Source organism: Scyliorhinus canicula, chromosome 24 (genome assembly GCF_902713615.1).
Source record: "Scyliorhinus canicula chromosome 24, sScyCan1.1, whole genome shotgun sequence".
Classification (NCBI taxonomy): domain Eukaryota; kingdom Metazoa; phylum Chordata; class Chondrichthyes; order Carcharhiniformes; family Scyliorhinidae; genus Scyliorhinus; species Scyliorhinus canicula.
This window is the reverse complement of record NC_052169.1, coordinates 24231657-24303745: the sequence shown is the minus strand read 5'-3', so window position 1 is coordinate 24303745 and position 72089 is coordinate 24231657. Positions and strand designations below refer to the sequence as shown.

Here is a 72089-nt window from a genome sequence, read left to right as displayed (position 1 = left end):
ATACAAGATGATCAGAGGATTAGATCGGGTGGACAGTGAGAGCCTTTTTCCTCGGATGGTGATGTCTAGCACGAGGGGACATAGCTTTAAATTGAGGGGAGATAGATACAGGACAGACGTCAGAGGTAGATTCTTTACTCAGAGAGTAGTAAGGGCGTGGAATGCCCTGCCTGCAACAGTAGTGGACTCGCCACCACTAAACGCATTCAAATGGTCATTGGATAGACATATGGACGATAAGGGAATAGTGTAGATGGGCTTTAGAGTGGTTTCACTGGTCGGGGCAACATTGAGGGCCGAAGGGCCTGTACTGAGCTGTAATGTTCTATGTTCTATGTTGTCATCCATCCTAATATTTGCGACTTTAGCTTGGTGTCAATTTTTGTTTGACAAATGTAAAGCAGGTTGTTGTTGTTTAATGAAAAAGTAGAAGTTCACTCATGAAAAATGGAGATGTGTTCTTGTTACCACTGATTGCCAAAGTATAAACCTTTGCATTGCCAAAGCAACAGTTCTTCAGCAACATTGAAGCTTAGCAGTTGGAATGTGTGTCTCCGAATGGGGTGCAGGCAAACACGCGGCCGCAGTTTGACCACCCTGCGGCCAATTTGTGCCAACAGCGGGGTTGTGGCAAGTGTTTCCTGGATAATCAATGCATCCGGGAGTTACTGCGCAGCCGACGTGCGCGCTTCAGATCAGAACGACGATGATAAAATAGGTGGAAGTGTAAAAGGGAAGGACATATGCTGCTAATTTAACTACCTCATTACTGCACTCATTACCCTTCCTCGGTTCATCACCATTCACCCTTAAAGGAAAGCAGAGTTAATTAACACCTTAAGTTTTCAAGAGAAAAAGAATTCAATACTTCGCTATTACTGTTAAAGGTAGTTAGCTGAATGTCTGCAGGAAGCATAACCGGGCCATGGCCCTGATATTGTGACTGATTGATCCTTAACTGCCACAGACAGTGAGTGATTGAGCCCAAAATCCACACAAACTCAACACTCCTCCGATTGAATTTGGGTTACTTCTAATGTGCTGTTGCCATGGCAACCGCAAATGTGTAAAGTCGATGTTATTAGGTGTGACCGTCGAGGTAGAGCTGTGTGTTGGTGAGGCGGGAAGCAGGTAAGGGGGTGACACGCCTGTACACCGATTGAGAGTATTTACTGCCTGAAATGGAAATTGTACCAGTCCGCCAGATAGAGGCAGGAGTGCTGTTAACCAAACGGCATTTGGGCAGCGATAACCTGCTTAGTGACGCTCTGTTTGGGTACTGTCAAGGCCTCTCAGCTCCTGGCCACATCGCAGCCTTCGTCTAAACATGGACCCAAGAGTTGAATTCCGAAGGTTTGATGTGAGTGACTGTCCTTCACAACAAGGCAGCGTTTGATCGAGTATTTTTTTTTATTCATAGAATTTACAGTGCAGAAAGAGGCCATTCGGCCCATCGAGCCTGCACCGGCTCTTGGAAAGAGCACCCTTCCCAAGCCCCCAACCCCACCCTATCCCCATAACCCAGTAACCCCACCCAACACTAAGGACAATTTTGGACACTAAGGGGCAATTTAACACGGCCAATCCACCCTAACCTGCACATCTTTGTAAGAAGTCTTACAACACCAAGACTTCTTACTGTGCTCACCCCAGTCCAACGCCGGCATCTCCACATCATGCACACCTTTGGACTGAGGGAGGAAACCGGAGCACCCGGAGGAAACCCACGCAGACACGGGGAGGACGTGCAGACTCCGCACAGACAGTGACCCCAAGCCGGGAATCGAACCTGGGACCCTGGAGCTGTGAAGCAATTGTGCTAACCACTATGCTACCGTGCTGCCCCATGAGATGTGGGCCTCGCTGACTGGGCCAACATTTATTGCCCATCCCTGAGGGTATCCTGCCGTGAGTCTGGAGTAACGTGTAGGCCGGACCAGGTAAAGATAGCAGATTTCCTTCCTTAGTGAACCAGATGGGTTTTTACAACAATCGACAATGGTCAACTTAAGACTTTTAATTTATTGGCATCAAGGAACCATGGAAAAACTGAAGTCAATGCCAATCACTAGTTAGAGTCATTCTGAGCACAATGGGAAATGGCTGTGATTGCTCAAACTGCCAAGACACTCAACACCAACAAAGTAGCCCACTGGATTGGCATCCCATCCTTCACCTCAAACGCTCACTCACTCCATCACCGGCTCACAGTAGCAGCAGGGGAAACCATATAAGATATGAGGTGTAGCAAATCACCAGCCTCCTTTGACAGTATCTTCTAAACCAGGACCCGCACCATCGAGAGCAAAGACAGCACGGGGTGCCACCACCTCCGCGCCACACACCATCCTGATTTGGAAATATATCGCTGTTGTCGCTGGGTCAAAATCCTGAAACCCCCCTTCCCTAACAGCACGGTGGGTGTACCTACATCACATGGGCTGCAGGGGTTCAAGAAGGCTGCTCACCACCACCAACGCCGGGGCAATCAGCGGGGTTGGGGTGCCGCAGTCACCACACTTCTGGTGTTGCAGGAAGTTTAAATTGAGGATGTTCTGTGACTAAAAGAACAATGGGATAGCTGTGAATACTGTAAACAATGAATGGTTGATGTGGAGCCGTACCTTCCAGGAATATCTATTTGAGAATCAGTCCAACAGGGCTTTTCATCTATTGTAGACCAAGTATGTTGAGGGGCTGACGAACAGTGTTGAATCTCCCAACATTGGGCCCCTTGAGTCAGAATTTGTAAAACTAACTGAACCTTTTTCACTCTGTGCGGCAACAGAATAAACTAAATGAATGCACTTTGTTTAGGCACTGGAGGGATCTATTTGTCAATTGCCTATTGCTCCTTCCTGTGGCTGACACAACCCACAGTTCATAATGTCAGTGCACCTCCTACTCCCTCCCTGGCCCACGCTTGGGTTGGGGTATTTATGTCCCAGAGGCCCTGGTTTAAGGGGGTGGCTCTACCCCTCTCATTTAGGGAGGTCGCACTCAGGTGAGGGTACAGGACTCAAAGGTTAAAGACCCCGTGGCCTCTGGTTGGGTTATTGTGTTATTGTGGTGTTCTTTGTTTTGCTAATTTTAGGACGGTTGGCGTAATGTTCACAAAGACCACAAATAAGGGGCTGGTTTCGCTCACTGGGCTAAATCGCTGGCTTTTAAAGCAGACCAAGCAGGCCAGCAGCACGGTTCAATTCCCGTACCAGCCTCCCCGGACAGGCGCCGGAATGTGGCGACGAGGGGCTTTTCACAGTAACGTCATTGAAGCCTACTCGTGACAATAAGCGATTTTCATTTCATTTCATTGTTTTCAATAGCTTTTTAATTGAACAAAGCTATACATTTATTAACACTATTTAATTGGATTTGAAACTTACTCCTGTATAATACACCGTTGATAATAAACATACAATCTCCACTTATCTACAGCTAATCTCTATTGCATTAACTATGATCTGCTCTCACTCACACTATCTTTCCTGTCCTCCAGCTTTCTCCTCAACCTCTCACCCACGAGGCTTAGCATCGATGTCTTATATACTTGTATATCTAGCTCCCTCTAGTGGTTGATTTAGACATTACGTTAACCCTTACAGTTCCATACATTTATGATAATATCACAGTTCTAACAGCTACCCCCCCTCCCCCCCACCCCCTCCTGAAGTGGATTGTCTGAAGCAGCTTGTCCCTGAGGCTCTGTGGGTTGCTTTCCTCCTCGGCCCGTGCTTCCTGCCAATGTGCTGGCATCCCCACTCCCAGCTCCCTGATCTTCCAACCTGCTGCTGGGTTTGAGGAGGCAGCTTCACTGCTCCCTCAATCATTCCACCATCGCGATCCGGGGCTGCTTGGGTCTGCTGTACAAATATAGTTAACCCTGAGACAGAGCTCAGCATCAAAAGCATGGAGTAGGAAATGGGACAGTGTTCCAGCTTTGCTCCACATCTAAAAAGGAACACAAAAGGGAAGATTAGAAGAGAGTCAGAAAGCCGGCGAGGGAAGGGACTGGGATGAGGAGGTGATGACAGCAGGAATTTCCAGAAACCAAATCCAAGGGCCACTGACACCGGCGGCTCTAAAGTGAGGAATTGCCATTCCCTACCACGAACACCGAATCCCAAACTTAAACTAACCACCCCCATCAACCCAACTCCCCAACCTCTAATCTCCACCAACCTTAAGTCATCTGGGCCGGGATTCTCCCCTACCCAGCGGGGCGGGGGGTCCCGGCGGGATGGAGTGGCGTGAACCACTCCGGCGTCGGGCCGCCCCAAATTTGCAGAAGTCTCCGCACCTTTAGGGGCCAAGCCCTAACATTGAGGGGCTAGGCCCGCGCCGGAGTGGTTGGCGCTCCGCCGGCCGGCAGGAACGGCCTTTGGCGCCACGCCAGCCGGGGCCGAAGGGACTTCGCCGGCCAGCGTAAGTCCACGCATGCGCCGGAGTGTCAACGGCTGCTGACGTCATCCCCGCGCATGGGCAGGGGAGGGGGTCACTTCTGCATCCGCGATGGTGAAGACTATGGCAAAGGCGGAAGGAAAACAGTGCCCCCACGGCACTCAAGCCTGCCGATTGGTGGGCCCCGATTGGTGGGCCACCGTTGGGGCACCCCCGGGGCCAGGTCGCCCCGCCCCAGGACCCCGGAGCCCGTCTGCGCCGCCTGCTCCCGCCAGTAAGGTAGGTGGTTTGATCCACACCGGCGGGAGAGACTTGACAGCGGCGGGACTTCGGCCTATCGCAGGCCGGAGAATCGTCTGAGGGGGCCCGCCGACCGGCGCGGAGCAATTCCCGCCCCCGCCGAATCTCCGGTGCCTGAGAATTCGGGACATGGGCGGGGTGGGATTGACGCCGGGCCCCCGTGATTCTCCGACCTGGCGGGGGGTCGGAGAATTCCACCCCTGGTGTCAATAGCACTGAATGTCATCAAGCTGATGTCGATGATTTAAAAAAATAATAATTTACAGGGGTTAGCAGTCAGAGGGGCCTCTGGAACGGAGAGTTAAAACAAATGGTTTATTGCTAAAGTAAAGTATGTACCAGTGATAGTCCAAGTCCTCGCTGGGACGGCTCTGGAGCCTGGCTCCACCTGGGCTTACTTTTAATGTCAAGAATTAACTATCCCGCGAATGGGTCTCCGCCAGTCCGCCCCTTCGCTGTCGGGATAGGGTGACAGGGAAAAGGCAAGAGAATGCCACTCAGTCATGATGCTCTTTTGGAGAGCCGGTGCTGATCGGGAGGGAACTCCAGGATTTTGACTTGACAATGATGACGAAATGCCAGACGCTGGTGTTCCCAGGTACCTGTTGCCATTGTCCTTCTATGTGGTGGCAGGTGTGGGTTTGGAAGATGCTTCCTACGGAGCCTTGGTGAGATCCAGATGCTTAATTGAATTTCCACCACCTGCCGTGGTGGGATTTGAACCAGGTCCCCGGGGTGCGACCCTGGGTCACCCGTCCAGTGACAATAGCACTGTGCCACCGCCGGCCCCCACCAGATGGTGCAAGGGAGCTGCATCGTCAGACATCACATTGAGCAGGAGGGTTGGCAATGGTCATTCCAAGTCAGATGGGGGAAGGAAAGGTGGAAAATCGATTATAGAGACCATAACAAAAAGGGCCAGAGGGGAGTCACACTGTTCACACAATAAGAGTGAGGGATAGAGACTGCTGTGGAATGGGAAATCTCCTCTTTGTTCACCACTGTGGAAGCTCCAGTGGTAAACCACAGGTGCAAGGGAGAGTGGCAAGTGTTTATAGAACATAGAACATTACAGCGCAGTACGGGCCCTTCGGCCCTCGATGTTGTGCCGACCTGTGAAACCATCTGAAGCTTATCTGACCTACACTATTCCATTTTCATCCATATGTCTATCCAGTGACCACTTAAATGCCCTTAAAGTTGGTGAGTCTACTACTGTTGAAGGCAGGGCGTTCCACACCCCTACTACTCTCTGAGTAAAGAAACTGCCTCTGATATCTGTCCTATATCTACCACCCCTCAATTTAAAGCTATGTCCCCTCGTGTTGGTCATCACCATCCGAGGAAAAAGACTCTCACTATCCACCCTATCTAACCCTCTGACTATCTTATATGTCTCTATTAAGTCACCTCTCAGCCTTCTCCTCTCTAATGAAAACAACCTCAAGTCCCTGAGCCTTTCCTCGTAAGACCTTCCCTCCATACCAGGCAACATCCTAGTAAATCTCCTCTGAGCCCTTTCCAAAGCTTCCACATCCTTCCTATAATGTGGTGACCAGAACCTCGTGGTTCCGAAACTCAATCCCCCTGCTGATAAAGGCTAGCACACCATATGCCTTCTTAACAGCCCTATTAACCTGGGTGGCAACTTTCAGGGATTTATGTACCTGGATGCCGAGATCTCTCTGTTCATCTGCACTACCAAGAATCTTGCCATTAGCCCAGTGCTCTGCATTCCTGTTACCCCTTCCAAAGTGAACCACTTTTCCGCATTAAACTCCATCTGCCACCTCTCAGCCCAGCTCTGCAGCTTATCTATGTCCCTCTGTAACCTATAACATCCTTCAGCACTATCCACAATGAATAGTCAATAGTCACTGAGGCAGCCAGTTATGGTTAACCAGGAATATCGGAAATCACAGGCATATTCCTGACCAACTTTACTTTAGGCCCATTATGACATTGTCTCTTTTTAGTTTGGTCTCTTCTTCCTCATGTTTAGTACATATTTCTGGGTGGTATCATAGAAATGTTTGAAATAATGAGAGATGGAATGGTGCAGATTAAATCAGGCCATTTCCAATGGTTTCCATTGGAGACGCCAAGCACAAAGGTTTAAATCGTAGAACATAGAATCCCTATTGTGCAGAAGGAGGCCATTCGGTCCGTCAAGTCTACACCGACCCTCTGAAAGAGCACCCTACCTGGGCCCAGGTCCCCGCCCTATCCCTATAACTGCACCTAACATTTTGGACACAAAAGTGGAATTTTAACATGGCCAATCCACCTAACCTGCACACCTTTGGACTGTGGGAGGAAACTGGAGCACCCGGAGGAAACCCACACAGGCACGGAGAGAAAGTGCAAATTCCACACAGTCACCCAAGAGCGGAATTGAACCCGGGACCCTGGAGCTGTGAGGCAATAGTGCTAACCACTGTGCCGCCCTTAATGGAATAGAACAATCATCAAGAATAACTACTTTTCAAACAGTGAGTTGTGAGGTTGTGGAATTGCCGCGTCCTTTGATTGAGGCACAAGGGTCCGTCGTGACAATAAAGTAAGCGATGTGTTTTTATCTAAGACAGGCTTCACTCCAGTCATTTGCTCCAATTCCGGCCTCTTGTACACTCTGACTATCTTTGTCCACATTGTCAGCCATTGTAGCACAGTGGTTAGCACTGCTGCCTCACTGCACCAGGGTCCCAGGTTCCATTCCAGCCTTGGGTCACTATCTGTGCGGAGTCTGCACGTTCTCCCCGTGTCAGCGTGGGTTTCCTCCGGGGGCTCCAGTTTCCTCCCACAGTCCAAAGATGTGCAGGTTAGGTGGATTGGCCGTGCTAAGTTGTCCCTTAATGTCCAAAAGATTAGGTGGGGATATTGAGTTACGGGGATAGGGTGGGGATAGGTCGGGTGGTCTTTCAGAAGATCGGTAGACTCGATGGGCCGAATGGCCTCCTTCTGCACGGTAGGAATTCTATGATTCTATCTAGGTTGCGAACTGTTGAATTCCTTCCATAAACCTCTCCTCCCTCCATCTGTCTTTCCTTGTTTAATATAGACTTAAAGCCTGCCTCTTTGAGCAAGCTTTTGGTGACCTGCCCTAATAATTCCTCATTTTGCTCTGTCAAATTGTGTTTTGATTTGATGTGGGAAGTGAGGGGAAAGATGGTGGTATAGTGGTAATATCACCGAGCTAGTAATCCCGAGGCTCGGGCTGATGCTGTGGGGATATGAGTTCAAATCCCTGGGGGGGCGATTCTCCAAAATGGAGCCCAAGTGTTCGCGCGTCGTGAATGCCGTCGTGTTTCACAACGGTGTGAAATGGGCGCGGGGACGACCGATTCTGGCCCCCACAGGGGGGCCAGCACAGCGCTGGAGTGGTTCACGCCGCTCCAGCCTCCTTTGGCAGTGCCAAATGGGCGCGCGCCAACCCGCGCATGCGTGGGGGACTTCTTCAGCACGCTGGCCCCGACTCAAGACAGCATCGGTGTTCAGGAGCCGGCCGCGCAAGAAAGTAGGCCCGGGGGGGGGGGGGGGGGAGAGGCCGGCCCGCCAATCAGTGGGCCCTGATCATGGGCCAGACCCCATTGGAGGCCCCCCCCCGGGTGAAGGAGCGCTTTTCCCCGCCCCACAGGCCGCCGCCCCGACTCTTCGTGCAGAGTTCCCGCCGGCAGCGACCAGGGGTGAACGCCGCCGGTGGGACTCTGTCGCATCCACGTGGCCGCTCGGCCCATCTGGGCCGGAGAATCGGCGGCCCTGCCAATTCCGGCTGGCACCGCGTCAAACGCACTGGCGCAAATGGCGTGGATTCTCCGCACCTCGGAGTATCGCGCGCCGGCGTCGAGGCACCGTGGCTCGGTTGCGGAGATTCTCCAGCCCGGCACGGAGCTCGGTGAATCGCCCCCCACATGTTCCATTCAACGGCTACAGGTGGACATTCAATTTAATTAATTCATCTGGAATATAAAGCCAGGCTCAGTAATGGTGACCATGACTACTAATATCGATTGTCGTAAAAACAACATATGGCTCAGTAATGTGGCTGGATTCTCCGATCCTGGGGCTATGACCTCACGCTGGTGTGTGAGCTGTGGCCAGACAAAATGGCGTAAAACGGCCACCGGTGCCCCGTTTTGCTGGGGGCTGGAGGCTGGGGGCTGGGGGCTAGCATGCCGGCAGCGTACAGCACTCGGCTCTAGCTGCTGTCATAGATAGAACAGTACAGCACAGAACAGGCCCTTCGGCCCTCAATGTTGTGCCGAGCAATGATCACCCTACTCAAACCCACGTATCCACTCTATACCCGTAACCCAACAACCCCCCCCCCCCCCCACCTTACTTTTCAGGACACTACAGGCAATTTAGCATGGCCAATCCACCTAACCCGCACATCTTTGGACTGTGGGAGGAAACCGGAGCACCTGGAGGAAACCCACGCACACACGGGGAGGACGTGCAGACTCCGCACAGACAGTGACCCAGCCGGGAACCGAACCTGGGACCCTGGAGCTGTGAAGCATTTATGCTAACCACCATGCTGATATGACCCAGAGGATCGCTGGGTCCATGGCCGCGCATGTGCACGGCGGCGGCCGGCAGCGACCACACCGTGCGCGAACCTGGCCCGTGGAATAGTGACCCCCTTTGACTGGCTTGCGCATCCCGGACCACACCCCCCCCCCCCCCACAGGACCACTCCCCCACAGTGCCCCCAGCTTCTAATAACGTCCGCCTCCCGCCCGCGGATCGGCCGTTCCCCGGCTGTGGCAGCACTGGACTGAGTTCGCAGCCGCCACGCCGCGTTCCCGATGGGTGAGACCATGAGAGACCCACGCCATCGGGAACTTGGCCGGTCGGGGGCGGAGCATTGGGGTGGCGGGTCTCAGGCAGTGTCCTGAGGTCATCAATATGTGGTGCGCCGTACTCCCTGGGTACGCTGCTTTGGAAGGGGCGGAGCATCGCGAAAGCAGCGCCGCCCCCGAGTCGGTCGGGAACTCTGATTCTCCGGCCGATCGCCGAAGGTGATTTTGCCGTTGGCGAATGGAGAATCCAGTCCATGATCTTTAGGGAAGGAAATCTGCTGCCCTTAACTGGTCTGGTGATGAGACCATCAATTCACGCGACACGTGGTTAGAAGCGAACAGTGGTTTTAATCATCTTACAACAGAGCCTGCCTGTAACAAGATTAACTCTAGATGAACTGGCAGGCAGGCTCACAACAGCAACCTTTATACTTCCGGTTAGGGGGAGGAGCCATGGGCGGAGCCATGGGCGGAGCCAAGGGTGGAGCCCAGTACAAGCTCCTCATCTCCCCCTATGGGTAGAGCCGCGCAGCTACACATGATCTCGTACAAGGTACAGGCTCAACACGTGTTGTACAATACAGTGTGGATTATTAGTGTTTATAATTCACCATATCTGGCCATACACGTGAATCCAGACACTGCAACGTGGTTGGCCTTTAAGCAGGGGTATGGGACATAGCAGCTCATTTGGAAAGCTGATTGGGCTGTATTTCCTTCTGCGTCGTTGAGATTCTGTGATGTGAAGTGCTTTGCTAAGTTAAAGGTGCTCAATTGAGACAGGTTGTTCCGCCAGGTATCAGTGAGTAGCAGTGAGTAAGGTCTAAAGCTAAGTAAGTACCATATAGTTTACCTTCATCTATTTCTACTTTAGTAAATTGTGCAGATTCTAAATACCAGGATTGAACTAAGCATGGAAAACGAGTTTTAGAACTGCTTTAAACTTTGTAAGTATTTTTATTTATCCATTAGCATTTTTACATTGCACACTTTATATTCTTTTTACTTAGTCTTGCTTGCCATATTTAAAATTCACTCGCTTTCTCTGCCCTTTATATTCTCCCATGACAGGATACCATGGCTGTCTTTATTGGGATGGCCTTTGACCCGGAAGCAGTCACAGTAAGGAAAATTTGTAATTACTTCAAATGTTTGGGAAATTTGCAATTTTTTTTAAAGTGTTTTTTAAAAGTAACTTTTAAGGGTTTGCATCACTTGCAAAGGGATAAATGATCATATTTTTGAATACTAAGAAGTACTGGTCCATGCGGCCTGGTGACGCTTGACCTGCCAGTATCGCCAGCAAGATGGAGGTTGACCTAAGGAGGCCTTTGGGCAAATGCGAAGAGGAAAGGGGAGAGATGGAGAGAGAGGTCAGTCAACAAGCCGGGCAAGGGAGTTGAATTTCTGGGTGGTCAGAAAGCACGTTTAGGACTGCCGCTCCTTTCACCTCTGAGTGGCTGAATGCGCAGCAGCGGCCATACCGTGTGACGGGAAAGGTGTATCCACGCTACCACAACCAATGAGAACTGAGAATTGAGAAGGTCCTGGAAACAAGTGTGCCATTGTGTAGAATATTGCAAGGGCAGAGAACCCTGTGTACGTGGAAATTGCTTCCGTCGTGGAATTGGCGAAATCCTGGAAGGAAAGGGACTGAAACTTTGGTCGACGAAGATATAGACTTGGTAGATGTTGGTGGGACTGTGCTGTTTAAATTGGAGCCGTACAGGCAGAGTGAACTGCCTACTGAGAAAAAGTGACCTTTGTCGTATCTTCTTTTCCGCATCTAGTTCATGGTTTGCGCTGACTGTGATTTACCTGGTCATCGTGATCCCAATTTGGGTTAAATTACAAGTCACAAAAATTGAAATCTTAGAACATAGAACATAGAACGATACAGCGCAGTACAGGCCCTTCGGCCCTCGATGTTGCACCGACATGGAAAAAATCTAAAGGCCATCTAACCTACACTATGCCCTTATTATCCATATGCTTATCCAATAAATTTTTAAATGCCCTCAATGTTGGCGTGTTCACTACTGTTGCAGGTAGGGCATTCCACGGCCTCACCACTCTTTGCGTAAAAAACCCACCTCTGACCTCTGTCCTATATCTATTACCCCTCAATTTAAGGCTATGTCCCCTCGTGCTAGCCACCTCCATCCGCGGGAGAAGGCTCTCGCTGTTCACCCTATCTAATTCTTCAATAATTTCTTCATTTTCGGGGTTGTAGTAAATTTGTTTCTTTTTTTCGGATCCCTGCAGGATTTTCATTGCCCTATTTCCTGTAAAACAAGGCTGACAGGATTTACCGCGCAATGCGACGCGTGTTTTTTCGACGGAGGAGGTAGCCCACCTGCGGGATTTCCTCGTCCCACCATTTCCCATTGACTGCACCCCTCGTCGCCGGTAAACCCGTGCGCCATCGGGACAGGAATATCCCACCGGCGTGAACAGCCGGTAAATCCCACCCAGCAACGTGCATTCATCTTGAAGGTAGTAAAACATCTCGAGGCATTTCATGGTAGAATTATCAAACATAATTGAGCCGCAAAACCTCATACACTGAGGTGACAGGACAGGCAAAGGACAAGCCACCAAAAGGTTTGTTGAAGAAGCGTAGCGAGGACTGCCTTAAACGAGGGGGTAGATAATTTCTGAATAAAAAGACATTTTGTCAAAGCTTTTGGTCTTGCACTCATCAGGACAACGCACAAGAAATTACCAACAGTTATGGGAAATCGACAATTTATGTTGCATGAGGAGAGAGTGCTGATTGGTTGGCAAGTGTACTCTGATTGGTGGAGTCATTTCCATTAAAAATACAGCATGGAATAGTCAACTGCTCAGCTTTGTTGGGTCAAATCTGATTGGTCAAAGCAGGCACGTGACACATACTTTATGCCCGAGGGCAATGCAGTTTTATCTCTGCAAGACAAAAGGTGAATCTCTTTTCAGCAATATTCGAGTTCTGTACAACTATGTGACTTCGATAGTCACTTTTACAGGGGGATTTTAAAAGGAGATTGACAATGGCTGTAAGATTCTCTGATTGTTATATTAGGTATTGGGAACTGTGCGATAAATATAAACAGATGACGATTACACTCAGCTTGGCCATTGAAATTCGGAATCTAAGTTACTGATAGAAATTAGATATTTAATTCCAGAGCCCAGGGACACCTCAATTAATCATCATTCCCCCATCCTACCACAACTTTCCTAAGAGGTACCCAGTGTATTTTTTATCCCATCTTTTGTGCCTTTTCTAGATATACCCGTATAAACCCATTGTCAGGTTAAATGGTTGTTAATCTGCTAAAGTTTCAGATTCCAGTATCAGAGTAATGTTTGGGAGATGGAAGAATAGTGATGTTCCTTGCCCTTAACAATATAAGGTAAGAAAGTGGGCAGAGTGAGTGTTAGCTCAGCCATGATCTTATTGAATGGCAGAGAAGGCACAAAGGGCTGAATGGCCTCCTCCTGCTCTTGTTCTTATGCCTTTGGATGCGCTCTCTTGGGAGGTATATAGAATCATCACGTCCATGTCTAAAGCGGCCACTTCTTGTCTGAGACATTGAGCCATTCACCTTCACTTTCCCTGAAGTACGTCGGTCGGGAATTTTCAGTCCTCCAGCCGCGTGTTTCTCTTCCCGCTGTGTGTCGAAGTGTTTTCCCATTGAAGCCACATCATGCCACCGGGAAACCCGTGGGAGAGGGTGCGCTGCCAGCAGGTACAGGGAATCACAACAGCCAGCGACTTCCAGCCCCGGTAAACACACGGAGCTGGGTTCTCCGTTTGGGAGACTATGTGCTGACGCCGGCGTGGGAACTGTGGCGTTTTACGACCGAGAAAACGATGCAAAACAGCCACCGATCCTCCATCTGGTGGTGGGGGGGGGAGGGGGGGGGGCAGCAGGCAGGCAGCGAATAGCCCCCCGACTCTAGCTGCGGATACGGCTGGAGAATTGCCGGGTCCGAGGCCACGCGTATGCACGGCGACGGCCTGTAGCTGCCGCACCGCGCAACATGGCGGCAGCGTGCGGACCCGACCTGCCAAATAGTGACCGCCTTTGGCCAGGCTCGCCACCACTGGAACACCACCCACCAGTGTCCCCAGCCACTGCCAAAGTCCCCCGCCTGCGGATTGGCTCCCCCTCCCCCCCCCCCGACTGTGGCAGCGCTGGACTCAGTTCACAGCTGCCGCACCGAGGTCCCCCCAGAAAATTCCACACGTGACCGTTGCCATTGGGTAACTCGGCCCATCGGGGGCAGAGCATCGGGGGAGGGCCTCGGGTAACACCCTGAGGCCGTCCCAACGGCGTGCGACATACTCTGCGAGTATGCTGTTTTGAAGGGGACGGAGCATCGCAAAAGTAGCACTGCCCCCAATATCGACGCCAACGGGCATTCTCCGGCCGATCAGCATTGGAGACATAAGAACATAAGAACATAAGAACTAGGAGCAGGAGTAGGCCATCTGGTCCCTCGAGCATGCTCCGCCATTCAATGAGATCATTTGGGGCCTCACGGTAGCATGGTGGTTAGCATCAATGCTTCACAGCTCCAGTGGTCCCAGGTTCGATTCCCGGCTGGGTCACTGTCTGTGTGGAGTCTGCACGTCCTCCCCGTTTGTGCGTGGGTTTCCTCCGAGTGCTCCGGTTTCCTCCCACAGTCCAAAGATGTGCGGGTTAGGTGGATTGGCCATGATAAATTGCCCGTAGTGTAAGGTTAATGGGGGGATTGTTGGGTTACCGGGTATACGGGTTACGTGGGTTTAAGTAGGGTGATCATTGCTCGGCACAACATCGAGGGCCGAAGGGCCTGTTCTGTGCTGTACTGTTCTATGTTCTATGTTCTATGGCTGATCTTTTGTGGACTCAGCTCCACCTTCCGGCCCGAACACCATAACCCTTAATCCCTTTTTTCTTCAAAAAACTATCTATCTTTACCTTAAAAACATTTAATGAAGGAGCCTCAACTGCTTCACTGGGCAAGGAATTCCATAGATTCACAACACTTTGGGTGAAGAAGTTCCTCCTAAACTCAGTCCTAAATCTACTTCCCCTTATTTTGAGGCTATGTCCCCTAGTTCTGCTTTCACCCGCCAGTGGAAACAACCTGCCCACATCTATCCTATCTATTCCCTTCATAATTTTAAATGTTTCTATAAGATTCCCCCCTCATCCTTCTAAATTCCAACGAGTACAGTCCCAGTCTACTCAGCCTCTCCTCGTAATCCAACCCCTTCAGCTCTGGGATTAACCTAGTGAATCTCCTCTGCACACCCTCCAGTGCCAGTACGTCATTTCTCAAGTAAGGAAACCAAAACTGAACACAATACTCCAGGTGTGGCCTCACTAACACCTTATACAATTGCAACATAACGTCCCTAGTCTTAAACTCCATCCCTCTAGTAATGAAGGACAAAATTCCATTTGCCTTCTTAATCACCTGTTGCACCTGTAAACCAATACAGGGCAATCCTGCCAATGATTCCCTTCTTATAGTGAGAGGTCTTACACCAGGTTAAAGTCCAGGACTTTAAGTCCACGACTTTAACCTGGTGTTGTCAGACCTCTTACTGTGCTCATCCCAGTCCAACGCCGGCATCTCCACATCATGGCTACCTTTAATATAGGGGAAACATGGAAAACCAGGCATTAGCACGCACCCACTAATAGGATTGGATTGGATTGGATTTGTTTATTGTCACGTGTACCGAGGTACAGTGAAAAGTATTTTTCTGCAAGCAGCTCAACAGATCATTCAGTACATGGAAGAAAAGGGAATTAAACAAAATTCAAGAAAATACATGAGAATACATAATAGGGCAACACAAGATATACAATGTAACTATATAAGCATTGGCATCGGTTGAAGCATACAGGGTGTAGTGTTAATGAGGTCAGTCAATAAGGGGGTAATTTAGGAGTGTGGTGACAGTGGGGAAGAAACTGTTTTTGAGCCTGTTCGTGCGTGTTCTCAGACTTCTGTATCTCCTGCCCGATGGAAGAAATTGGAAAAGTGAGTAAGCCGGGTGGGAGGGGTCTTTGATTATGCTGCCCGCTTTCCCCTGGCAGCGGGAGGTGTAGATGGAGTCCATGGATGGGAGGCAGGTTCGTGTGATGGACTGGGCAGTATTCACGACTCTCTGAAGTTCCTTGCGGTCCTGGGCCGAGCAGTTGCCATACCAGGCTGTGATGCAGCCCGATAGGATGCTTTCTATAGTGGTCTCCTCGTGGTCTGAAACAACTGCCAAATGTAGTGAACTCCATGGAAATTTGTTCAGGTGTCTGAAAGGCAACTGTTGCCACTCAGAAAGAAGGTTAGCAAAGCAGGTTGAGTAAACCGATGTTTCTGTTTCTGGGCTCGAGGAGCTGGCTTCCGTGCTGGTCCGACTAACGCATTCCTTGCCCAGTGAAGCAGTTGAAGCTCCTTCATTACATGTTTTTAAGGTAAAGATAGATAGTTTTTTGAAGAATAAAGGGATTAAGGGTTATGGTGTTCGGGCCGGAAAGTGGACCTGAGTCCACAAAAGATCAGCCATTGAATGGCGGAGCAGGCTCGAGGGGCCAGATGGCCTACTTCTGCTCCTAGTTCTTATGTTCTTATGTTCTTATTACCCCATGGTGAGGCTAAGGCAGCCTGATTGCCACAATAGATGTTGACTGGTGTCAGTGTGCCTGCATACAGGGCCGACATCTATTGCCTCAAACCTCCGTGACTCCACTCCTCCAAGTAATCCAGCATGTAAAGTCATGCTGACAAACTCGGGGATTGAAGCAATTTAAATTGCTCCTCGCGGTGATCTCTGCCAAGCCTCTCCGCTGCCAATATTCCATCTTTATTGGTATTGGCCGTGTGGGCTGGAAGGTAAACTTTTACATTCTGCCTCTGAATCATTCCCATCAATTACTGAACCACCTAAATGAGGTCACTGTAAGGCCTCTGTATTAATGTGGAATAGGCAGCACGGTGGCGCAGTGGGTTAGCCCTGTTGCCTCACGGCGCCGAGGTCCCAGGTTCGATCCCGGCTCTGGGTCACTGTCCGTGTGGAGTTTGCACGTTCTCCCCGTGTTTGCGTGGGTTTCAGCCCCACAACCCAAAGATGTGCAAGGTAGGTAAATCGAACACACTAAATTGCCCCTTAATTGGAAAAAAAATGAATTGGGTACACTAAATTTATAAAAAAAAAAAAAAAAATTAATGTGGAATAACCTGGTTCGCAGGTAGGAGAAATGTCAAAACCATTCCACTGCTTACAAACTAAGTTGTTACAGTTCTGTCAATTCTACTGCATGAATGATAAAGCACCATATTACTGGGCATAGCGATGAATGTAAGTGGACCAAATTGCTGTTCTATTAATGCTAAAACATCAAATTACTTCTATTGACGTGAATTACGATACATTGAACCCATCTAATATGGAGAGCAATTCCGACACGTTCAAAGATCTCTGCACTGTGACAACAAAGGTTTCACAGCAGCCTCCTCTGCAAGGCAGGTAACCTGACTGGAGCCATCCCATGGCCAGAGTTCTGCTGCTGTTGGTTGGGTACTTTTGCATGCGATCCACATTGGCACATAAAGAACCACATCCCTGAGCCAAACGCCATTCATCATCCAACGACAGTGTCAGCAAGATTAAAATTAACTTACTTGAACTGACATTTGATGAATTGATGAGTGTTAGGCGAGAAGGGGCCACGAGAACGTGGCCGAAGGTTTTTTTAATTAGTAAAGATGTGTCTGCTGTAAATTGGGTTCACTCAGGAGGGCCTTCTGTTCTGGCGCCATTGTTGATTTTCACCCTTCCAATCCAGTTCCCCGGCAGCAACGGAAACATCTGTCAGTCATTGAGAAGAAAGAAACAGCTAGTGAAAGCGCGAGAGCAACATTTTCTTTGGCGTTTCTATTGTTTGACTACACAGAGGCTTTGCATTATATCAGGTGTCTAATTTATTGATCCAACTCATAACTCATACTTCTCTGGTCTTCACATGAATAATACATGGACTCCTCAGTGTGTTATTTTTAGAACGTTCAACTTTAGGAATGCATAAGTAATGAGCTGGGAAAATCCTGCCGGATAATGGCCATGTCTGACTGCACAGCCGGTTACACCGTGTTTTTTGGTAGTGGATTAGGAGGAAACATTTTGACCTTCATGAATTTTGTTTGGTTTTATAATCGTCACCATTTTGCACAATGCTTTACAGGTAACTCTGTCTTTTCCCTCAATAGCCCAGCCTCCCCCTCCCTGAACTAGTGATTGCTGGGGTCACTCTCGCCCAGTGTAACATTTTCTGATGCAGAGTTATATAGTTGTTCACCTCCACAGGTGTGTCATGATATGCAGACACACACGTAATGATATACAGACAAGCAGCGAATGGACACAGACAACAGGACATGGCCAATAAGCAGGCAGGACACTCAGGGGTGGGATCTGACTATAAAAGACACGAGGCACTCACACTCCGCCTCTTTCTACTGATGAACATCTAGAGAGTCAGTCAGGGCTGTTGTTACAATCTCACACCTCCACCACGTGGCTAAGAGCAAGTCTGGTTCAGTCAGACACAGTAACCACACTTAAGTTAGCAGAGAGTCGAACTCACAGAGAACTGTGCTAACTGTGCTGTTAGTTCAAGAAACCTGATTGAACTAACTTCAAGGCCCCGAGTATCTTTCTGTTCTAAACTGCATCCAGTTGCAGCCCGTGTTAGACCGGTGTACCGGACACGACAAGGTGGGACCGCCATTTTGTTATTTTTTGTTTTAGGCTAAATTGTGTTGCTGCACTGAGCCCACAGTATGAACTCTGGGCCAGATGTTTGCTCCCAGGTCGGGAGTGCAAAGACGGGGGAACTCCCGACCCTATAAACCTGACCTTGATAAAATGGCCTCCTGTGGGTTGAATCTTCATTTGGGATGGGTGGGGAGGTCTGTCTGCTGCCATTGGAATGAGGATGCCAGCTGGCTGGCTGGGTGGAAGGCTTGCCTTTGTGCTCCTGCACTGAATTACATTTAAAAAGTAGAATAAAACCAAAAGCATCCCTGCCACCCTCACCCCCTTCTCCCCCCATGCAGCCCCATGCCCCACCTATGTCAACCTATGATACCTCATGCCCCAGTCTCTCATAGTTCCTGTGCTACCTTATGACCCCCTCCCCTAGGCCCCTTATAGCCCCATGCCATCGTACCCATCTCACCTTATAGCGATGAACTTCAGCGGTTCAGCAAGGCAGATCACCACCATCTTCGACCTTAGAGGCACGATGCCTCCCTCCCCAGATCACCATGGCCCCTTTACGGCCTCTGTGCCTACTGAGTGACAACCCATCCCAACCCGTGCCGCCACACACCACCCATTGCCTTTACCCCCTCCATGCCAATTCATCTGGTATCCCTTTTATAATTCCTTGACAGCTTTGACAGTTCTGTAACAGCTTGACAGTTCTTTGACAGTTCTTTGACCCGTTGACAATTCCAATGGGGGTTTGTGTATTGTGTATGCACGCATACATTTACTTTTAACAATCTCTAAAACTTCCTTCCATTCTCACAAGGAGTGCCTTACCTCTCCCAAAGGGTGCTTTATCTCATCCAAAAGTTTATGGGGGCGAGAGGAAAACCTTTAAAACCGCTGCATTCCCTGAGGTGTAGATACACCCACAGCGCTGTTAGGGAGGGAGTTCCAGGATTTTGCCCCCAGTGACAGAACTTAAGCGGTTCAGCAAGACAGATCACCACCATCTTCTGAAGGGCAACGAGGATAGGCAATAAATGCTGGCCTAACTAGCAACGCCCACATCCCGTAAATGAATTTTGTAAAAAGCTGAACCTGAGATTATAGTGGTGGCTGCTTCAATCGAGAGAGTTGATGTTTCGAGCCTGGATGACTCTTCGTCAAAGCTGTGTTGCCCTCTGACAAAGGGTCATCCAGACTGGAAACGTTAGCCCCCTTCTCTCTCCACAGATACTGTCAGACCTGCTGAGATTGTCCAGCATTTTCTGTTTTGGTTTCAGATTGAAGCATCCGCAGTAATTTGCTTATATGAAAAGGAAGAATTTTCACGGTTATGAGAAGAGGGTGGGGGAATGGTGCTCGGCCAAGTGTTCTTTCCGGGAGCTGATGGGCTGAATGGCCCTGTTTCTGAACTGGAACAGATCTGTGATTCTGCAAATTTGTTCCTTATATTGAATATGACGGTGTCGCGGGTTTGAGGCTGCATTGAAGGCAAGTTGGGGATTGATGATGTAATGATGGTACACTGGGTTTGATGATGTAATGATGGTACACTGGGTTTGATGATGTAATGATGGTACACTGGGTTTGATGATGTAATGATGGTACACTGGGTTTGATGATGTAATGATAGTACACTGGGTTAGATGATGTAATGCTGGTACACTGGGTTTGATGATGTAATGATGGTACGCTGGGTTTGATGATGTAATGCTGGTACGCTGGGTTTGATGATGTAATGATGGTACACTGGGTTTGATGATGTAATGATGGTACACTGGGTTTGATGATGTAATGATGGTATGCTGGGTTTGATGATTATCATAGAATTTACAGTGCATAAGGAGGCTATTCAGCCCATCGGGTCTGCACCGGCTCTTGGAAAGAGCACCCCACCCAAGGTCAACACCTCCACCCTATCCCCATAACCCAGTAACCCCACCTAACACTAAGGGAGATTTTGGACACTAAGGGCAATTTATCATGGCCTATCCACCTAACCTGCACATCTTTGGACAGTGGGAGGAAACCGGAGCACCCGGAGGAAACCCACGCAGACACGAGGAGGATGTGCAGATTCCCAAGCTGGTATCGAACCTGGGACCCTGGAGCTGTGAAGCAATTGTGCTATCCACAATGCTACCGTGCTGCCCCCTAATGATGGTACGCTGGGTTTGATGATGTAATGATGGTACGCTGGGTTTGATGATGTAATGATGGTACACTGGGTTTAATGATGTAATGATGGTACGCTGGGTTTGATGATGTAATGATGGTACGCTGGGATTGATGATGTAATGATGGTACGCTGGGTTTGATGATGTAATGATGGTACACTGGGTTTGATGATGTAATGATGGTACACTTGGTTTGATGATGTAATGATTATACGCTGGGATTGATGATGTAATGATGGTACACTGGGTTTGATGATGTAATGATGGTACGCTGGGTTTGATGATGTAATGATGGTACACTGGGTTTGATGATGTAATGATGGTACACTGGGATTGATGTTGTAATGATGGTACACTGGGTTTGATGATGTAATGATGGTACACTGGGTTTGGTGATGTAATGATGGTATACTGGGTTTGATGATGTAATGATGGTATGCTGGGTTTGATGATTTAATGATGGTACACTGGGATTGATGATGTAATGATGGTACACTGGGTTTGATGATGTAATGATGGTACGCTGGGTATGATGATGTAATGATGGTACACTGGGTTTCATGATGTAATGATGGTACACTGGGTTTGATGATGTAATGATGGTATGCTGGGTTTGATGATGTAATGATGGTACACTGGGTTTGATGATGTAATGATGGTGCGCTGGGATTGATGATGTAATGATGGTACTCTGGGTTTGATGATGTATTGATGGTACACTGGGTTTGATGATGTAATGATGGTACACTGGGTTTGATGATGTAATGATGGTACGCTGACTTTGATGATGTAATGATGGTACACTGGGTTTGATGATGTAATGATGGTACACTTGGTTTGATGATGCAATGATGGTACACTGGGATTGATGATGTAATGATGGTACACTGGGTTTGATGATGTAATGATGGTACACTGGGTTTGATGATGTAATGATGGTACACTGGGTTTGATGATGTAATGATGGTACACTGGGTTTGATGATGTAATGATGGTACACTGGGTTTGATGATGTAATGATGGTACACTTGGTTTGATGATGCAATGATGGTACACTGGGTTTGGTGATGTAATGATGGTACACTAGGTTTGATGATGTAATGATGGTACACTGGGTTTGGTGATGTAATGATGGTACACTAGGTTTGATGATGTAATGATGGTATGCTGGGTTTGATGATGTAATGATAGTACACTGGGGTTGATGATGTAATGGTGGTACACTGGGTTTGATGATGTAATGATGGTATGCTGGGTTTGATGATGTAATAATGGTACGCTGGGTTTGGTGATGTAATGATGTTACACTGGGTTTGATGATGTAATGATGGTATGCTGGGTTTGATGATGTAATGATGGTACACTGGGATTGATGATGTAATGATGGTACACTGGGATTGATGATGTAATGATGGTACACTGGGTTTGGTGATGTAATGATGGTACACTGGGTGTCATGAAGCAATAATCTTACGCTGGATTTGATGATGTATTAATTGTATGCTGGGTTTAATGATGTAAAGTTGCTGCCCTGGATTTGATGATGCAACAATGGAACACCAAGTTTTCTGATGTAATATTACTGTGTTGGGTTTGATGATGCGTTGAAGGTATGCTACATTTGGTGATGTAACGATGGTACGCTCTGTTTGAACATGTAATAATGCTACAGTGGGTGACTGTGTAGAGTTTGCACATTCTCCCCATGTCTGGGTGGGTTTCCTCCGGATTCCTTCCACAGTCCCAAGATGTGCAGGTTAGATGGGATTACCGGGTTACGGCATAAGGACAGTGGGCCTCTTTTGCAGGGTCGATGCAGATTTGATGAGCTGAATGGCCTCTTTCTGCATTGTAGTGATGCTATGATTCTAGAGTCGGGGTATAGTTTTATTTGTTCACTGGGTGTGGGCATCGCTGGCGAGGCCAGCATTTATTGCCCATCCCTAATTGCCCTTCAGAAGGTGATGGTGAGCTGCATTTTTGAACTGCCGCACTCCTGTGGTGTAGAGACACCCACAGTGCTATAGAAGTTATAGAACATAGAACATAGAACAGTACAGCACAGAACAGGCCCTTCGGCCCTCAATGTTGTGCCGAGCCATGATCACCCTACTCAAACCCACGTATCCACCCTATACCCGTAACCCAACAACCCCCCCTTAACCTTACTTTTATTAGGACACTACGGGCAATTTAGCATGTCCAATCCACCTAACCCGCACATCTTTGGACTGTGGGAGGAAACCGGAGCACCCGGAGGAAACCCACGCACACAGGGGGAGGACGTGCAGACTCCACACAGACAGTGACCCAGCCGGGAATCGAACCTGGGACCCTGGAGCTGTGAAGCATTTATGCTAACCACTATGCTACCCTGCTGCCCCCCTGGGTAAAGAACCTATTATAGAGAAATACAGCACTGAACAGGCCCTTCGGCCCACGATGTTGTGCCGAACTTTTGTCCTAGGTTAATCATAGATCATAGAATTTTGGATACTAAGGGCAATTTATCATGGCCAATCCACCCAACCTGCACATCTTTGGACTGTGGGAGGAAACCGGAGCACCCGGAGGAAACCCACCTAGACACGGGGAGGATGTGCAGACTCCACACAGACAGTAACCCAAGCCAAAATCGAACCTGGGACCCTGGAGCTGTGAAGCAATTGTGCTATCCACAATGCTACCCTGCTACCCTGAATAACAAGTTAACCTACACTCCATTATTCTACCATAATCCATGTACCTATCCAATAGCCACTTGAAGGTCCCTAATGTTTCCGACTCAACTACTTCCACAGGCAGTGCATTCCATGCCCCCACTACTCTCTGGGTAAAGAACCTACCTCTGACATCCCCCCTATATCTTCCACCATTCACCTTAAATTTATGTCCCCTTGTAATGGTTTGTTCCACCCGGGGAAAAAGTCTCTGACTGTCTACTCTATCTATTCCCCTGATCATCTTATGAACCTCTATCAAGTCACCCCTCATCCTTCTCCGTTCTAATGAGAAAAGACCTAGCACCCTCAACCTTTCCTCGTAAGACCTACTCTCCATTCCAGGCAACATCCTGGTAAATCTCCTTTGCACCTTTTCCAAACCTTCCACATCCTTCCTAAAATGAGGTGACCAGAACTGCACACAGTACTCCAAATGTGGCCTGACCAAGGTTTTGTACAGCTGCATCATCACCTCACGGCTCTTAAATTCAATCCCTCTGCTAATGAACGCTAGCACACATAGGCCTTCTTCACAGCTCTATCCACTTGAGTGGCAACTTTCAAAGGTCTATGAACATAGACCCCAAGATCTCTCTGCTCCTCAACATTGCCAAGAACCCTACCATTAACTCTGTATTCCACATTCATATTTGTCCTTCCAAAATGGACAACCTCACACTTGTCAGGGTCAAACTCCATCTGCCACTTCTCAGCCCAGCTCTGCATTCTATCTATGTCTCTTTGAAGCCGACAACAGCCCTCCTCACTATCCACAACTCCACCAATCTTCGTATCATCTGCAAATTTACTGACCCACCCTTCAATTCCCTCATCCAAGTCGTTAATGAAAATCACAGACAGCAGAGGACCCAGAACTGATCCCTGCGGTACGCCATAGGGCTCCTGGCTGAATATTTGCCATCCACCACCACTCTCTGACTTCTATCGGTTAGCCAGTTCGTTACCCAACTGGTCAAATTTCCCACTATCCCATGCCTCCTTACTTTCTGCATAAGCCTACCATGGGTAACCTTATCAAATGCCTTACTAAAATCCATGTACACTACATCCACTGCTTTACCTTCATCCACGTGCTTGGTCACCTCCTCAAAGAATTCAATAAGACTTGTGAGGCAAGACCTACCCCTCACAAATCCGTGCTGACTATCCCTAATCAAGCAGTGTCGTTCCAGATGCTCAGAAATCCTATCCCTCAGTACCCTTTCCATTACTTTGCCTGCCACCGAAGTAAGACTAACTGGCCTGTAATTCCCAGGGTTATCCCTATTCCCTTTATTGAACAGGGGCACAACATTCGCCACTCTCCAATCCCCTGGTATCACCCCTGTTGACAGTGAGGACGAAAAGATTATTGCCAACGACTCTGCAATTTCATTTCTTGCTTCCCACAGAATCCTTGGATATATCCCATCAGGCTCGGGGGACTTGTCTATCCTCAAGTTTTTCAAAATGCCCAACACATCTTCCTTCCTAACAAGTATCTCCTCGAGCTTACCAGTCTGTTTCACACTGTCCTCTCCAACTATATGGCCCCTCTCATTCATAAATACTGAAGAAAAGTACTTGTTCAACACCTCTCCTATCTCTTCAGACTCAATACACAATCTCCCGCTACTGTCCTTGATCGGACCCACCCTCGCTCTAGTCATTCTCATATTTCTCACATGTTAGGGAGGGAGTTCCAGGATTTTGATCCAGCAACAGTAAAGGATCGGCGATATATTTCCAAGTCAGGATGTTAACTGGCTTGACAGGGAACATGCAGATGATGGTATTCCCATCTATCTACTGCCCTTGTCCTTCCAGGTTTTAGAGGTTGTGGGTTTGGGAGGTGCTGGTGAAGGAGCCTTGGTGAGTTTCTGCAGCGCACCTTGTAGATAGTACAGAATGTGGCCGCTGTGTGTCAGTGAAGGAGGGGGTGAATTTGTAAGGTGGTGGATGGGGTCCCAGTCAAGCAGGGCTGCTTTAACAAAAGTGCAGTTGAGATTCCTGAGTGTTGTTGGAGCTGCACTCATCCAGACAAGTAGATAATTCCATCACACTCCTTTTTTTAAAAATAAATTTAGATTACCCAATTATTTTTTCCAATTAAGGGGCAATTTAGCGTGGCCAATCCACCTACTCTGCACATTTTTGGGTTGTGGGGGTGAAACCCACGCAGACACGGGGAGAATGTGCAAACTCCACACGGACAGTGACCCAGAGCCGGGATCGAACCTGGGACCTCAGCGCCGTGAAGCGGTTGTGCTAACCACTAGGCCACCGTGCTGCCCTATTCCATCACACTCCTGACTTGTACCTTGTAGATCATGGACGATCTTTGGGGAGTCGTGCGGTGAGTCATTTTCTGCAGAATTCCCAATCTCTGACCCACTCCTGTAGCTACAGAATTTATAAGGCTGTTCCAGATAAGCTTCTGGTAAATGGTAAGCCCCCAGAATGTTGATAGTGGGGGATTTAGCAATGGAAATGCCATTGAATATCAAGGGGAAATTGTTCGATTCTCCCTTGTTGGAGATGGTGATTGCTTGCACTTGTGCGGTGCGAATGTTATTTGCATTCATCAGCACAGGCCTGGTTATTGTTCATGTCTTACTGCATATGGACATGAACTGCTTCAGTATCGGAGGAATCGCAAATGGAATTGAGCATTGTGCAATTATCAGTGAATATCCCAGGGAAAGACAAGCCGTTCTGTTATTCCTCCATCTTATTGATATTAACAGCTGCCCCTTCTCCAACACTTCCTAGTCACTCTCCTCCTGGTCCTTAAGCAGGGTGCCCTGTGAGATGACTGAACAAGATTAAAGCGGCCTGCACATACTGGCCATACCAAAACGTTGCAGGGATTGTAACATTCCCCCAAATTGTCTCAGAGTAAAGAGCCAGTGGGATGGAAATGTTCACATAGACTCGGGGCAGTTTTGCGGCTTGAGCACTTCTTGTTCCCTGGGAACTGCCAGAACTAAATTTGGAGTGTCTGTGAGAAAGACCTTTCTGTCAGAGTCAGAATGTTACTCATGCACCAGAGATGAGCACACGTTGGTCCAGCACACCTCTCCACACATTGCTGAGCTTCCGGTTAAACCAGGCAAGCTCTATCCTAGGGACAGCGTGCAACATAGCAAAATCTGTGGATGATACTAAGATAGGTGGGAAAGCAGGCAGTGGAGAGTAGATACAGATTTTACAGAGAGATAATATTAATCTTTATTGTCACAAGTAAGCTTACATTAAAACTGCAGTGAAGTTACTGTGAAAAGCCCCTAGTCGCCACACTCCGGCGCCTGTTCGGGTGCACAGAGGGAGAATTCAGAATGTCATTTCACCTAACAAGCACGTCTTTCAGGACTTGTGGGAGGAAACCGGAGCACCCGGAGGAAACCCACGCAGACACAGGGAGAACGTGCAGACTCCACACAGACAGTCACCCAAGCTGGGTATCGAACCCGGGCCCCTGGCGCAAAAGATATATTTCTGATAAGAAAATGGGTTAAAGGGATATGGGCAACAGGTGGGGAGGTGGATTTGAGACCAGGAAGAGATCAGACATGATCTGATTGGATGGCGGAGCAGGCTCGAAGGGCTGGATTGCTGACTTCTGCTCCTAATTCTGGTCCTATAGCAAAATGCTGGGGATGCTGGAGTCTGCAAGAAAAACAGAAAATGCTGGGAAAACTCAGCAGGTCTGGCAGCATCTGTGGAGAGAGAAACCGTTCAATAGAGCAGCTCTGAACTGGAGACATACAGACTTCAAACTTGAACGCTGTTTCTCTCTCCACAGATGCTGCGAGGCCGGCTGAGTTTATCCAGCATTTTCTGTCTTTCTATCCTCCTGTATGTCTCCTAAACAGAACTATTCAATAGAATCCCTCCAGTGGAGATGGACGCCATTCGGCCCATCGAGTCTCCATCGACCCTCTGAAAGAGCACCCTACCTGGGCCCACATCCCCGCCCTACCCCCGTAAGCAAGTAAACCCATCTAATCCACACATCTTTGGACACTAAGGGGCAATTTATCATGGCCAATCCACCTAACCTGCACATCTTTCGGGACTTGTGGGAGGAAACCGGGAGCACCCGGAGGAAACCCACGCAGACACGGGGAGAACGTGCAGACTCCGCACGGACAGTCACCCGAGACTGGAATTGTACCCGGGTCCCTGTGAGGCAGCAGTGCCAACCACTGTGTACTCTCCAACATTTTTCATAATATGTTGAATTAAGTAAATCGTCCACTTGCTATTGCAGGCAGGCTCCAAAAGCCCAGCTGGTACAGCTGAGATTTTTTTTGTATACGTGTGTGTGTGTGTGTGTGTGTGCGTGTTGAACAGTCGCCTCTAGCTTCCAATAGTAAGATTAATTGAAACACTGTGTGAATTAATGAATGTAAAACTCAGTTATTCCAATCAAGGCATTTCCCAATTAAAATGATGTATATACTTCTGCCGCTTTACCATCACGGCGAGTTAAATAATTCATCAAGAGTTTGTGTTACGGAATCTTTTTTTGAAGAAGGGTTCAGTATATCAGTCAACAGTACATTCACACTCAGATGGCAGCTTCCTGTTGTGATTACATTCATGGTGTCTGACTTGTTAAATTTGCTACTTGAGTGTTAAAAATCTTATGCGTGTGCTGGTCACTTATTGACTCTTGTTTATCTCCTTGCGATCGACCTTGATTTTGGGTTAGGTTTGTAAACGCCTGGATGTGAAGCAGCATGCTGCCCAGCTCCAGGTATCTACATACCTGCCATGGACAAAAACAGCAATAAAGCAATAAGGGGCCTCACGGTAGCATGGTGGTTAGCATCAATGCTTCACAGCTCCAGGGTCCCAGGTTCGGTTCCCGGCTGGGTCACTGTCTGTGTGGAGTCTGCACGTCCTCCCCGTGTGTGCGTGGGTTTCCTCCGGGTGCTCCGGTTTCCTCCCACAGTCCAAAGATGTGCGGGTTAGGTGGATTGGCCATGCTAAATTGCCCGTAGTGTAAGGTTAATGGGGGGATTGTTGGGTTACGGGTATACGGGTTACGTGGGTTTAAGTGGGGTGATCATTGCTCGGCACAACATCGAGGGCCGAAGAGCCTGTTCTGTGCTGTACTGTTCTATAAAGCCAATTTAAATGATTCCTCCCTGGTTCTCTGTTCAAAGCCATACCCTCCATCCCGAGTGCGGCGCGGGATTCCCAGGACGCCGGATGGAGAATTGAACCCCGTGCGGTTGGAATCAACCTGACCCACGCCAGCCATCCAAATGCTCCCAAGGATTCTGAGTTGCCGTGGCAACATATACGTCGCCACGCCCGTTGTAGCCTGGAGCGATGGCTGCTGATGGCGGAGGTTCCAACTACCTTTCCAGCACAAGACTCCCCAAGAACCTTTCCTGCTCTTCCTGCCTGCCACCGGTGTGTGTTGTAAGGATTTACGGGTCGATACTGTGGCATTATCATAACTATCAGCATTACAAGGGTTAATGTAGCATCGAGAGTAGCCACTAGAGGGAGCTGCAGATATAACTATATAAGGCAGTGATGCCAGACCTTAGGGGAGGAGTGTATGTAGGAGATAGCTAGTGAAGGTCATAGTGCAGATAGTGTGAGTGAGGTTAGATTATAATTTATACTTGTAGTGTGATTAGCAGTAGATGAGTGTAGTTAGATGTTATTGATTCCTACTTGTGACAATAAGCGATTTTCTATTCATTTCATGTCATTTCATTTCAATTCTGTATTCTTTAGGACTAAGTTTGGGGCTGGTTTAACACAGTGGGCTAAATAGCTGGCTTGCAAAGCAGAACAATGCCAGCAGCGCGGGGTTCAATTCCCGTACCAGCCTCCCCGAACAGGTGCCAGAATGTGGCGACTAGGGGCTTTTCACAGTAACTTCATCGAAGCCTACTTGTGCCAATAAGCAATTATTATTAAGTTGTCAAATCCCGGTTTTAGTAGTGGAAATAAAGTCTTAGCTTTGTTCAAGTTAAAGCTATTTTGTGGTCTTTGTGAACACCACGCCAACCATCGTGAAATAAGCAACAGAAAGAACCCCACAGATACGTGTCTGACTATGATAGAAGTGTACAATCATTGACCATTAAGTCCTGGAGTGGGATTTGAACTTGAAGCTTCCGTTTCAGAGGCAGGGTGTTCCCCACTGCATCGCCAGATCTCCTTCAAATGAAGCCGCTCCAATTAATTTTACACCCCGCAGCTCAAAGGCTCACGTTTAGCTCTCCCCTGTCACGCTCAGCTTCAATATATCCTCTGCACAGCCAATGACACGAGTCAAAAACATTGCTGGGGTTGAAAGCTACGATAGGTTTGAATTCGCAACCCAGAGCAAACCAGTGTTAACTAGCTAATCCTGGACAATGCTGATTGGCTGAACTAAGAGTGGACAGGGCAGGAGTACAAGTATGAAGCAGAAACCATTCACCAGGAAGGAAAAAATAAACTCCGCCGATCAATAAATGAAAAAAGTTGCCAATCGAGAGCAAAAAGTGGCCTTAAATCCACCATTAAAATTGCTCAAAACCTTGGCCGGAGTTCCCCGGCCGTTGTCATTCACTTTTCCCGCCGGCAGGGTGGAGTGACCTCAACGTCAAATCCCATTGACACAATCCCGCCCCCAGCCAACGGCTCTTCACTCGGGAAACACGCGACTGGGGGAATCGAAGAATCTCAGCCCCTTATTTACAGAATACAAGTGGTTCTCTTCCTGGTGAGTCTTGGGCGGATAAAATTCAAGATTTTCAAATAGGTGGCATGGTGGCACAGTGGTTAGCACTGTTGCTTTACTGTTCCAGGGTCCCAGGTTTGATTCCCGGCTTGGGTCACGTCTGGGCGGAGTCTGCGCGTTCTCCCCGTGTGCGTGTGGGTTTCCTCCGGGTGCTCCGGTTTCCTCCCACAGTCCAAAAATGTGCAGGTTAGAATAGAACAGTACAGCACAGAACAGGCCCTTCGGCCCTCGATGTTGTGCCAAGCAAATGATCACCCTACTCAAACCCATGTATCCACCCTATACCCGTAACCCAACAACCCGCTCCCCTTAACCTTACTTTTTAGGGCACTACGGGCAATTTAGCATGGCCAATCCACCTAACCCGCACATCTTTGGACTGTGGGAGGAAACCGGAGCACCCGGAGGAAACCCACGCACACACGGGGAGGACGTGCAGACTCCGCACAGACAGTGACCCAGCCGGGAACCGAACCTGGGACCCTGGAGCTGTGAAGCATTTATGCTAACCACCATGCTACCGTGCTGCCCTTTTTGTTTGTGTTTGTAAAAAAAAAGAAGTTAAAAAAGGGAAACTAATAATAAGGGAAAAATAAGAATGGAGGGGGAGTAGAGGAGTTTTCAAATTAAGATGGTGCAGGAGGGAAAGACGCCTGTTCGAGTTTTTACATATATAATTTTTTCTGTCTCTCCATTTACCCTGTTTGTTGACACTTCTATTGTTTGGGGCTCTGTTTGAAGGTGATTGGATTGATAAGATGTTGTAAAGGGGGAGGGGTGGGCCATTGAGTTATGGCCTAAGTGGAGGGCTTGTTTGATTTTTGCACTCGGTGCTTTTGTTCTAAAAACTTATGTTGAGAGTTGGGGTGTTACAGATCCAGCAGCCGGTAGACTTTTAGGCTTCAGGGGTGGAACTGCTAGGTGAGCTGGTAAGGCTGGCTCATGGAAGCAAAGTGGGGGGTGAGCTGAAAAGTGACGAGGGGGTACTGTTCGTGGCCGGAATAGACTGGTCAAGACACTTGAGACAGTTATAAGAACATAAGAACGAGTGGATTGGCCATGATAAATTGCCCATAGTGTACGGGGATAGCGTGGAGGTGTGGGCTTAAGTAGGGTGCTCTTTCCAAGGGCCGCTGCTGACTCGATGGGCTGAATGGCCTCCTTCTGCACTGTAAATTCTATGATCTATGATTTAAGATGCGAATGTAAAAAGGATATTTTATTTTATCATACTGTGGATAGAGAGGTAGATGCAGCTTCGGCAATGATCATTCTGGAGATTGGGAATTCAAATCCTAAATTATGAAACTGCACGGGATTGCGGAGGAGATATGGAACCGCAACAGACCATTCAGCCCAAACAATCCATGCTGGTGTTCATGCTCCATTCGAGCATCCTTCCACCTTTCCTCATCAAAATCTATCCTCATCTTCCGGGATGTGGGCGTCGCTGGTTAGGCCAGCATTTGTTCCCCATCCCTGATTACCCTCGAGAAGGTGGTGGTGAGCTGCCTTCTTGAGCCGCCTCAGTGCATGTGGTGTAGGTACACCCACGGTGCTGGTAGGGAGGGAGTTCCAGGATTTTGACCCGGTAACAGGGAAGGAACGGCCGATATATTTCCTAGTCAGGGTGGTGAGTGGCTTGGAGGGGAACCTCCAGGTGGTGGGGTTCCCATGTGTCTGCTGCCCTTGTCCTTCTAGCTGGTAGAGGGCGTGAGCTTGGAAGATGTTGTCGAAGGAGCCTTGGTCAGTTCCTGCAGTATCATCTGGATGATTCATGCTGCTGCCAATGTGCTTGTCTAACTTCTCCTTAAATGCAACTACAGTATTTACTTTAACCGTCCCCGGTGAAAGGGATTTCCACATTCCTGCCACCCTCCCCGTAAAGAGGTTTCTTATGAATTCGCGACTTGATTTCTTGGAGACAAACTGGCACTGAAATATCAAATTCGGTGGTAAACTTGCAGGTCACCATTAGAAACAGTGAGCCTGGAATATTCCCGAATATCATAAAAACACAGTAAAGGTGCTGCGCTCTTCAGAAAAGGAGCATGTCTGACTTCAGCTCCCGCACAATCTGTGGTCGACTTTTAACGCCCCCTCAAGGGAGCCCAGCGAGCCACCGAGCTGCAAACAAGGGGAGGTCCACTGTCACCGCTCAGCCTAACCAGCGACGAGCAATGCACGTGGTCTTGCCAGCAACAGAAACAAAGGCGTTAGTGGAATTAGCGATGAACATATCTGTGTTCCGATTCTCAGAATCGTTACAGCCTGTGCTTTACCCTGAAACCTGGATTTGTTTGTACATGCGTAACCTTTGACCCGGTTGCGGCCCTCGCTGATCTAACTTTTCCTGGCATTAGGCATCATTGGAATATTGATTTCAACATTGCCTCCATTCTTTCTGTTTTAGATCACATCTTTTATTTTACAATTAGACCTGATCGCACACCCGGCTCAGCCAAGTCCAGAAGGAAGATCAAGAGAATGTGTTTCGATGCGGCATGGCGGCACAGTGGTTAGCACTGCTGCCTCACAGAGCCAGGGACCCGTGTTTAATTCCAGCCTCGGGTCACTGTCTGTGCGGAGTCTGCACGTTCTCCCCGTGTGTGCGTGGGTTTCCTCCGGGTGCTCCGGTTTCCTCCCACAGTCCAAAAGATGTGCAGGTTAGGTGGATTGACCGTGATAAATTGCCCCTTAGAGTCCCAAGGTGGCAGGTGAGGTGGGGTTACGGGAATAGGATGGGGGAGTGGACCAAGGTAGCTTTTGGAGGATCGGTGCAGACTCGATGGGCCGAATGGCCTCCTTCTGCACCGTAGGAATTCCAAGATTCTATGCTTTTAATGCCCATTTCTTTTGCAAAATGCCATTCTTTTCATATTTTCTTTAAAATTTTCGTTGCAGTTGATTTGTTTGCCTTTCTGTGGCGGTGCACTTACATCAATTAATAATTTATTGATCATTGTATTTCATACCCTGCCCCTAACCTTCATGTCGCTCATGCTCGGAGTCACTCAGAGGGGAAAACAGCTATTATCGGAATTCAATTTTCAGGTGCTTAGGACCAGTTCTAGTCCTTTCCAAGTTTTTACTATTGTTTTTTCCCTAATATCATTATTATATTAGTAAGCAAGATCAGAAATGTGAGAACAGAAAAGACTTAGGTACATGGAGTTCACCTCTGACAAGGCTAGTTGTTGCCTAGTCTTACAGGGAGCTAAGGGACATGGGGGAGGGGCCGGAACATGAACTTGAAGTCAGGCGCGGTGGAATGGAATGGTAGAGCCAGCATGTTCCAAATTACTGTATCCAAAAATAGATGTTTACGGCACGGAAACAAGCCCTTCGGCCCAGCTTGTCCATGCTGCCCAGTTTCTATCACTAAGCTAGTCCCACTTGTCTGCATTTGGCCCATATCCCTGTGCCCACCCTGCCCATGTAACTCTAATTGAAGGATAAAATTATACATATCTTACGTTAGCCGTCAGTGACTCATTGACAAGGACACCCAGGCCTCTTTGTACATTTACGCTTTCTAATCGCTTACCATTTGAGAAATATTCTGTGCATTTGTTCCTCCCACTCAATTGGAAAACCTCTCATTTTTCTCCATTATATAAGAACATAAGAACATAAGAACTAGGAGCAGGAGTAGGCCATCTGGCCCCTCGAGCCTGCTCCGCCATTCAATTAGATCATGGCTGATCTTTTGTGGACTCAGCTCCACTTTCCGGCCCGAACACCATAACCCTTAATCCCTTTATTCTTCAAAAAACTATCTATCTTTACCTTAAAAACATGTAATGAAGGAGCCTCAACTGCTTCACTGGGCAAGGAATTCCATAGATTCACAACCCTTTCATATCCCATCTATCATGGTCTTGCCCACTCATTATGCCTGTCCGAATCCTCGTACAACCATTTTGCATTTTCCTCGCAATATGTATTCCCACCTAGCTTTGTGTCACCCGTAAACTTGGAAATATTACATCTGGTCGCCACACTCAAATCATTGCTAGATATTGAAAACAGCTGGGGCCCGAAGTACTGGTCCTTGCTGTACCGGGCTACCCACGTTCTTGTGAGCGCAAGACCATCCCATTTATCCCTACTCTCTGGTTTCTGCCTGAGAGCCAATGCTTAACAGGTTACTTCCATGTGCTTTAGCGTTGCTCAGCAACCTCCCGTGGGGGACTTAATCAAAACCAGTTGGTTGACATGGGTGGGGCGGAGGATTTCGGCAACAGGTGGGGCATTACCTCAGTCACTGTTCGAGGGAGCTAACAAACGTACAAGTAATAGACTTCCTTCCCTCCCTTTAAATTATAATTAGAGTCCACAGCTGCAATCAAAATTGCAGAAGATTAAATCAAAAGTTCCATATTCTATACAAAGGATTACATTGCAAGACCATCCTCATCCCCCCCCCCCCCCCCCCCCCCCCGCTGACAGGATATCGAACAATTTTTTCACGGATGCATTTTGTTTGGTAAAATAATAAGACGGTTGGTTGGTGACTTGCATAGAATCACAGAATGTACAGTGCAGAAGGAGGCCATTCGGCCCATCGAGTCTGCACCGGCTCTTGGAAAGAGCACCCTACCCAAGTACACACCTCCACCCCATAACCCAGTAACCCCACCCAACACTAAGGGCAATTTTGGACACGAAGGGCAATTTAGCACGGCCAATCCACCTAACCTGCACATCTTTGGACTGTGGGAGGAAACTGGAGCACTCAGTATGTGACTTTCATTTGAGAGATTTATTTGGTTCAAAAATACAGGATGGCATGAGTGACAGAAGGTTGGTTTACAGGTGCAACAGGTGATTAAGAAGGCAAATGGAATTTGGTCCTTCATTGCTAGAGGGATGGAATTTAAGCATCGGGAGGTTATGTTGCAATTGTATAAGGTGTTAGTGAGGCCACACCTGGAGTATTGTGTTCAGTTTTGGTCTCCTTACTTGAGAAAGGACGTACTGGCGCTGGAGGGTATGCAGAGGAGATTCACTAGGTTAATCCCAGAGCTGAAGGGGTTGGATTATGAGGAGAGGTTGAGTAGACTGGGACTGTACTCGTTGGAATTTAGAAGGATGAGGGGGGATCTTATAGAAACATATAAAATTATGAAGGGAATAGATAGGATAGATACGGGCAGGTTGTTTCCACTGGCGGGTGAAAGCAGAACTAGGCGAATGTCGTGCCCCTGTTCAAAAAAGGGAATAGGGATAACCCTGGGAATTACAGGCCAGTTAGTCTTACTTCGGTGGTAGGCAAAGTAATGAAAATGGTACTGAGGGATAGGATTTCTGAGCATCTGGAAAGGCACTGCTTGATTAGGGATAGTCAGCACGGATTTGTGAGGGGTAGGTCTTGCCTTACAAGTCTTATTGACTTCTTTGAGGAGGTGACCAAGCATGTGGATGAAGGTAAAGCAGTGGATGTAGTGTACATGGATTTTAGTAAGGCATTTGACAAGGTTCCCCATTGTAGGCTTGTGCAGAAAGTAAGGAGGCATGGGATAGTGGGAAATTTGGCCAGTTGGATAACAAACTGGCTAACCGATAGAAGACAGAGAGTAGTGGTGGATGGCAAATATTCAGCCTGGAGCCCAGTAATCAGTGGCGTACCACAGGGATCAGTTCTGGGTCCTCTGCTGTTTGTGATTTTCATTAACGACTTGGATGAGGGAGTTGAAGGGTGGGTCAGTAAATTTGCAGATGATACGAAGATTGGTGGAGTTGTGGATAGTGAGGAGGGCTGTTGTCGGCTTCAAAGAGACATAGATAGAATGCAGAGCTGGGCTGAGAAGTGGCAGATGGAGTTTAACCCTGACAAGTTTGAGGTTGTCCATTTTGGAAGGACAAAAATGAATGCGGAATACAGGGTTAACGGTAGGGTTCTTGGCAATGTGGAGGAGCAGAGAGATCTTGGGGTCTATGTTCATAGATCTTTGAAAGTTGCCACTCAAGTGGATAGAGCTGTGAAGAAGGCCTATGGTGTGCTAGCGTTCATTAGCAAAGGGATTGAATTTAAGAGCCGTGAGGTGATGATGCAGCTGTACAAAACCTTGGTCAGGCCACATTTGGAGTGCTGTGTGCAGTTCTGGTCGCCTCATTTTAGGAAGGATGTGGAAGCTTTGGAAAAGGTGCAAAGGAGATTTACCAGGATGTTGCCTGTAATGGAGAGTAGGTCATACGAGGAAAGGTTGAGGGTGCTAGGCCTTTTCTCATTAGAACGGAAAAGGATGAGGGGCTACTTGATAGAGGTTTATAAGATGATTGGGGGAATAGATAGAGTAGGCAGTCAGAGACTTTTTCCCCGGGTGGAACACACCATTACAAGGGGACATAAATTTAAGATAAATGGTGGAAGATATAGAGGGGATGTCAGAGGTAGGTTCTTTACCCAGAGAGTAGTGGGGGCATGGAATGCACTGCCTGTGGAAGTAGTTGAGTCGGAAACATTAGGGACCTTCAAGCGGCTATTGGATAGGTACATGGATTAGGGTAGAATAATGGAGTGTAGGTTAACTTCTTAAGGGCAGCACGTTAGCATTGTGGATAGCACAATTGCTTCACAGCTCCAGGGTCCCAAGTTCGATTTCGACTTGGGTCACTGTCTGTGTGGAGTCTGCACATCCTCCCCGTGACTGCATGGGTTTCCTCCGGGTGCTCTGGTTTCCTCCCACAGTCCAAAGATGTGCAGGTTGGGTGGATTGGCCATGATAAATTGCCCAAAATTCTATGATTAACCTAGGACAAAAGTTTGGCGCAACATCGTGGGCCGAAGGGCCTGTTCTGTGCTGTATTTCGCTATCTATCTCTAACTAGGGGGCATAGCCTCAAAATAAGGGGAAGTAGATTTAGGACTGAGTTTAGGAGGAACTTCTTCACCCAAAGGGTTGTGAAGCTATGGAATTCCTTGCCCAGTGAAGCAGTTGAGGCTTCTCCATTAAATGCTTTTAAGGTAAAGATAGATAGTTTTTTGAAGAATAAAGGGATTAAGGGTTATGGTGTTCGGGTCGGAAAGTGGAGCTGAGTCCACAAAAGATCAGCCATGATCTCATTGAATGGCGGAGCAGGCTCGAGGGGCCAGATGGCCTACTCCTGCTCCTAGTTCATATGTTCTTATAACCGGTTCTCCCAGCTGCGTGTTTCCCGACAGAGCGTCGTTCGCTGTCGGTGGGATCCTGTCTTCCCGCCACTTCCCATTGAAGCCATCCCACGCCGCGGGTGAACTCACGGATGGGGATGTGCTGCCGGCACGGACAGCGAATCACAACAGCCGGAAAATTCATAAGAACATAAGAACATAAGAACTAGGAGCAGGAGTAGGCCATCTGGCCCCTCGAGCCCGCTCCGCCATTCAATGAGATCATGGCTGATCTTTTGTGGACTCAGCTCAACTTTCCGGCCCGAACACCATAACCCTTAATCCCTTTATTCTTCAAAAAACTATCTATCTTTACCTTAAAAACATGTAATGAAGGAGCCTCTGCTTCACTGGGCAAGGAATTCCATAGATTCACAACCCTTTGGGTGAAGAAGTTCCTCCTAATTCCGGATCTTCTCACACTTTTCGTAACATGTACATTATCCTGCGATGAACAATTATCTACATTATATTGAGCAGGATTAAATTTTCTGGGTCGTCCATAGTATTGAATTTTGCTCATATTTTCTTGGCAAATTAGATCCCTCATCCACCGTCCCCATAAGAGCCTGTGTTTCAGCAATGGAAGTATTTGTAGCAGTTCTTTTCACTTGCTTAGCTTCCCAAAGGAAAGGGCACCATTAGCAATTCAGAAATAACCATAGATTCTGCGGATGTTGGAATCTGAAAGAAAAACAGAAAATGTTGGACAATCTCAGCAGGCCTCGCTGTGTCTGTGGAGAGAGAGATCGTAGCTAATGTTTCAAGACTGGATGACTCTTTATCAAAGCAAATATGCAACCAAGTAGTCTAGAATAGATCAGCATGTGAAGTATCTCTAATAATGACTAGCTCAGTTGGCTGGACAACTGGTTTGCGATGCGGAGCAAGGCCAAGGTGTGTGTTCGATCCCCGTACCGGCTGAGGTTATTCATGAAGACCCCGCCTTCTCAACCTTGCCCCTCGCTTGAGGTGTGGTGACCCTCAGGTTAAATCACCACCAGTCAGCTCTCCCCCCTCAAAGGGGAAAGCAGCGTTTGGGACTGTGGCGACTTTACTTGACTTAAATCAAACACATCAAGATCAGCATCTGGCCTGGTCTCAGTGCCTAACTGATTCAACTGACCAATCAAGCTTTGCAATTTCTCCATCTCTCCTTGAGGTACAACATCAGCTTTCTGTGATGGGAGGGATGGTTTGATACCGGGACTGGAGAATTACAATTGTTCCATTGATCTGGCAGTGATCCCTCAGGAAACCACGATCCAGATCAATGGAACAATTGTAATTCTCTTTTGCCAAATAATGACCTTGCTGAACCTCTGTCAGGCCGAACCCCAGGGTACAGAAGGTCACAGCCAACCTCGACAGCATCCAGGAGGTGACCCAGCGAGGCGTCACGAAACCTGGGGGAGCAGGGGCTGCAGTCTTCCTGTTGTTTTGACGGGGGGAGGCCATCTCTCGACTGGAGCAGCCCTTTGCTGCAGCCATTGGACGCTCAGTGAGCCGGTGATGTTTCAATGTGGCGCCCAGAATGGGGAACCACTGAGTGTTATGGAGGAGAGGGTGAATCACCGGCTGAACGGCATGTTTCCAGCTGATGTATATCTAACAGGGTGAGAGGAGGACAATCGGGCATTGCGATTGGCAGGGAAAAGACACATTTCCCATCCGTCACCACACTTGGTCCACAGAGGAGACGATCCAGCCACGGTTGCAGGTTGATTGAGAGAACAAAGAGCAGTGGTGAATGGGTATTTTTCAGAAGGGATAATAGGGTTCCCAAGGTATTCAATGCAGAGAAGTGTGACGTCAATCATTTGGGTAGCAAGCCATCGAGGTACGATATAAAATAAAGGGTGCAATTCTGAAGAGGGTACAGGAACAGAGAAAGCGGATATTCACAATTCATTGCGAGGCAGGCTGAAAGAGCGATTAATAAATCTTATGGAATCCCGGGTTTCATAAATGCAGGAGGTTATGATGAATCATAGAATCATAGAATTTACAGTGCAGAAGGAGGCCATTCGGCCCATCGAGTCTGCACCGGCTCTTGGAAAGAGCATCCTACCCAAGGTCAACACCTCCACCCTATCCCCACAACCCAGTAATCCCACCCAACACTAAGGGCAATTTTGGACACTAAGGGCAATTTATCACGCCACAATCTTTGGACTTTCGGATGCCCAATTCACCCGCTGACCGGTACTCAATGGCCGTGCCTGGAGGACCTCGCCTGGGTGCTGGTTAGTACTGGTCCACACAAACGGGGGACTCGCCGGTCATTGGAGACCACCGGGGTGATCATGGACAAGGGCAGAATGGTCCCCTGGCACTCCCATTGGCACCTGGGCACCTTGGCACTGCCAACCTGGCACCCTGGCAGTACCATGAAATCAGCTCAGCGGCAGGAAATCACTCTCAGTGTAACCTTGATGGAGAGAAACTGCCCGAGGCCAGAACCAAAGGCAAAGTGCGGTTGAATAGCGGCACTCGGTGCTGCAGCCCCCAAGAAACACCCCGCTAAACCCGCCCAATGACGGCCGACTTACCTTTAACTCCTCTGAATCGCACTCGTAGTTTTTATATCACTTGATCTAAACTCCCATGGATACTTTCAAGATTACTTTCCTGTCTCTGGGAGAGTCAGTCCTAACATTTGTATCCCTCAATCACTCTTAAAAGCCCTGAGCAACCAGCTTCGCTTTAGCTTTTTACGAATCAAATCCATCTTTGTGACAAAGATCTGTCTCCCAGAATAAACTCCGAACCGTCTCTAATTCTCTCTCTTAGTAGTTTATCCTCAAGTTTATTGGCAGCCGCAACGACATCACGATCATGGGGACTTAATTACGGAAAGGCTGCACACGGATTTGTTCAGGGCAATAATAATAATAATCTTTATTATTGTCACAAGTAGGCTGACATTACCACTGCAGTGAAGTTACTGTGAGAAATCCCCTAGTCGCCACATTCCGGCGCCTGTTCGGGTACACGGAGGGAGAATTCAGAATGCCCAATTCTCCTAACAAGTGCGTCCTTCGAGACCTGTGGGAGGAAACTGGAGCGCCCGGAGGAAACCCACGCAGACACGGGGGAGAACGTGTAGACTCCGCACAGGCAGTGACCCAAGCTGGGAATTGAACCCGAGACCCTGGTGCGGTGAAACAAAAATGCTAACCACTACTACCGTACCACCCAAATTCCCATGGACAAGGAAACGCCTACTACCGCCCTACTTCAACTGATGAATCACCACTTAGAGATACTTTGTGTTGCAACACGGTAGCATAAATGGTTAGCATAAATGCTTCACAGCTCCAGGGTCCCAGGTTCGATTCCTGGGTGGGTCACTGTCTGTGCGGAGTCTGCACGTCCTCCCCGTGTGTGCGTGGGTTTCCTCCGGGTGCTCCGGTTTCCTCCCACAGTCCAAAGATGTGCGGGTTAGGTGGATTGGCCATGCTAAATTGCCCGTAGTGTCCTAAAAAAAGTAAGGTTGGGGGGGGGTTGGTGGGTTACGGGTATAGGTTGGATACGTGGGTTTGAGTAGGTGATCATGGCTCGGCACAACATCGAGGGCCGAAGGGACTGTTCTGTGCTGTACTGTTCTATGTTCTAAGTATCTATGAACTTTTCCTTTGCTACCTGGGATTATTTGAATATTATTGCTGTTCCAATTCAACATGATAGGGGCAGCATGGTAGCATAGTGGTTAGCACAAATGCATCACAGCTCCAGGGTCCCAGGTTCGAATCCCGGCTGGGTCACTGTCTGTGTGGAGTCTGCACGTTCTCCCCGTGTGTGCGTGGGTTTCCTCCGGGTGCTCCAGTTTCCTCCCACAGTCCAAAGATGTGCAGGTTAGGTGGATTGGCCAGGCTAAATTGCCCTCAGGGTCCAAATTGCCCTTAGTGTTAGGTGGGGTTACTGGGTTATGGGGATAGGGTGGAGGTATGGGCTTGGGTAGGGTGCTCATTCCAAGAGCCGGTGCAGACTCGATGGGCCGAATGGCCTCCTTCTGCACTGTAAATTCTATGAAATCTGCTGAAAGGGTTTTCCTCCTCATTCTGTCTATTTTTACATCTTCTATTGTATTGTTGCCTGTGTCTAATATTTGAACCATATTAAAAGAGAAACTGCCAATCAGTGTCCCACAGTGCCGCCCTTTCCCTATAATGAGACGAGCTTTCAATCCCAGATATAGTAAATGAATTTAAATGCACCGGCTGCTGAGAATTTGACCCCCTATCCCCAGAGCATTAGCCTGGGCCTCTGGATTTGTGATGTCAATGTCTCTCCCAGATAATTTAACATGGCTGTAACAGTTTGTTTGCCCTGTTTGATAATTGCTATCATAACCTATTACCTTACTGGGGCCTCTCTATTCCATAATATTCTCCACTCAAAGCCAATCTCTCTGCACATAAAGTATTCACATATTTAGAAAAAAATGGAACTAATTGTAGTACCCTCTGGAGCAGGAGGATCGAGGAGAGGCAGTGGAGTTGGAGTCGCTGGAATCCAGAGGCCCAACGTGATGCTCTGGGAACCCAGGTTCGAATCCCACCACGGAAGATGGTGAGATTTGAATCCAATAAAAATCTGGTGTTGGTTTAATGGTGAAATTGTTGATTGCTTTAGAGAAGGAAATCCGCCACTCTTACCTGGCCTGGCCTACATGTGACCCACAGCAATGTGCTTTCTCTGCCCTCTGAAGTAATGGCCGAGCAAGAGACAGATGAGCAATAAATGATGGCCTAGCCAGCGACGCCCACACCATTGGCAAATTCCCCTCCATTATCAGTCAGGGGGGTTGTTGGGTTACGGGTATAGGGTGGATACGTGGGTTTGAGTAGGGTGATCATTGCTCGGCACAACATCGAGGGCCGAAGGGCCTGTTCTGTGCTGTACTGTTCTATGTTCTATGTTCTAAATGTCACTGGTTGCCCAAGAGTCCAGTCTCTTATCCATTTCTCCTAACATAGTGGTTAGCACTGTTGCTTCACAGCGCCAGGGTCCCAGGTTCGATTCCCAGCTTTGGGTCACTGCCTGTGCGGAGTCTGCACGTTCTCCCCGTTTCATTTATGACACTCCTGTATCATCTTTTATTACACCTCTTTGCGTGTTTTGATATATTACGGAGTGTAATATGTGCTACTCAAACCTTGGTTGCTGATGAGGTTTTCTGAATCTCGATGAAGAAGACTCAAACTCGTCAAGTAGTAACAAAAGGTTTATTGAGTAACTATAACAATAATTGCGTGAGTTCTTTACTTTAACATTAATACTGGTGATAAGGTCAACAAGATCTAACTGAAGTAACTATGCTTAACTACACTAACCATCTGAGCTTCTACTCCTGTCCTGGTCACAGTACACCCGAAAGAGAGCGAGAGAGAGGCATAATAGGGTTGCTTTTATACCCCTGTTTGTCCAGCCCTCTAGTGATCATCTGGTGCTACTGATTACACTTTAACCCCTTATGTACATGCACATAGATATCACCACATCCGAGTCTGCGTGGGTTTCCTCCGGGTGCTCCGGTTTCCACCCACCATTCTGAAAGACGTGCTGTTAGGTGAATTGGACAGTCTGAAATCTCCCTCTGTGTACCCGAACAGGCGCCGGAATGTGGCGACTAGGGGCTTTTCACAGTAACTTCATTGCAGTGTTAATGTAAGCCTACTTGTGAAAATAAAGTTTATTATTATAACTTTATTATTATTATTATTACTGTGGAAAAATTAAATCTGCTCACCAGATCCACAAAGTATAGAATGAAAGTTTTTCTGTCTTTGGCTGACATCTTCCTATCCTTGTGAGTGTCAGGTGCCAATCCGAGCTTGACAGTAGGAAATTTCGCTTCTCATTTATCTGTTCTATTAGCCTCGTGTAGATTCTTCATCGACCCCACCTGCATCTTTCGGCAGAATTTCTCACCTCTGACAAGAAGGTGATGTAACTTTCAGAACACATTTATTTTTCTTTTGTGTCTGCTGCGTATTGCCTGATGCTGTTACTATTTGTTCAATGCTCCAACGAGTCACACCAGACATTGTGAATGGGCACACCACAAATCTCTGACGAGGTAAATTGCAGATTGGCTGACTTTCCAAAAATAATTTCCTTATCGTGCTTAATATCATGTTTAATTTGTGCCACTTTAATATAAAATTTGCACAATAGCGTAGGTATCTCACTGGAGACTACATCAATGCAGATGAAATGTCTTCACCCAGCGATTATTAAATGGAATTACAGCTCCCTTTCGTGACCTCAATGTATTTCCCTCACCAAACTTAAAACAAGTAATACTTTTATATTCCTCAATATTGTATCAGTCCTCACTACTCAAGGTGGCATTTCGTCCAATCTGTTCTACATGCTGTGAAAGTATAAGCACTATCCAGCACTCACGGTTAAAGGTGTGTGCGATTAACCCATGACAGGACTAAAACTCCCCATGACCAATACAATTTGTTTTTGATCCATTGTTGTCCTGTTCCTCAGACTTCTTTGTTGAGTTATTTCAAAGTCTCGGCCTTTCTGCTTTTTTGTCAATTAACATAACTTTGTATTACACTTGAAGCACCTATTCATTTTTCCTTGGGCTTTTCTGGGATTCATTTGCCTATTATTACAGTTCCAATTCGACATGGTAGATCTGCTAAAAGGCTATACCTCCTCATTCGGCCTATTTTTAATCTTCTACTGTACTGCTGCCTGTGTCCAGTATTTGGACCATATTGAAACCGAGCAATCATTTTTCCATTCTTTATGCTGCTAGGGAATTCCCAACTGTTCCATCAAGGCTGAAGGAAATGACTTCTTCCCCAAGACCATTTTCAAAGCAGCAAATGTCTGATCCAACACGGGGTGGGATTCTCTCAGCCCGGGGCCGGGCCGGAGAATCCCTGCGATCGGTGTGAATCGTGCCTTGCTGCCCTGACGCTGGCAGGCGATTAATCGGCGCCATTGGCGCCGGCGTGGTTGGCGCATCGCCGGTCGGGAGCCGCACCACGTGGCCAGCCTGCCGATTCTCGGCCCGGGATGGGCCGAGCGGCTGTCGTAAAAACGCCGAGTCCCGCCGGCGCCGTCCACACCTATTCTCAGCCGGCTTGACCTTGGCGTTGAAGGGTCCGGGGGAGGCCTGTGGGGGGGGGGGGGGGGGGGGGGGGGGGGGGGGGGGTGGGGGGGGGGGGGTCCGACCCCGGGGGGGCCTCCGATGTAGCCTGGCCCGCGATCAAGGCCCACTGATTGGTGGGCCAGCCTCTCTGGCTGGGGGCCTCCTTTCTTCCACGCCGGCCCCTGTAGTCCTGCGCCATGTTGCGTCGGGGCCGGCGCATTGAAGGAAGGCACTGCGCATGCGCGCATTGGTGCCACTGCGCATGCGCGGATCCCGCGGCGCCCATTTCACGCCGGGATCAGCAGCTGGAGCGACGTGAACCGCTCCTGTGCCGTGCTGACCCCTGCAGGAGCCAGAATTGTTGATCCTGAGGCCACGTTGATGCCGTCGAAAAACGCGACAGCGTTTCCAACGTCGTCAACACTTAGCCTCAGCATTACATAATCCCACCCGGGGTCTCTCCCTCTCTCTCTGAGAACCAGACACCTGTGAGACCCAATAGTTTGTTCACATGAGACATTTTAGCTCAATCCAACAATTTTAAGACTGGTGCAGATTCCATCCCACCACATCACGCTGGCCGGGAGGAGGGTGTGTTGGGCTCAATCCAGTAACTTCATTTTTAAAAGATCGAGGGTACCCCCTTGCAAAAAAATTCTAAATAGAATCCCCCGGAACACTTACCCAAAATGGAAGCCCCTCCCCCAACCCAAGGGGATCCCTCCATCCATGGAACACCCACCCATGGAATACCTCTACGCAACTGTCCGGACAGTGCCGGGGAAGGTCCTGGGGGGGCAGAGCCAGGGTACCATCTGGGCATGACTCTCCGCCCCACCCTGGGGGGGCTGCACACACCACAATAGATTCTATGCACCAGGTACACTTCGTGGGGGGGGGGGGGGGGGGGGGGGGGGGGGAGAGGGGTGGCATAGAGAACATAGAACATAGAACAGTACAGCACAGAACAGGCCCTTCGGCCCTCGATGTTGTGCCGAGCAATGATCACCCTACTCAAACCCACGTATCCACCCTATACCCGTAACCCAACAACCCCCCCCCCCTTAACCTTACTTTTTAGGACACTACGGGCAATTTAGCATGGCCAATCCACCTAACCCGCACATCTTTGGATTGTGGGAGGAAACCGGAGCACCCGGAGGAAACCCACGCAGACACGGGGAGGACGTGCAGACTCCGCACAGACAGTGACCCAGCTGGGAACCGAACCTGGGACCCTGGAGCTGTGAAGCATTTATGCGAACCACCATGCTACCGTGCTGCCCCTATATGTTGTGATTCACGTAGGCATGCCCTCACGCCGAGGTTAACGGACAATGTAACAAGGGGAATGGCGTAAAGGCCTGATAATTATACTTAAAAGTATTCAAATAGGTATCTCATCATCCAATGTCGGAATTCGTATTCCATCATTGGCAGGGAACAGGGACAACCGGAACCGCAATTTGGGACTCTCGCGGGATTTCCTGATCCGGTGCAGATCCAGTACCTCTCCCGAAAACGGGAGGGAGCGCAAATTCCAGCCCTTTACCTCTGATCTTCCTTCTTGAAGGAAACAGCAGTGCCAAATCAATATCTTTTCTCCCTCTTCGGTCGGTACACTTCATTCCTCCACCAGTTATGGGGTTCATAGAATCAGAGAATACCTACATTTCAGAAGAAGGATAGTCAGCACATCAAGCCTGTACAGACCCTCCGAAAGAGCATCCTACCTAGACCCACTCCCCTGTCCTATCCCTGTATCCCCACCTAACCTTTGCACCCTAAGGGGCAATTTATCATGGCCAATCCACCTCACCTGCACACCTTTGGACTGTGGGAGGAAACCGGAGCACCCGGAGGAAACCCACGCAGACACAGGGAGAACGTGCGAACTCCACCCAGACAGTGACCCAAGATAAGAATTGAACCCGGTCCCAGGCACTGTGAGGCAGCAGTGCTAACCACTGTGCCACTGTGCACCCCCAGTTCAGAATATAAGAGCATCGCAGGATAATTATACCCAGACAATTGATACTTGATTTCTGCCACATTTCCTAATAGCTACGAGGATTTCAGTTTTCATTTTCGAAAATCTATTTCTTAAGTTTCACTTTGAGGCAATCATCCTCTGGCACAATATTGATATGCCAGAAAGCCAGTTGGTGATAGAGAGAATTGGAGCCTTGTCTTTACACGTATAAGATTTTATTTACAGAGTTGTACATTACAGTAATACACTTCCAAACCGAACAAGCACAGTTTCAGACTGTGTTTATTTATAGGAACTCAAGTGAATCTCCAATTAATGGGACCACCTGCATATAATTAAACCTAGTTAATAAACAGTGAACATTTCGCAAGGTTTATTAGTTATAGAGTTGGGTTCATTGGTTATAAAGTTTATAAAGGTGTGCAAGATCTGTCAAACATGTATCAATAGATATGCTTTTGATCGTTGTTTAGGGTAAACTTACATCTTTTTTGTCCGAGCTTCAATTCTGCTGCACTCAATTTCAATTTTTAGAGTCATAGAATATCTACAGTGTAGAGGGAGACCATTCGGCCCATCGAGTCTGCACCGACCCTCTGAAAGAGCGCACTACCTAGGCTCACTCCCTAGCTGAGGTTGTTTAGCATAGGGCTAAATAGCTGACTTTGAAAGCATACCAAGGCAAGCCAGCAGTTCCCGAAACAGCCTCCCCGAACAGATGCCGGAATTTGGCGACTAGGGGCTTTTCACAGTAACTTCATTTGAAGCCTACTTGTGACAATAAGCGATTATCATTTAATTTTGTTTATTTCATTAATTCACTCCCCCGTCCTATCACCATAACCCCACCTAACCTTGGGCATTAAGGGGCAATTTATCACGGCCAATCCATCTAACCTGCACATCTTTGGACTGTGGGAGGAAACCGGGGGCACCTGGAGGAGACGCATACGGACATGGGGAGAACGTGCAGACTCCGCACAGACAGTCACCCGAGGCTGGAATCGAATCTGGGTCCCTGGAGGTGTGAGGCAGCAGTGCTAACCACTGTGCCACTGCGTCGCCCCAAAGCTTCCGCCCCCATATCTCTCAAAAACTGTGAGCAGACATGTTTGAGAATGTACATTGAAGATGTGCAGTCCATCTGTCCACGTTTGCCAATTCTTTTTCTTTTGTATATCGGAAAGACACTGTGGCAAACGGCTGAACTTATCCTTTATCAGGCAGAGTCTCTGATGTTGGATTTTTTTTTTCAGCACGTCAAGGCCACTTAGGTGATTTTTCAGTTTGCTTTCACCAGCACCGCTCGTTTGTACTTTAATAGGGAACTTTGGTGTGAATAAAAGATGGTTAATCAATAGTTGACAGGTGGTCTGGGCAGGCCTTCATTGCACGGCTGTTTCCCAAAGGGGTCCTTAGTTTTTTTTCTTGCCATCCCAATCTTTTCCCTCGCTCTGTGACAGGTGTAATTCTTAGCACAGGCAGTCAGGCAGACCCACTTCACTTCACAGGTGTACACCCTTGCACCTGTTGGGAAGTATGACTTTGCAACACAAATGGCCTTGAACAATTTGGGCAGCTCATCCAAATCTTTTATCAGATTCTCATTGGATGCTGGATCCAGGGCGCTAAGCGGTTTTCCAACTCAGAAGGATAGTAAGACGTCTTACAACACCAGGTTAAAGTCCAACAGGTTTCTTTCAAATCACTAGCTTTCGGAGCACTGCTCCTTCCTCAGGTGAATGAAGAGGTAGGTTCCAGAAACGTAGAAAGCAAGGTCAAAGATGCAAGACAATGCTTTGAATGCGGGTCTTTGCAGGTAATTAAGTCTTCACAGATCCAGAGAGCGGGTTAATCCCAGGTTAAAGAGGTGTGAATTGTCTCAAACCAGGAACGGACGGATGAATGGACATCACTCGACAAACGGCAGGCAGGAATGTTCCCTTCCAGGAACAATTCAGCAGTCGAGGGCATTCAGCCTCTGATCTCCGGGTAAGTGTTCTCCAGGGCAGCACGGTAGCATAGTGGTTAGCATCAATGCTTCACAGCTCCAGGGTCCCAGGTTCGATTCCCGGCTGGGTCACTGTCTGTGTGGAGTCTGCACGTCCTTCCCGTGTGTGCGTGGGTTTCCTCCGGGTGCTCCGGTTTCCTCCCACAGTCCAAAGATGTGCGGGTTAGGTGGATTGGCCATGCTAAATTGCCCGTAGTGTCCTAAAACGTAAGGTTCAGGGGGAGTTGTTGGGTTACGGGTATAGGGTGGATACGTGAGTTTGAGTAGGGCGATCATTGCTCGGCACAACATCGAGGGCCGAAGGGCCTGTTCTGTGCTGTACTGTTCTAAAGGCGGCCTTCAGGATGCGCGGCAACACAGAATCGCGGAACAGAAACTTATAGCCAAGTTCCGTATACGCCTCAACCGGGACCTGGGATTCATGTTGCATTACATTCACCCCCCCACCATCTGGCCTGGACTTGCAAAATCCTACCAACTGTCCTGGCTTGAGACAATTCACACCTCTTTAACCTGGGGTTACCCCTCTCTCTGGATCTGTAAAGATTTAATTGCCTGCAAATGCTCACATTCAAAGCATTGTCTGGCATCTTTGACTTTGTCTATATATATGTTTCTGGAATCTACCTCTCCATTCAGCTGAGGAAGGAGCTGTGCTCTGAAAGCTTGTGTTTGAAACAAACCTGGTGTTGTAAGACTTCTTACTGTGCTCACCCCAGTCCAACGCCGACAAATCCACAACTCGGAAGGAGGCTACCTTGCCTAGTCCATATCTTTGCCATTGCATTTGAAAACAAGTTCAATGTCCCACTCTCTGCACCTCCCTCTGCATCAAATAAACAGACAATTTTCCCTTCAAATTTGCAATGGATTGGATTGGATTGAGTTTGTTTATTGTCACGTGTACCGAGGTGCAGTGAAAAGTATGTTTCTGCAAGCAGCTCAACAGATCATTCAGTACATGAAAAGAAAATATGTCGTAGGGCAACACAAGGTACACACTGTAACTACATAACACCGACATCAGGTGAAGCATACAGGGGTGTAGTGTTAATGAGGTCAGTCCTTAAGAGGGTCGTTTAGGAGTCTGGTAACAGTGGGGAAGAAGCTGTTTTTGAGTCTGTTCGTGCGTGTTCTCAGACTTTTGTATCTCCTGCCCGATGGAATAAGTTGGAAGAGTGAGTAAACTGGGTGGGTCTTTGATTATGCTGCCCGCTTTCCCCAGGCAGCGGGAGGTGTAGATGGAGTCAATGGATGGGAGGTGAGTTTGTGTGATGGACTGGGCGGTGTTCACGACTCTCTGAAGTTTCTTGCGTTCTTGGGTCGAGCAGTTGCCAGGCTGTGATGCAGCCAGATTGGATGCTTTCTCTGTCTCAAGAAATAGATTCACTCCAGAGTGTTCTGTTGTTCGAAATGAAAACTGTAACTTAATTTTGAACTGTTAAGAATCTTTGTAAGTGCAGGATTGTGAGATATTAATGGAAGGATTATGAGTGTACAACATGAGGATTGTGAGAGTGTTTGTAATGTAATGATTGAGAGAGTGTAAGGGTCACAGAACTGGAGGAGGTAACTATTTGAGGAGGTCCATTGCACCAATATTAGAATCTACCAGGGAAACACCAGCCTGATGACACTTGAAGAAGGACTATTTATGTTGCAGGTGCTGAAACTTTGGAGCAGAAAGAACCTGTGGGTGGGGGGGGGGGGGGGGGGGGGGGGGGGGGTGAGAAAGATATGAAACAGTACGGACGAGAGAGAGAGAATAAACGTTTTCTGAAGGTGACCTTTCCTTAAAGTTGGTTAGGCTGGTGGAAAGACTGCTGTTTGCACCCGTGATGGCTGGGCTGTGTTGTAACGCTGCAGTCTCTCAGGCACGTTGCAGGAAGATCTGCTGCCACGCTTAAGGTAGACAGTCATTTATCTGCGAAGCTGAACTCGGACTGCTAACGACCGGCTTACTTTGTTAAATTTGTCAATGTGCCAGGTGCACAGACTCAGCCCTGACTCTGAGAACAGAAACTGGAAAAGCACAAAGTTCCGAGGCATATTTATTTTTTTAACGTGGGCAAGAGGTGAGCCTGCGAGAGTGAATGAAAAAGCCACGAGTGCCGTCAGCACCAAGCGTATTGAAATGGAATGGATAGACATGGAAAATGCCTTATTACAAAAAGATTTTAAGAGTCCATTGCTGCATTTCTGTAGATTACAGACAATTCACTCCAGACATGATTGGCTCTCAATACTCCAATTGCAGGTTGAGCATTTGTAAAGGATTTGAAAGGACTTTTCATGAACGCAAATGTAGTGCAGAAAGTTTTTTTTTGGATTTTCCAGTGATTTTCAATCTGGACCATTTTTACTTCAAAACCAAAAAGTTGGACAGTAGCAATGTGTGTCCTTCAGTGAGTAACTCCCTGTATTCTCACACACTATTGTGTGGGTTCTGCTTTTTTAAATGATGAAACAACACATACATACTTTCTGGGACGAATCTTATTGATACACGGGTCAGCCAGTGCCTGATACATTGTAAATATATTCCTAACTACCTGACTGTGTGCAAACTTTTTACAAATGCAATTGCGAACATGGGAACTGATCCTACCTGGGCGAGTTGGTTCTCGGAGCATCCTGGAGTTACTTTTCATGGAATCATAGACTTTACAGTTCAGAAGGAGACCATTCGGCCCATTGAGTCTGCACCAGCCCCTGGAAATGGCACTCTACTTAAGCCATCTATCCCCGTAATACCACCTAACCTTTTGGACACTAGGGGATAATTAGGCCAATCTGCCTAACCTGCACATCTTTGGACTGTGGGAGGAAACTGCAGCACCCGGAGGAAACCCACACACAGACACGGAGAGAACGTGCAAACTCCACACAGACAGTGACCCAGCAGGGAATTGAACCTGGGACCCTGGAGCTATGAAGCAATTGTGCTAACCACTATGCTACCGTGCCACCCAAAGCCAGATCAATCAATCAATCAAGCAAGCAAGCAAGCCAAAGGAGCCTTTAAAAGACGTTCAGCCCCTATTACAGGACAAGATATCACAGTCAGCGTGTGTAAATAAAGTTAACTTTTTTGCTCATGTAAACCAATAACAAATTGAGCAAATCAAACAATGTCTTATGTTATTGGGCATGATTGAAGAGCCATTGGCTGAATGGTAACTACAGGTCAAACTCAAACACTGTTGTATTGGTTATAACGTGCGGTTTGACAGCTCCACCACAGGGTCGGCGCAACATTGAGGGCCGAAGGGCCCGTACTGCGCTGTAGTGTTCTATGTTCTATGTTCTAGGGGGCTGGATCATGTATTTCCATTCTTTCATGGGATGTGAGTATCGCTGGCTCGGCCAGCATTTGTTGCTCATTCCTGATTACCCGGGAGAAGGTGGTGAGGAGCCACCTTCTTGAACTCCTCTAATCCATCTGGTGTAGATGTACCCCCAGTGCTGTTAGGAAGAGAATTCCAGGATTTTCTCCCAAAGACAGTGAAGGGAAGGCCAATATGTTTCCAAGTCGGGGTGGTGAGTGACTTGGAGGGTACCTCCAGGTGGTGGGGTTCCCAGGTATCTGCTGCTCTTGACTTTCTAGATGGCAGAAGTCATGGGTTTGGAAGCTGCTGTCGAAGGAACCTTAGCGATTAGCTGCAGTGCATCTCGTAGATGGCACACACGGCTGCTACTGTGTGTCGGTGGCGGAGGCAGTGAATGCTTAACCTGATGGATGAAGTGCAGATCAAGCAGACTGCTTTGTCCTGGATTGTGTTCGGCCTCATGAGCTGCGCTCATCCAGGCGAGTGGAATATATCCCACCAGATCCCTGAGTTGTGCCTTGTTGGTGGTGGACAGCCTTTGGGGAGTCAGGAGGTGAATTCCTCACCACAGAATTCCCAGCCTCTGACTAGTCCTTGTAATCACAATATTTGTCCAGTTAAGTTCCTGGTTAATGGCTGACGGTGGGGGATTCAGCGAAGGGAATGCCACTGAATGTCAAGAGCAGATAGTTAGTTTCTCTCTTGTTTGAGATGGTCATTGCCTGGCCAATGTGTAGCGTGAATATTACTTGTGAATTATTGGCCCAAGTCTGAATGTTGTCCGAACATTTGGACATGGACTGCATCCGTGCTGAGGAGTCGTGCATGGTGCTCAATGTTGTGGAATTATCAGCGAACTTCTGACCTTATGGTGGAAGGCAGGTCATTGACGAAGCAGTTGGAGATGGTTTGGCTGGGGACATTAAGCTGAGGAACTCCTGCAGCAATGTCTTGTGACTGACAAGATTGACCTTCAACCACCACAACCATCTTCCTCTGTACTATGATGCCAAACAGTAGAGAGTTTTCCCCCAATTCCCATTGACTCCAATTTTGCTGGGGTTCCTTGATGCCACACTTGGTCAAATGCTGCTTTGATGTCGGGGGCACTCACTCTCACCTCTCTCAATTTTAGCGTTGCGGTTTCATGCACCTGCCTTTGCCCTTGCGTCAGCTGCGAGCATTGCATATCCATCTCTGCTGCTGTGCATGGGAACCAATCTCGAAATAACAATGAAGTTTGTGAAGACTGACTTCTTGTGTGCCAGTAGCCTGATATTCTGAAACCATTGCATTGGCAGTGTGAACATCCATGAGGGAGACCACTGGTGTGAAAAGGTCCATCATCCTGAATTAAAGCACCCTGAATTGACAATTAATCAGTCACTCCCAGGATTGACCAGCTATGTTGAACATTTTTACACAATGGTAGATGCTTAACCCTCAATTAATCTCCAACCTTTATATGTAGGATATCCCCTTGATAGCTGGAGAACTAGAGATCGGCAACTGACCAGGGAGGGGATTGCTGCTTCCTTGTTGCCCACATGTTCCTCCCAACATGTCCTGCTTCCCATATGTGGTGGTGCTCCTCAGCTAACTGTGTAAATCCTCTAAGATGGAGAATGTGTGTTGGTGTTGGAGGCAGATGGAGGGAGCGAGAGAAGATGGTGTGAAATCCAAATGTCTTTCTTTCTCTATTGAACTGGACTAGCCATTATAAATACTGTGGCTATGAGAGCAGGTCAGAGGTTATAGATACATAGACATAGAAGTTAGGACCATTTGGCCCTTCGAGCCTGCTCCGCCATTCATCACGATCATGGCTGATCATCCAACTCAACAGCCTAATCCTGCTTTCTCCCCATAGCCTTTGATCCCATTTGCCCCAAGTGCTATATCCAGCCGCCTCTTGAATGTATTCAAAGTTTTAGCATCAACTACTTCCTGTGGTAATGAATTCCACAGGCTCACCACTCTTTGGGTGAAGAAGTGTCTCCTTATCTCTGTCCGAAATGGTTTACCCTGAATCCTCAGGCTGTGACCCCTGGTTCTGGGCCCAGAATTAGTTATGAATCCTGTGGAGCGTAAATCATCTCCTGACTCCTCCCAAAGCCTGTCCAGCATCTAAAAAGCACAAGTCAGGAATGTGATGGAATACCCTCCACTTGCCTGGATGAGCGCAGCTCCAACAACACTCAAGAAGCTCGACACCATCCAGGACAAAGCAGCCAGTATGATTGGCACCCCATCCACAAACTGCCAAGAATCCTGCTTTTAACCCTGTATTCAGCATTCAAATTCGACCTTCCAAAATGAATCACTTCACATTTATCAAGGTTGAACTCCATCTGCCACTTCTCAGCCCAGCTCTGCATCCTGTCAATGTCCTGTTGTAACCTGCAACAACCCTCAACACTATCTACAACTCCACCAACCTTTGTGTCATCAGCAAACTTACTAACCCACCCTTCCACTTCCTCATCCAAGTCATTTATAAAAACCACAAAGAGCAGAGGTCCCAGAACAGATCCTTGTGGGACACCACTGGTCACCGACCTCCAGGCGGAATACTTTCCATCCACTACCACTCGCTGTCTTCTTTCGGCCAGCCAATTCTGTATCCAGACAGCCAAATTTCCCTGTATCCCATGCCCCTTAACTTTCTGAATGAGCCTACCATGGGGAACCTTATCAAATGCCTTACTGAAATCTCTATTTCATCTCCACATCATTACTGAAATCCATATACAGCACATCCACTGCCTGACCTTCATCAATTTGTCTTGTCACATAGAACATAGAACATAGAACAGTACAGCACAGAACAGGCCCTTCGGCCCTCAATGTTGTGCCGAGCCATGATCACCCTACTCAAACCCACATATCCACCCTATACCCGTAACCCAACAACCCCCCATAACCTTACTTTTATTAGGACACTATGGGCAATTTAGCATGGCCAATCCACCTAACCCGCACATCTTTGGACTGTGGGAGGAAACCGGAGCACCCGGAGGAAACCCACGCACACAGGGGGAGGACGTGCAGACTCCACACAGACAGTGACCCAGCCGGGAATCGAACCTGGGACCCTGGAGCTGTGAAGCACTTATGCTAACCACCATGCTACCCTGCTGCCACATCCTCAAAGAAATCAATGAGGCTTGTGAGGCATGACCTGCCCCTCACAAAGCCATGCTGACTATCTTTAATCAAACTATGTTTTTCTAAATAATCATACATCCTATCTCTCAGAATCATTTCCAATATTTTGCTCACCAAAGACGTAAGACTGATGGGTCTGTAATTCCCAGGGATTTCCCTATTCCCTTTCTTGGACAGGGGAACAACATTCGCCTCCCTCCAATCATCCGGTACTACTCCAGTGGAGAGTGAGGACGCAAAGATCATCGCCAACGGAGAAGCAATCTCCTTCACTTCCCGTAGTAACCTTGGGTATATCCTGTCAGGCCCAGGGGACTGGTCTATCCTGATGCTTTTCAAAATTTCCAGCACATCCTCCTTCTTAATATCAACTTGTTCGAGTCTATTAACCTGGTTCACACTGTTCTCATGGGCAACAAGTCCCTCTCTCTGGTGAATACTGAAGCAAAGTATTAATTTAGGGCCTCCTCCATCTCTTCAGACTCCAGTCAGCCAGAGAGTGGGGAGTGATGTTCCCTCTAAACAGCGCAGCTAAATGATCCTACAGTGATCAGCAATATACCACATGGGGAACAATTAGGGCACGCACAATGTTTCCCTTTCAGCTGGGGGAACGTATGACCGCACGTCAATCTTAAAGAGACTACCTGGTGCAGTAAGCCACACACAACAAACAAAGGGAGAGGGAACACAAATGGAGGGAATGTGACAATTGCTATCACATTAAATGGTTAAGGTGAATAGCATTTAATAACAATCTAATAATCTTTAATAGTGTCACAAGTAGGCTTACATTAACACTGCAATGAAGTTACTGTGAAAATCCCCTAGTCTCCACATTCCGGCGTCTGTTCGGGTACATAGAACATAGAACAGTACAGCACAGAACAGGCCCTTCGGCCCTCAATGTTGTGCCGAGCCATGATCACCCCTCTCAAACCCACGTATCCACCCTATACCCGTAACCCAACAACCCCCCCCCCCTTAACCTTACTTTTATTAGGACACTACGGGCAATTTAGCATGGCCAATCCACCTAACCCGCACATCTTTGGACTGTGGGAGGAAACTGGAGCACCCGGAGGAAACCCACGCACACAGGGGGAGAACGTGCAGACTCCACACAGACAGTGACCCAGCCGGGAATCGAACCTGGGACCCTGGAGCTGTGAAGCATTTATGCTAACCACCATGCTACCGTGCTGCCCCGAGGGCCTACAGGCCTACAGAGAGGGAGAATTCAGAATGTCCAAATTACCTAACATCACATCTTTTGGGACTGTGGGAGGAAACCGGAGCACCCGGAGGAAACCCACGCAGACACTGGGAGAACGTGCAGACTCCGCACAGACAGTGACCCAGCCGGGAATCGAACATGGGTCCCTGGCCCTGAGAAGGAACAATGCTAACCACTGTGCTACCGTGTCGCTACCATGAGAGGAAGCTAGATACCTGCATGACAGCCCAAATCCTCCACTTGCTGGATAGTCGGAGACCGGACAGACGATGGAAGTTGTGCATCGCGACCGTGTGGATGTCCATCCTGACACATGGACCTATGCGGGAATTGCCCGGGAAATTGGAACTTCTGATGGGAAAGTCCCTGCTGCCCAGGACTGTCCGTGAATGTCTGAGCTCGAGTCAGAGGCCTGGGACAGATCTCCACGACTTACCAATGATAGATACCCAAGGAATATTAGACAATTTAAACCTGGTTTAATAACTGGGTAACTCTACAATTGAATTCCCAACCACCCTGCTGGCCACACACTGCCACTCATTAAATACCCAACTACCCCTGCACCCAACCTCACTACCCTCCGAAATCCAACTATCCACAGATCTCAACCCACCTCTCCATTCATTTACTCACCCATTCACACATTCATTCACTCATTCACCAACCCATATTCATTGATCAAAAGACTGAACCTCTAGCCACTGACCAGAATGTGGCAGCTCGTGCTGTATAAAGGTTCCCTCACTTCCCAATTCGACTGCAGTCAATTGGACTTTTTTTTTATAGAACAGTACAGCACAGAACAGGCCCTTCGGCCCTCAATGTTGTGCCGAGCCATGATCACCCTACTCAAACCTACGTATCCACCCTATACCCGTAACCCAACAACCCCCCCCTTAACCTTACTTTTATTAGGACACTACGGGCAATTTAGCATGGCCAATCCACCTAACCCGCACATCTTTGGACTGTGGGAGGAAACCGGAGCACCCGGAGGAAACCCACGCACACAGGGGGAGGACGTGCAGACTCCACACAGACAGTGACCCAGCCGGGAATCGAACCTGGGACCCTGGAGCTGTGAAGCATTTATGCTAACCACCATGCTACCCTGCTGCCCAAGTGTGTGTCTTCCCCAGGAGATGCTGCGTTGCCCATTCCTCCTTCAGCTGGGATCGGATCAGGAAAATCTTTGCGGGCAGCAGAGTCAGGCTGAGGGATGAAGGTGCGGATGGTGGGGGTTAGATGAAGTAAGGTATGAGGAGACATGCGTGGAACAGAAGCACAGCATCGATGAGTTGGGCTGAATAGCCTGCTTGTTTCCTGTCGATTGGATGTAATTCTCAGTAAACTCTTTGCAATACCAGGCCACAGGACATTTGTCGGTGTCCAGCCTGAGAAACATGGCATGGCTGATTATACGGAGGCACGCATTGTGTGCTCAGGTGTTTATATTTTAAATTTCTGAATAAAATATAGAAATATTTGGATCAAAGTGTAAAAGAATAAGGTTGTTTTGGAATAGGTTTACATTGGGTGAAAGATCTAGAACATTTCTTTAAATCCAACCAAAAGATGCCATCATTCACTTATTGATGTGCAGTGGCTTTGCAATGCGTGCTGTACACGCTCCCTCTCTCTCTCACACACTCTCTCTCCCGCTCACACACACTCATACACACACACACAGTCTCTCTGTCACACACACTCTCTCTCACACACACACTCTCTCTCTCAGTCACACACACTCTCTCTCTCTCACACACACAGTCTCTCTCTCTCACACACACACTCTCTCTCTCTCCCGCTCACCCACACACTCTCTCTCTCCCTCTCACACACACACAGTCTCTCTCTCACACACACACACACTCTCTCTCTCCCTCTCACACACACACAGTCTCTCTCTCACACACTCTCTCTCCCGCTCACACACACTCATCCACACACACACACAGTCTCTCTCAGTCACACACACTCTCTCACACACACACTCTCTCTCTCACGCACACGCACTCTCTCTCACACACACACACTCTCACACACACACACTCTCTCACACACGCACACACTCTCACACACACACACACTCTCTCTCTCACACACACTCTCACACACACACACTTTCTCTCTCTTTCCCTCCCTCTCACACACACACACTCTCTCTCACACACACACACTCTCTCTCCCTCTCACACACACACACACTCTCTCTCTCACACACATGCACACACTCTCACACACACACATACTCTCTCTCTCTCTCGCACACACTCTCACACACACACATTCTCTCTCTCTCACACACACTCACACACACACTCTCTCTAACACACACACACTCTCTCACACACACGCACACACTCTCACACACACACATACTCTCTCTCTCACACACACACTCACACACACACTCTCTCTCTCACACACACTCTCACACACACACACTTTCTCTCTCTTTCCCTCCCTCTCACACACACACTCTCTCAGTCACACACACTCACACACACTCTCTCATGCACATACTCACACAAACACACTCTCATGCACACACACACACACACACATACACTCTCTCTCTCTCTCACACATACACACACACTCTCTCTCTCACACCCCTCTCTCAGTCACACACCCTTTCTCACACCCTCTCTCAGTCACACACCCTTTCTCACACACTCTCTCAGGCACACTCACACACACTCTCATGCACACACTCATACTCATACACTCTCTCATGCACACTCTCTCACACACATTCTATCTCTGTCTCTCTCTCTCACTCTCTCACACACTCTCTCACACACACACACACTCACACATGCAGTCTCTCTCACACAAACACACGCTCTGGCAGGCCAGCAGCACGGTTCAATTCCCGTACCAGCCTCCCCGAACAGGTGCCGGAATGTGGTGACTAGGGGCTTTTCACAGTAACTTCATTTGAAGCCTACTTGTGACAATAAGCGATTTTCATTTCATTTCATTTCTCTCTCTCATCATAGAATTTAAAGTGCAGAAGGAGGCCATTCGGCCCATCGAGCCTGCACCGGAAAGAGCACTAAGGCCACACCTCCACCCTATCCCCGTAACCCAGTAACCCCACCTAACCTTTTTTTTGGATTAATGTGGACCAGTCCACCTAACCTGCACATCCTTGGACTTGTGGGAGGAAACCGGAGCACCCGGAGGAAACCCACCCGGACACGGGGAGAACCTGCAAACTCCGCACAGGCAGTGACCCAAGCTGGGAATCGAACCTGGGACCCTGGAGCTGTGAAGCAGCAGTGCTAGCCACAGTGCTACCGTGCTACCCTCACTGTGCTACCGTGCTGCCCCGCACAGACATACACGCTCTCTCTCTCTCTCTCCCTCTCTCACACACACACACACACGCACACACACACTCTCTCTCTCCCTCTCTCTCACACACACACACACACTCTCTCTCTCCCTCTCTCTCTCACACACACACACACTCTCCCTCTCACACTCTCTCCCTCACACACTCTCTCTCCCACACACTCTCTCAGTAGCAGTGGAAGGGCGTTTTTCCGAATGGAGGTCTGTAACTAGCGGTGTTCCGTAGGGATCGGCACTGGGATCTCTGCTCTTTGTAATATATATAAATGACTTGGAAAAAACATAACGGGATCGATGAACAAGTTTGCAGATGATACTAAGATTGCAGGAGTTGCGGACAGTGATGAAGATTGTCAGAGAATACAGCAGGATATAGATAGGCTGCAACATTGGGCAGTGAAATGGCAGATGGAGTTTAACCGTACAAATGAGAGGTGATGCATTTTGGTAGATCCAATTCAGGTGGGAGCTATAAAATAAATGGCAGAACCATCAGGAGCATAGAGACACACAGAGAGATCTGGGCGTGCAGGTCCACAGATCCTTAAAGGTGGCAGCACAGGTGGAAATGGTGGTGAAGAAAGCATTTAGCATGCTTGCCTTCATAGGACAGGGTATCGAGTATAAAAGTTCAAACATTATGTTACAATTATATAGAACGTTGGTTAGGCCACATTTGGAATACTGTGTCCAATTCTGGTCACCACACTACCAGAAGGACGTGGAGGCTTTGGAGAGAGTACAGAAAGGGTTTGCCAGGATGTTGCTTGGCATGGACGGTATTACCTATGAGGAGAGATTGAATAAACTGGGATTGTGCTCCCTAGAGAGACGGAGACTAAGAGGGCGACCTGATAGAAGTTTATAAAATTATTAGAAGTATAGATCGGGTGAACAGTTGGAGGCTTTTTCCCAGGGCGGAAATGACAATTACAAGGGGTCACAAGTTCAAGGTGAGGGGGGAAAAGGTTCAGTGGAGATGTGCGGGGTAAGTTTTTTACACAGAGGGTGGTGGTGGCCTGGAATGTACTGCCAAGTGAGGTGGTTGAGGCAGATACGTTAGCGACCTTGAAGACTTATCTGGATCGGCACATGAACAGACGGGGTATAGAAGGATACAGGTCTGGAAAGGACACGTGATCGGCGCAGGCTTGGAGGGCCGAAGGGCCTGTTCCTCTCCTCTGCTGCATTGTTCTTTGCTCTTTGTCATCTGATCAGATGAGTAGAGATTTGCAGCATCTTCCTTCAGGTTAAACGGTTTCAGAGAGTAAAACTGCCCTATTTTCAGTCCTCAATCAAGAGAAACGGATCGAACATCTCGCAAGCTTGACGGGCTGAATGGCCCACCCCTGCTCTTATTCCGTCTGCTCCTATTGCTGTTTTTCGGATCTTGCTGCACGTAAACTGGCCACCATTTTGCTTTCCAATACAAGAATGGTGACGCTTCAAAATCTTTCCTGATGGTGATGGCTGGAATATCCTGACGATGTAGGAATACAAATTCTTCCTTCCGACATTAATTATTTTTTTGGAATTCTCAACCATTCCCCCTATTGTATTTGTTCTGTGCTGAATCTCAAATTGATACGATGCTTCTTTCAGCATTTCGGTACTCATTGCTCTGTGTGTGAATAAATTGGAGTGTGCATCTATTGCGGGGTCTATCTTTAGCTTGTGACTTTCTCGCTTTATATTCCTGTCTGTGGTTTTCTACGGGTTTTGCACATCTGTTAAGGCTCATCCTTGCCCCTTGCCTGAGGTGTGGCTGATCTTCAGGTTGAATCATCACCGGTCAGCTCTCCCCGCTCACAGGGAAAAGCAGCCTGTGGTCACCTGGGACTACGGCGACTTTACCTTACTATTAAAACAGAGCAGAAGAGAGTAACGTCGCTGAGGGAGGTGTCTGACTCATCGGCAGTTGATATCTATTGCAAGTAACTATTTTCATTGAACAATTGCCGTTTTGGGGTGAAGCATTTCTGAAGGTTATTTTAAGTGCAATCGCACCATTGGTGGAAGGCGTAATATTGCTGATAGATGTAAGATGAAATAACAAAGCATTCCTGCTCGTCTGTGAAATCTTGCCTCCACTTGTGGTGCAAAGTTTCTATTTAGTAAGCCAACAAGACATATCACCTTAATCAACTGTTCTACCGCACACACTAAAACAATGCTGAACTAAAGTTGCAAAGCATCACCATTTCATAGAATTTACAGTGCAGAAGGAGTCCATTCGGCCCATCGGGTCTGCACCGGCCCTTACAAAGAGCACCCTGCTCAAGCCCACGTCTCTACCCTATCCCCATTAGCCCCACTTAACCTTTTTGGACACGAAGGGGAAATTGAGCACGGCCAATCCACGTAACCTGCACATCTTTGGACTGTGGGAGGAAACCGGAGCACCCGGAGGAAACCCACGCACACACGGGGAGGACGTGCAGACTCCGCACAGACAGTGACCCAAGCCGGGAATCGAACCTGGGACCCTGGAGCGGTGAAGCAAATGTGCTAACCACTATGCTACCGTGCTGCACCTAATTTATTATTGAAGTGCAATAAACATAAATTAACCACAGGAGTTAGAATTCAATGATCAAGGGAGGAAAGTGTGGTACGACAGTGATTGCTTTCGAGATGTTAGAAAATTAATCATCCAGAATCTTTTGAGGAACATCTGTCTAGCTGATACGTCATCCGTGATAGCTCTCTTCTTCCTCATGTTAGCTTCTCAATACTGTCACCTCCTTGACCTGCAATGCATGCTATTCATTCACTGTGAGTTTGTCCCATTTCTTGCCGAGGAAATGTTCACTCCCTGATTGAAATCAGGGGCGGGATTCTCCGAACCCTCGCCGGGTCAGAGAATCGCCTGGGGGGCGGAGTGAATCAAGCCCCCGCCGGCGCCAGGGATTCGGTGGGGGCGGGAATCGCGCCGCGCCGGTCGACGGCCCACCCCCCCCCCCCCCCACCTGGCGATTCTCCGGCCCGCGATGGGCTGAAGTCCCGCCCGTTCTATGCAGTTTCCGCCGGTGTAAATTAGAGTTGGTCCCTTACCGACAGGGCCCGGCGGCGCGGGCGGGCTCCAGGGTCCACGGCGATCTGGCCCAGGGGGGTGCCCCCACGGTGGCCTGGCCCACGATCGGGGCCCACCGATCCGCGGGAGGGCCTGTGCCATGGGGGCACTCTATTCCTACGGCCCTGTAAGCCTCCACGTTGGCCGGCGCGAAGGTGAACCTCTCCCCCCCCCCCCCCCCCCCGCCTGCGCATGCGTGGGGGTGGCGTCAGCAGCTGCTGACGCTCCCGCGCGGGCTGGCGGAGTCCCTTCGGCCCCGTCTGGCACGCCGCCAAAGGCCTTCCACGCCGGCCGGTGGGGCTCAAACCACTCCGGCGCCGGCCTAGCACCTGAAGCTGCGGAGGATTTTGCACCTTTGGGGCGGCACGATGCCGAAGTGGTTCACGCCACTCCGTCCCGCTGGGACCCCCCGCCCCGCCGGGTACGGGAGAATCCCGCCCCAGATTTTCTTTTTCCATGCTGCCTGCCTTGACCTTCCTGAAGGTTGACATTTCAGAAACTGAACTGGACCAGCCATATAAAAACTGTGGCTGCCAGATCATGTGAAAGGTGAGTAACTCACCTCTTGACTCCCCAAAGCCCAACAACCATCTTCAAGGCACAAGTCAGGAGTTTGATGGAATACTCTCCACTTGCCTGGGTGAGCGCAGCTCCAACAACACTCAAGAAGCTCAACACCATCCAGGACAAAGCAGCCCCGCTTGATTGCTCCCCTTCCACACACACTCAAACCCTCCACCACTGACGTACAGTAACTGCCGAGTGTACCATCTACAAGGTGCACTGCAGTAACTCGCCAGGTTCCTTATGCAGCACCTTCCAAACCCATGATCACTACCATCTAGAATGACAAGGGCAGCAGATACCTGGGAACCCCACCACCTGGAGGTTCCCCCTCCAAGTCACTCACCACCCTGACTTGGAAACATATTGCTGTACCTTCACTGTCGCTGGGTCAAAATCCTGGAATGTCCTCCCTGACAGCACTATGGGTGTACCTACACCTAAGGGGCTGCAGTGATTCATGCAGCAGCTCACCACCACCTTCTGAAGGGCAATTAGGGATGTGTAATAAATGCTGGTCTACCCAGGGATGACCACATCCCGTAAATGAATTTTTAAAAGTGAAACTTTCATTTCCATTTGTTTCAAAATTTCATCCTATGTTTGTTCAATCTGGATTGGATTGGATTAGATTTGTTTATTGTCACGTGTACCGAGGGACAACAGATCATTTAGTACATGGGAAGAAAAGGGAATAAAAGAAAATACATAATAGGGCAACACAAGATATAATAGGGTAACAAATCTCTTATTTCCCAATTCTTTTTCAAGCTTATGAATCTTTTCATTCAGTTCAACAAGAACGCTGCCGAGTTGAGTTGTCTTAGTTTCGGAGGCACCGGTGGAACTCTGGGCATGCAGATTCTTTCTTCCGTGGTGGCTGACAGCTCCTTAAGCTTTTCCAATTCACTCGTTAGCTCCTCATTCTGTTTCTCAGAATTTTCCTTCTCTACTTTTAAAGTGTAGAATTCCTCTTCCACGCTCCGCATCTCATCTTCCATGTTCTTCAGATTGCATCGTAGTTCAAAATTTCATCGGTTTTGGTCGTTAATTCTACATTCGACCAATTGTTTTGGCTCGTTTCCCTGTCACAGGCATTTTTCACAATGCATAGTTCGTCAATTTCAAATTTTTCATCAGGAAACTCATTGGGCGCGATTCTCCGAAATGGAGACAGAGTGTTCACGTTGCGTTTCACGACAATGCGAAATGGGCACGGATACTACCGATTCTGGGCCCCATAGGGGGCCAGCACGGTGCCGGAGCGGTTCACGCCGCTGGAGCCTCCCATCCCGGTGCCAAATGGGCGGGGAGGGAAGTCCCCCCCCCCCGCGCCAACCCGCGCATGCGCAGTTGAGCCGCACCAACCTACAAATGCGCGGGGGGGGGACTTCCTCAGCGCGCCGGCCCCGACCCAACATGACGTGGGGGTTCAGGGGCCTGCCGCGTAATTAAATAGGGCCGGGGCTGGAGAGGCCGGGCCGCCGATCGGTGGGCCCCAATTGCGGGCCGGACCCCATCGGAGGCCCCTCCCCCCGGTGAAGGAGCGCTTTTCCCCGCCCCACAGGCCAGCCCCCGACCCGACGCGCAGAGTTCCCGCCGGCAGCGGCCAGGTGTGTTCGGCGCCGGCGGGACTCTGCCTGTTCCGCGCGGCCGCTCGGCCCATCAAGGCTGGTGAATCGGTGGCCAAACGCGCCGGTTCAAATGGCGCCGATTCTCCGCACCTCCGAGAATCGCCTGCTGGGGTCGGACCGGTGCCGCGGGAAAAATTGGCGTGAACGGCGATTCTCCCATCCGGCGCGGCATTTGAGAATCGCGCCCATTATTTTCACGTGAAAGTTGGTTCTCTCCAGTTATCTCTTGGCAAAACCTAATTTCTGTCCTTCTATCGCACGTCTGTAATTTGACACTACGTGCTCCTTTGTGAGACCTTCTACTTTCCCTTGACTTTCTCAGTTCATGACTTTCGTTTCAGCCATGTAATATATCAACAACTCAATGATTCTCAGTAAATTTGAAGCAACCAGTGCTTTTCCTGCCGGTTCCTCGATCTGCAGCATCACATTTACATTTTCTAATCGTATTCCTGTCTTTTCATTCTCCGTCTGCAGCACAGTTTTGTCCTTGACCTTCATTTAGGTTTCGCTGTTAGCCAGGTCTGTCTCCCGCAAAGTTCTTGTTCCAGTTCTGTGATTGTGCTACTCTTTGCTTCATAATCAGTTCTCTGCGTGGAAAGTTCTGAGCAGTTTCCTCTCAATTTCTCCTCTTTTCCATTCGGCTGATTCATCCGCTTTTCAGTCTCTTTCTATCATCTCTTGGCTTCCCCTGGAATATTGAACCTGTGAGGACTCTTCAACAGGTTGTCCCTTTCTTTGCAAAGCTCAATTGCTTTGTCTTGAGTTTTCTTGTAATTCCACAGCGTCTGCCTTACTTTTCTTCCACTGTTCTTCCATTGTGCCGTTCAAAGCAGGCTTCATTTCTTCATGCTGCTGAAGGGCTGCATACTCCTTTTGCGTTCTTTCAACTGCTTATTTTCTTGTTGACCTCTGGACAACTCACACTGTCCTTCGGTGCATTGCTTTGTCACTACAGATAGTTCCAACACAGCTTTTCCTGAATTAGTATTCAACACCTTTTTCGAGCTCCTCATGTTTTGCCAGGCGACATGGTGATTCTTCAATGAGTTTTTCAGGGCCACAATGTATTTTCCGCAGACTGTTGTCTCTGGCTTTATTTCGGTTCAGAGTTCCCAACTCCAAATTCAATTGACCTAAAGTGCAATTCGGAGTAATGATTAGAACATAGAACATAGAACAGTACAGCACAGAACAGGCCCTTCGGCCCTCGATGTTGTGCCAAGCATTGTCCAAAACCAAGATCAAGCTATCCCACTCCCTGTCATTCTGGTGTGCTCCATGTGCCTATCCAATAACCGCTTGGAAGTTCCTAAAGTGTCCGACTCCACTATCACAGCAGGTAGTCCATTCCACACCATAGCCATTCTCTGAGTAAAGAACCTACCTCGGACATCCCTCCTATATCTCCCACCCTGAATCTTATAGTTATGCCCCCTTGTAACACCTTCATCCACCCGAGGAAATAGTCTCTGAATGTCCACTCTATCTATCTCCCTCATCATCTTATAAACATAAAATATATTCTTCCTTGTTCCTTCCTGGAGATATGTTCTGAGTCTGCACATGCTTCAAATGTTCACCTGTTGCATTCTTGTCAACATTCAACCTTTCTGATTCTTTTAAAGTCTCTTTGTACTTTTATGGCACTGCAGAAATGTATCTAGACCCGAAACAGTTTGTTCATTGAATATTTTAGTTTATCATATGTTGTCAAAGTTATATACTTGAGTTTCAAATCTTTAGGTTCAGTCCTGATATGGACATATTCCAACCTTATTTCATTTTCCATTTGCAGGGTTTGTTTATTTTAGGTTCCATCAGACAGCTTTCCTTCATTCACAGCCAGCTGCTGACTCCACGCTTTCACCTGCCGTTGCAGCTCAGAATTTCCAAAAAGATTTTTGAGACTTTCCTGCCTCACTGGCACCCGTGTGTGACTTACTCAAGTATTGTCTTTTTTTTCTCCTTTCGGTGATTTACTGTGGTTTTATGTGCCTCTTTTTAAACTCTGTGCACTCCACAACCAAAACACTTAACCAAAGTTTTTAACATTTCATCAAAGCTGGTTGAGGAATCATCAATACCTTGCATTAGGATTACCTCACCTGCAAACATACCAAATGAGTAGAACAATGTATTGCTTTGGTTTCTGGTGCTTCTTTTCCTGATGTTCTCCAGTAAGCAAAATATTTTCTTCTCCATGATATCCAATTTTGCCTCTGGTTGGCCCTTGCATGAAATCAAATTGATCTGCTAAGTCTGATTTTTGATCCTTGCTTAAAAACAAGTTAAGTGCAGGTTCAGCTTTAAATTGTTGGTGTTCTGTTGGAAACGTGGCAGTCAGTTTGCAAGCACACTGCAGGAGCCTTTTATGAGCTTGAGTTCATTTCTTATTTTTACAGAGATTATGATTCCTTCAGTTTGGATTTACCACCATGACTGATGGTTGGAAATTCTTTCTCCATACTTTGAGATATTACAAAGATGCACTACTGGGACCTGATTTCTCGGAAATCATAAAATATTTTCTGCAGCATTAACCAGAAAGGATATTGTAAAAAAAAAAGAATAAAACAATGAGTGACAGGGCATTTCAAATATAATTTCCATAAAATCATTGATATGATCTAACATAGGCGGGTCTAACATATGAGGAACAGCTGAGGATCCTGGGATTGTATTAATTGGAGTTTAGAAGGTTAAGGGGAGATCTAATAGAAACTTACAAGATATACATGGCTTAGAAAGGGTGGACGCAAAGAAACTGTTTCCGTTAGGCGAGGAGACGAGGACCCGTGGGCACAGCCTGAGAATTAGAGGGGGTAAATTCAGAACAGAAATGCGGAGACATTTCTTCAGCCAGAGAGTGGTGGGCCTGTGGAATTCATTGCCGCGGAGTGCAGTGGAGGCCGGGACGCTAAATGGCTTCAAGACAGAGATAGATAAATTCTTGATGTCGCGAGGAATTAAGGGCTACGGGGAGAATGCTGGTAGGTGGAGTTGAAATGCCCATCAGCCATGATTGAATGGTGGAGTGGACTCGATGGGCCGAATGGCCTTACTTCCACTCCTATGTCTTATGGTCTTATGGCCTTATGATTGTTCACCTAGCCTGGCCCAGTCAAAATCAGTCAGCCTAGAATCTATAGAATCCCTACAGTGCAGAAAGAGGCCATTTGGCCCATCGGGTCTTCACTGACCCTCTGAAAGAGCACCCTCCCAAGGCCCACTCCCCCGCCCTATCCCCATAACCCCATCTAATCCCATGGCCAATCTGTCATAATATCCACTCATGTATATAATGAGATGCAGACAGGCAGTGATTGACACACAGGATGACCAGTAAGCACACAGAACAGAGCAGCCAATCACCAGACAGGACACTGCCACTATAAAGCCAGAGGACACTAGGTTTCCCGCTCTCTCTGGACCCAGCCACTGAGACAGTCAGAGTCCACGAGCTAGCCAGTGCAAACACCATGCGGTAGCTAGTGAGTCTGGTCAGGCTAGTACTAGGTCTCCAGTCAGTTCAGTATAGTGTCGACCCACAGCTGAATATGTTTATCAGTTCTATAGTTGAATAAAACAGTGTTGGATCTTCTCCAGTGTCAGACGTCTGTTTCTAGCTTCCCTGCATCGAGTGCAGTCCACATCGAACCAACCTGCCTAACACATCACAATCCACCTAACCTGCTCATCTTTGGACTGTGGGAGGAAACGGGAGCACCCGGAGGAAACTCACACAGACATGGGGAGAACGTGCAGACTCCACACAGACAGTGACCCAAGACAGGAATTGAACCCGGGTCCCTGGCGCTGTGAGGCAGCAGCGCTAACCACTGATTTCTCGCTCTCTAGCAATGCCGCCAGACCTTTCTTTGTCTATTTCCAAATGTATTTATTTTGGTTGTGGGGATGCGATGAGATCAAGAAAGTATAAATGCAAGTACGTTTTGTCTTCATTGACGAGCTAATCCAATAAGATACTCCCTTGATACCCTGAGTCCGTCAGTCAGTCTTTGCCCATTTGAAGTCCATTCGTAACGCGATAATGTAACACCAGCCTCGCATATACAGAATATACAGTCAAGAACAGGTAGGATCCTTCTGTTACACGGCAGGGAGATGGAGATTGAAATGAAATATCAGATTGGTGGACATGGCCTGGATTTTGCAACAGCTGCTGCAGTAATATGTAAAGTCTTTTTGAAATGAGACAAGGAAACTTGAAGTAGCAAACAACTGAAAATTTTGAGGATGCATATCAAGTGTTAAGGTTCTGTGATGGGATAGAATGGGTTAATTTTTCAAGCAGGAACAGAGGATGCTGGGAAACTCAGCAGGTCTGGCATTATCTGTAAGGAGAGATAACCGAGTTAACGGTTTAGAATAATAGAATACCTAGAGTGCAGAATAAGGCCAATCGGCCGATTGAGTCTGCACCCTCTCACTGAAAGAGTACCCCACTCAGGCCCAAACCCCTGCCCCATCCCCTAACCCTGCCACTCCAATTAACCTTTGGACACAAAGGGGCAATTTAGCGTGGCCAATCCACCTAACCCGCACATCTTTGGACTGTGGGAGGAAACCGGAGCACCCGGAGGAAACCCACGCAGACAGGCGGAGAGCGTATAACTCCGCACAGACATTCGCCCGAAGCCGGAATCAAACTCGGGTCTCTGACGCCGTGAGGCAGCAGTGCTAACCACTGTGCCCCCGTGCCGCCCCTTTTGAGTCCCCTTGGCTTCCAGCAACCGCCGTATTTTGCTGATTCTAATATTTCAAATATCGATTCGCCACCATAACTGAGAAAGCGTGTTGGAAAGGGAAAAAAAAACGATCAATACGTTTCCCACCTGTTTCTGAATATTGATTTACCTATTCGGATTTAAAAAAAAGAAATAGTCATTTAAAGTTCAACAATCAGCGAGGTGACACCTTTCTCCACTGGACTTGTCCCTTTTGACTCTTAAAAATACAAAAGAGATTCACGGGAACAGGCTGGCTGATATTTTCCGGCTTATCCTTATGGAATGAACTCCCTCTGCCAAGACGTGGTCTGTGGCGTCGGAAACAAATGTTTTTAATTATTGACACAATGACATTATCAGACATGTCAGGCCGCAGCCAAAACGGAAGAATCTTTCACAACAGCGCGGTGGACGTCTGCATTGTGCTTCTTTTTATTGAATATGAAAAATGCGCATTGTGTGGAGAATTTGTCAGTTTGCCAATTTGTCAGAAGTTAAGGATTAACGTATTTGATTTATAAATATTTTCCTTAGCATTAAAAGCAGTCAAGTGTTTCAAGGACATACCTCAACTGGAGTCGGGATTTTTTTTTTTCCTTTCCCCTGCTCCTAAGCCATGACTGATGTGCTGTCATTTGCCTACAGGTACTGCGCATTGTCTCTTGTTAAATTGGGACCAGTAACAAATTGATCTTCTGTGACATTCAGCCTTGGCAGTTTCTGCGCTGAAAACAGTGAAATAATTAAACAGAGGTCATATATTTCAAGCTTTAAAGATCTGCTTTTCGGGTGGGCACAGATAGGGAATGCCGTTACCTGGTATGGGTCGTGTTGGGGGGGTGTGGGGGGGGGGGGGGGGGAGAGGACACGAAGGGGTTCACTTGCATTGCAAGTGTGTCTGGAATAGGCCTGTCTAGTTTGTGACAATTGAAAGCAAGAGTGATTGGAAGCTGGGACAGGGAATGCCACACTCCGTGCCACGGTGATTGACAATGATCGCACTTGGCTTAAGCTCAGTGCTGAACTATTGTTTTTAGTTCATTTGAGCAGATTTCTCAGTGTGAAGATACTCCCTTGCATTTTGCGTTATTTTGCCACCAACCAACGTGGCAAACACTTTGAAGTAAATAATGGGAGTTCATAGTGTCGCCACCTGGGGTGGCCACGCCCCGATTTCAAAATGGACACTTTCAAAGAGTAAAGGGAAAAATGGACAGTACTAGGAAAACAAGCAGGTGCAAGGTTTGCCTGTGGATTGGAACTTGCAGAGCCCAGACAGAACTGAAACTACAAGCCATTAGCATAGTAATGAGCTATCTCCGGGAACAAAAGATAAATATTTAAGCAATCAGTACCAGGACAGACTCCCCGGCGCCAGCGGAGACTAAAACAAAGGCAGACCAACGGTTACCTAGGGCCGCGCTCAGTGATCAGGGAACGACCCCTTTGTTGGAGAGAATCAATACACATGATTGGGACATGGTCCAATTAATTGGGGCCAAGTTCAGGAACCGCCCAGAATGGTGCGAAAATCTTTGGGGTATTAAGAGGAGTCCCCAAAGACAGATCGCTCTCTTCTTCTTCACCTTCACCTTGGCATTTGGCTCTCAGCGACAAGAGGCCCGCCAAGCACCAGCCAAGTAAGTCTAAGGTCAACGCACCCTACGAAATAGGCGCTCCTAGCTACTATTCTATACCAGTTCGAAGCCAGCAGCATCAGAACCGGATAACGGCCATTGTTCCTCTGACTGAGTGGGCCACTCGAAGCTAAGTATAGGCTTTTAGTAGTAATTGTAGTTTAGTGAGTAGAGTTTGTGCATGAGTAATAATTGACTGTGTAAATAAATGTGCATTGATTTCAAACTTACTAACTGGTGTATCGAGTCATTGATCAGTATTCGGCTTTGAACCCTGTGGTGGTATCAGAAAGATACCTGGCGACTCTTGAGCAAAGGTAATTAAACAGAGCAAATTAAGGAAAGCATAACGAGCAACAATAGAATCATAGAAGCACGAGAGTACAGAACAAGGCCATTCGGCCCATTGAGTCAGCACCAGCACCAACCCTCTCAAAGAACACCCTACCTAGGCTCACAACCCACCCTCTCCCTGTAATCCTATAACCCCACCTACCCTTTTGAACACCGAGGGGTAATTTATCATGGCTAATCACCTCACCTGCACATCTTTGGATTGTGGGAGGAAACCGGAGCACCCGGAGGAAACCCACGCACACACGGGGAGAACGTGCAAACTCCACACAGTCGCCCAAGGCGGGAATTGAACCGGTGTCCCTCGAGCTGTGAAGCAGCAGTGCTAACCACTGTGCCACCGCGCCGTCCAAAGTTGTTGCATTGATTTGTTTATTGTTTGAACGTGACAGTGACTATAAACCAGAGTTGCCCATTCACACCGGTAAAGGTAATGTTCTGTGGGAGTGGACCAGGGTAGAGTGCGCTTTCATAGGGTCGGTGCAGATTAGATGGGCAGAATGGCCTCCTTCTGCACAGGAGGAACTTTATGATTAGCCGATGCATAGAATATAAGAACAAGGAAATGAAATGAAAAAATGAAAATCGCTTATTGTCACGAGTAGGCTTCAATGAAGTTACTGTGAAAAGCCCCTAGTCGCCACATTCTGGCGCCTGTCCGGGGAGGCTGGTACGGGAATCGAACCGTGCTGCTGGCCTGCCTTAGTCTGCTTTAAAAGCCAGCGGTTTAGCCCTGTGCTATACCAGCCCCTAGGAGGTTATGATCATA

The 72089-nt window shown here is 48.2% G+C and overlaps 1 protein-coding gene across 1 annotated transcript; it reads right to left on the bottom strand.

Moving 5' to 3' along the window:
- Positions 1–20649: 20649 nt before the first annotated feature.
- On the bottom strand, positions 20650–38228 carry LOC119956730 (extensin-3-like). Its single transcript, XM_038784067.1, has 2 exons — positions 38136–38228; positions 20650–21888 (listed from the first exon to the last, which is right to left on the bottom strand). Exons 1-2 carry the CDS (start codon positions 38226–38228, stop codon positions 20650–20652), a joined length of 1332 nt encoding a protein of 443 aa, XP_038639995.1.
- Between the last annotated feature and the right edge of the window lie 33861 nt (positions 38229–72089).

Coding starts and splice junctions, on each gene's coding strand:
- LOC119956730 (XM_038784067.1), bottom strand. CDS start 38,228: ATGGAGAAATTGCAAAGCTTGATTGGTCAGTTGAATCAGTTAGGCACT. Junction 21,889..38,135: donor ATGTGTTTGATTTAAGTCAA/GTAAAGTCGCCA, acceptor CATGACACCCAG/TGTACCATCATTACATCACC.